This window comes from Ixodes scapularis, unplaced genomic scaffold, assembly GCF_016920785.2.
Source record: "Ixodes scapularis isolate PalLabHiFi unplaced genomic scaffold, ASM1692078v2 PGA_scaffold5__190_contigs__length_132052651, whole genome shotgun sequence".
Classification (NCBI taxonomy): domain Eukaryota; kingdom Metazoa; phylum Arthropoda; class Arachnida; order Ixodida; family Ixodidae; genus Ixodes; species Ixodes scapularis.
The window spans coordinates 44,065,926-44,138,014 of NW_024609880.1; the positions used below are offsets into that span (position 1 = coordinate 44,065,926).

The 72,089-nt window shown below is 45.6% G+C and overlaps 3 pseudogenes; 1 reads left to right on the forward strand and 2 right to left on the reverse strand.

The window, feature by feature from the left end:
* Positions 1–10,650: 10,650 nt before the first annotated feature.
* On the reverse strand, positions 10,651–11,320 carry LOC121047531 (annotated as a pseudogene).
* A 4,561-nt stretch (positions 11,321–15,881) lies between these two features.
* Positions 15,882–28,912, reverse strand: LOC115313328 (annotated as a pseudogene).
* Positions 28,913–30,322: 1,410 nt separating this feature from the next.
* Positions 30,323–31,496, forward strand: LOC120844041 (annotated as a pseudogene).
* The last annotated feature ends 40,593 nt before the right edge of the window (positions 31,497–72,089 follow it).

Here is a 72,089-nt window from a genome sequence, read left to right on the forward strand (position 1 = left end):
AAGTCTGCTCAAGTTCATTGGACAAACTCATGGCCAGAGCTAGCGCCCTAATTTTGTGTTGTCATTGTTCTTTTCGTTTTCTTTAATCGCTCGTTGGGGCTCCTCGCTAAGGGGGGGCATATCTGTAGGGTGCAACGCACCCACAGATCCATTCTTCTCATGAAAATAAAAGAGATGGCTCGAGGCGCAGCACGCGCACGCGCCTCGGAGAGCGCGTGCAAGAGAAGACGCGCCTCGGAGAGCGCGTGCAAGAGAATGCTCTGAAGCCGCCATCACAGGCAGACACGTCGTTCGCTTGTCTCGTTCTATGTCCTCACTTTAAATAACGTGGCAGGGCCTCGCGGCCCCCCACAAGCGGATATTCACTCAGCTGGAAGTGATGCTTCACGGGCTGAGAAATCACTTTTCGATCAACTTGAATGCAGTCAAAGCCGCGACTTGCGGCAGGTGTTAAGTGTACGGAGCTACGCCGTGGCGAGCCCGAAAACTTCTAGCGCTCGTCCCAGCGCGCCACTTGGAGGGCAGTTTCTCCAGAAACCGTAGTATATTTAAACATCAAAATAAAGTGTAGCTTTCTTTTTTTTTTTCTTTTCGATTTTACCTACTATTGTTTTTTAATGCCGAAATTACATACTGTAAACATACGTACTTTATGTCACGATTTCGTACCGTTCAGTCCTTGCCCCAGAGCGCAATCGCTTTCGGGGACAATACAATTCTGACAGTCACATTGGCCACTGTACGATAGCGATAGGAGCTTTTACTGTTCAGACCAGCGTTCCAACATGACTATTCGCACGTTGATCGATTGCACGTAATCCCTCAAGTGGTATTAAACTGTTTAATGTAAAGCGGAATGTCAACCTGCGACACCCCCGGCCCCTCCGATCACGGCCCGACCAACGGCATCAATGCCAGACAGTTTACGATCTCATCTTGTTGTTACGCCACTGATACGCGAACACACGGTCACATCGGCGATAATTCCAGTCTTCTGTTCACAACCCACAACACTGCCATCAGGATGTTGCAGCTATGTTGCTGACACGCTCAAATACAGAACCACGTTGAAGGCCGGTTGCACTCGGCATCGGAAAACAGAACCAAACTCAGGACGGAAGGCACCCAGGCAGCCGGCAGCAAAACCTGCCTGTCTTGGACGCAGTTCCTGCGGTTTCCATAACATCGAAAACGTCGACACAGTTCCGCGTGGTTTCGCTACTGCAGTGACTGTAGTTCCGTCGGTCCGGCGGTTCCGTGCCGCGCAAGTCCCGCAATCCGGAGACGGCCATCCCCCAGTGTACGTGGCGCTGCTGGAATTGCTCCGGAACTTCGCTGTTTCTAGCGGCTTCGTTTGCTCGTTTGATAAAATTAGTGATAAAAACGTCATTGCAACCGAACTTTTCTCCACGTTTAGACTAGAAGACGGAATTACAGGCGGCCTTCGCTTCCGCTGAAGCTCAATCAACTCAACAGCTATTTATTAAACAACGTGCGCGACCTGCTCGAAAAACGAAACCGAAAGAAGATGAGTCTGGAGGGCGAAAGCTTTCTCCCGTCTGCCTGGAGAAGGAGAAAAACGTTTCGTTCCTCCGCTTTTCTCGTGTCCGCTTGGGGGCGCGTCAGTAGAAGAAAGGAAGACGCGCCGTTGCTACTTTTCTCCTCCATTTTTTCTTAGAGTGTAGTCAATGCGTGACAAGCAATGCGGTATTGTATGTGCGCGTAGGAAACATGATGCAGTAATCTGACGAGAGAATTTCACTGCGAGTTAGCGGCAAGCCTGTACAGTAGCCACGCGCACGTTTCAAATATCACGCATACGACATTCCTCGGCTCCTCGTGAAAGAGGAGCTCTCCGCGGCGGCTTCCTCGGCTTATGGGCAAAGATCGAAGGTACGCAATCTCATGCTAGCTTACGTTTGCCGTCGTTCCGGCGCCCAGAAAACTGGTCCTCGACAAAATGATCCTACGAAAATCGCAGTTTGTGTTCATTCAGTTCTTCAAACTGTAGCATGAATTATCGCAATAATATAACTCACCTCGCACAGCCGCGTACAAGAAGTGGGAGTTAATACCGTCCTGCGGATCCGGTGTCACCCACAAAAGTCGTCGTTTGTGATTTCTCTCGCCCTCCGGGATACGAAAGAGCTGTTTGCCAGCCTCATGCCGGTTACTGCACCCAAAAGCGCAGCACCCAGGCATCTGGGTCCCTTTCAGCCGCTCAAAATGCTGCAAAAAAACGACTGCCTATACAACAACAATGCTCCCGCCGTGAAGACTGGAACCTTTTGCGAAAGCGTGGGAAAAGTTTGCCCACGTGATCGCCGTGAGCCAATAGGGAGCGCGGAGTGTCGGCAGACTCGAGCATCAATCAATGGCGCTACTCTGGCTCCCTACGGGAGCCATATACAGTGGCTCTATCCACTGCAACCTTCTGCCATGGTCGTTCGGGGAACTCAACCGGTTGCGTTGGAGCAGTTGATGTCTTGGCAAGTACTGCACCTCTTGATTGCCATCTCAACTTGGTTGTCCATTCCCGGCCGCCAGAATTGTTCGCGAAGCCTTGCCTTAGTGCGAACAATTCCTGGGTGGCTTTCATGCGCCGTAGCAACGAGCTGGGCCGATAGAGACGCGGGAACAACCAGGCTCTCTGCTCGTAGTAGGAGTTCCTCTACCACTGACAGTTCTTCATGAATTCTGAAAAACGGAAACAGATTTTCAGGAAGGCTTCTGTGCAGAGGCCAGGGACTGGTGACATAGGACTTCACTTGGGTCAGAACAGCGTCACTCACAACTGCTTGTTGGAAATGTTTCATGGTCACACACGTAGCTCAAGGAGGCCGACAGCGTCTTCCTCAAAAATCAGCTCGGGGTCCCTGGTCGGGGCGGGCAGACGAGATAGACCGTCCGCTACACTGTTCTGTGCACCTTTCGGGTACTCTACTGTGAAATTGTAGCACAGCAGTCTTGCACACCAGCGTGCGGCCCTAAGCGGACGTCGTCTCGAACCACGGGAAGACAGAAACGAAACCAGGGCTTAGTCGTCTGTTCGCAGAGTAAATGGCATCCCTAGAGGAACGCATGTCAGTGCTCACAGGCCCAAATGCAGGCCAGTGCTTCTTTTTCGCCAACAGCATATTTCCTTTCAGCAGGTGAAAGGGTGCGCAAAGCAAAAGCAACGGTGCGAAGTGTCTGGCCATGTCGCTGCTTGAGAACGGCTCCTAGTCCGAATTCAGATGCATCCGTTGAGACTACAATTAGAAGAACGGGGTCAAACATATGAAGCACCAGGTCCAAAGAAAGCAAGAGCTTGACCTTGGAAAAGCTGCCATCAACCTGTGAGGACCACACAAATGGTTGGTCCTCGCGAAGAATAGCTCTCATTGGCTCCACGACTTGAGCTAGGTGAGAACCGAACTTTGAATAATAGTCTACGAGACCCAGAAAGTAGCAGAGTTCTGCAGCCTTGGTTGGAACAGGCGTGTCCACATTTGAACCTACCTTTTCTGGGAGAGGCGAAATGCCTTGGGCAGTCTCCTTGTTACCTAGGAATGTCAACTCTGTGACATTGAAAACACATTTGGGATTCAGTTGAAGGGCTGCATCCTTGATGCCTTGCAGGACTTTGGCCAGCTTCTACAAATGTTCCTCCAATGACTTGCCGAAGACAATAACGTCGTCAATATAGAACAGGACGCCCGGAAAGCCATGAAGAGTCTGCGACATCAGGCGTTAGAACACTGCTGGCGCTGAGGCCAATCCAAAACAAAACACATTTGCAACGGAACAACCCGTCGTGGCGGATGAAGGCTCTTAAGTCTCTACTGTCTTTCTTTAGGAGGACCTGGTGGTAGGCTGAAGCTAGGTCAAGTTTTGAAAAGTGGGTGGCTCCCACCAGTGCTTGAAGCAGCTCTTCAATTTGTGGCAGGGGGAACATGTCGGGAACGATGGCCTTGTTGGGTTCGCGAAGGTCTACACACAGTCTAATGCTCGCATCTCTCTTATGAATGACGACAAAGGGAGGAACCCACTCCGACGCTTCGATGCGTTCGATGATGCCAAGGCTTTCCAATCGCTCAAGCTCAGCTGACACCCGAGGTCGCAAAAATAACGGCTGGCGACGAAGCTTTGATGCTACGGGCTGGACCGAAGAGCGCGTCTTGACCTTGTGAACAAAGCCTTTGGCGAGGCCTATGTCTGGAGTGAAAAGAGGCTTCAAGTGAACAAGCACCAAAGACAGTGGCGGAAGGGCGACAGCATTGGAGGTCTGTTCCTCAGGGACGGAGGAAGCCTGAAGGCATTGCATCGTGGACCCTTCAATGCGCAAGTTTAAAGCCTTGACACCATCAATACCAATGAGGGAAGTTCCGTGCTCCACAACGTAGAAGAGAAGTTCCGCCTTGCGCCCTTGAAAGGAGACTTCGAAGAAGAAGCAACCTCGAACTGAAACGAGCCTTTTCGAGAAGTCTAGCAGGGTAACGCGCGGAAAATGCAGAAGAGCTAGACCCGGACCCGAATACTCGTTACTACAAAATGTACACTGATGATCCAGAGTCAACTACACTGTAAAAAATGGACCGTAAAATTTACGGTCAAATACCAGGCAGCTGATGCTGCCAAACTTGTACAGTAAAAATAACGGTGCACTGTAAATCTGGTTTACGATAAATTTAAACGGGGACCGTAGAAATCTACGGTCGGCCTTCAAATTTACGGTAAAAAGATTTACAGCGCGCCGTTATTTTTACGGTGCAATTTAAACGGCGACCGTAGATTTCTACGGTCACCGTTTAAATTTATCGTAAACCAGATTTACAGTGCACCGTTATTTTTACTGCACAATTTTGGCAGCATCAGCTGCCTGGTATTTGACCGTAAATTTTACGGTCCATTTTTATGCGACCGTAAAGTGTTGAAAACTATGATACTGGACCACGCCATTATAGTCATTTGAACAAAGTAAAACATAGAGCGTAAAAAAAAAGGTCGGCCGAGTATTTTGGGGCTGTTGTGTTGCACTGTTCAACTGACTTTAATCGCGCATATCTAAAGTGAATAAGCAGTTATGCACTGATCATTTTGTCTGCGGCGAGGTCGGCTGCTCTTGCAGCACCCGATGCATTATTATTCGTGACCGTGCTGTCAAAGAAAAGTAAAGAGATGTTATATCTATTTGCATTTCCATTTATATTCCGACATGTCAATTAACTCAAGAACCTTTTTGTTTACGTATGTTTCCTTGTTTTTTATTCGGGTTCCTCGATCAGGGTTGATCCCAACGACATCTGTAAGAACAGATATACGAAGTATTTTTTTTTTTACAATCTCCGCTTACAATACGCGTTAAAAAATAATGAGACAATAAATACCTAAATTGGCCAGTGACTAAAGCTTTTGAAACACAGATATTTTGAATATGCCTAAGTAGCCTGGCACTTAATCTTGCAAGTTAATAAAACTCCCCCATATGAACTTCTAAATTCACATAGACACTTTTTTACCAAACTCATACCAGGCTAAGGACCGAACAGCCATTCACCGAATTACATATTTTGTTGACTTGTAAAATGCAAATAAAGAACGAAAGGGAATATCTGCCAGTTCTCAACTATAGTCGTTTATAAAGCAACACATTATAACCTTTTACAATAGTAACTAAGGTTGCTATATAGGGAACCGCATTCAAAACTGTATAATAGATCATTGCTTTTTTTCCTCGTTCTGCGCTAATAAATTACTCTCAAATTAGTTGTCTTTATGTTAAGCAACTTGCCTATCTTGGAATATACACACTGGTATTATTATGTAACAACAATGTTCAATCGAGCCACTTTTAACAAGACCTTTACATCTTCGGGATATTGAAAATGTTTAAGTTCAGAATATATATCTCTACTGGATCCAAAGCTGCAACAGCAGCCCTTGGAACTGATTTATATTTTTGTTCTGTAAAAATTAAAAGTGGAAATAAAAGCCTCGTTATTTTGAATAAACATTTTAAGTCTTTTTGAATGAAGACTAGTCGCCAGTGGCGTCGTGAGGCAGGTACAGTCATTTCTTAGAGTATATAGCTCATCCTAAGTTATAACAGAGACAATGCTATGAAGAAAAAATTATATTTGAATTTTTTAAACGAAAAGTACCACTCATTAAAATATCGTTTGGTAGCATGCATTCGCACACTACAAAATATATTTGAGTAAGCGAAGGACAGGGAACACGAAATAAAATAATCAGACTTGCTTTTTATTCTACAATATCTCACCATAGCATGCCTCTAGCATTGATAAGAACTCTCGCTGCACAAGTTTTCATGCAAGCAATAGACATTCTAAAACAAGGAGCTCAGTCTGGAGCCAGTGCTGAAATATATGTTAGATCAGATGAAGTATACAAAGGAACAAACAAAAAAACACACCGAATGATGCCAAGAAGCACAAATGAGCTCAGTACCTTTGAATAAACTCCAAGGTGATGCAAATCTCTTCTGTGTACGCAATGTTGAAAACGTAGTACACGGTGAATAGTACAGCCAGTGCGTGGTCGAACATGTGAATTTCGTCCATCACAGTTATTCCATCAATTGAGATCGAGTACATGCTGGCTGAGTAGATGCTTTTCCCTAGAAAAGAAAGGATAAAACAAAGGGCGTGAAGGCAGATATAAAATGTAGGAAATTGCAGAACTATAATTGTAGTTTAAAATCATTATAAAAATATAGGCAATATTGATTACTTGGGGTTCGGAAAGTGATCAGTGAATGCTCACCATGAACTAGAATGCATGGGGAGATGGGTGGTGCATCTTGAATCATCTCAGTTACAGACTGGCCTTACTGACAGGCAAAATCACAAAATTCCTCCAAAACACCGGGTAAGTGGGACTCGCTGCGAGGCTCGGTAAATACCTGGCCCATAGATTTGTTTTCTAGGGGGTAATTTATTGCCTCTTTAACGGGGACATACGGAGCAAACCGGTCCTTTTGACGACAACTACGTCCTATGTACATACTCACCGTTTCCACAGAAGGAAAGTGCTTTCTCAAATATGCAGATTTCATGTGTTCTGGAAGAAAGGTGGTAGATTTCAGGTTCGTAACATCATTGTATAATGATGTTATGAACTCAATGATGTTATGAACCTCGACTGAACCAAGCACGTTTTGAAGGCTTTCAGCAAGTTTGCCGAACAGGTATTGTTTTGTACAAGAAATGCCGACGTTGAAATTCATAAATGGTTTTTTGAACTGTTGATACCGGCATAAGAAGCTTTCCGTTAAACTTCAGGCACAAAAAAAAAACAAAAAAAAAAACAAAACAAGGTCGTATTTTACGGCCGTTCTGTTTTCTTCTGCCGACAGAGACATTAACACGTCGTAGTTATCATCAGGGGATTGCATCACGTTAACAGAACCGTCATTAGAATCCGCACTAGTCGACTGAGTCGAAGAGTCCTCAACCTGAAGCGGGTCTACAGGCGATGCGCTGTCGCCCAAGAAACCCGTCGCTCGTAAATGCGCCCAGTTCAAATGTGTCGTGAACTATGATTTCACACCTTCTGACAGTTGGAGCACGAACACGAAACCAAAATACCGTCGGTAATGTGGCCTTTTGGATGCTTTAGCAAAGCCTCCCTTGTGTGGCACTCCTTTAAGCATGCTGGCAAAGTTCATTGAAAGCTTTCCAAACTCTTCGAAGCAAACCGTACTTACCCTAGGCGTTCAAATGCCTATGTCTTCTCAAAATATGACACCTGAGAGCATCATACGTAGCAAACTGGCGACAGCATCCTTCGTCCACACACGGAAGAATTCGAGAGCTGAAAACGTGCTCACCGAATTGCGCAACCAGCAAGCGTGCTTGAACAGAAACTACAAATTCTGCAAGTAAACATAATTTAGGGTGTTATATTTATGCCACCGTTACACTATCCTTGCCAAGCAAGCAGCAGATTCATAATGAAATACCTGTCTCGAGTATCCAGTTGCATTCCGCTCCAAATTTTCAGGTGCACAAAAATCCGGGAATTCCACGAACGAACGAGGACAAAACGGCGCGGAGACGGGCGGGAAGGCGGGAAAATGAACCGAACGTTCGCTTCTTCTACTTCCCGCGTTGTCCCAACCAACGTTGCTTTCTTTTGTCGACGCTTCTAGCTCGTCGCATTGTTGCTCTACTGTTTGCTCTTAGTTCTCTTTTTTTCTTTTTTTCAGTTAAGGCAGTTACGTTCTGCGTTGGCGCGACTGGCGCGGACAAAGAAAGGAGGTGAAGGGGCGAGAGGACTCTCTCTGTGTTCCCGCAGCTTCCGAAGGTCAAGCGTGGTGACCAATTAGCGGTGTGCGTCTTTTCTTTCTGTTTTCTTGCTCCATAAAGTTTTGCGTTTCCCTCTCGCTCTTTTTTGCTCGTTTACAGTGCACTTTAGGTAATTCCTCTTCACGGCGTTCTTGCAGTTTTTATTAGCGTATAGCGCCGTAAATTTGACGGTTATTTTTTACAGCCCTATTGAAAATCGCTCTGATGGGACTTCAGGATTTTTTTAAAGGGTGTGAAAGGGACTTCAGGAATTCTTGTGATGTTTGAAAGGTGCACCGATATTTCCTGGTGGGTTCGTTGGCCCCGTCAGAGGCTCTCCTGAAATGTCTGAAGTCCCCTTTACAATGCCTTGAAATGTCTGGAAGCCTGACAAGAACTTTTCTAATGGGGTCGGGAAAACCTTCAGGCTTCTTGAGATGTCGGCGGGCCACGGCTTAGGTCGAGAAAACACATTTCGCAGAATTAGAATATAGCCTTATTGTACGCTACGGGGAAAAAAAGTATTTGGAGAATGCCGATCGTATGTATGTACGGTCAGATTTGTAGTACTGCTCTTCTATCAAATACGAGTGGGCCGTCTGTCACTGCCCGGGGGTTCGGTCGCCAAGGAGGCCACTGAGGGCGACCGCCCCACGTAGAGAATCAACGAGCCGCTGGCCGAGTGGTGGTGACCGAGCGGCGTTTTGAGGCGAACGCAATCCTGTCCGCTGGAGGCGAAATCCGTGGAACCATAAATAAAACAAAAATAAACAAGCTGCGCGCTTTCCAGAAAGAGGGACCCACGCGGGAGCGACTCGTTCCGGGAACCGGTTCTTCCACGGGAGACGGTCCCCAAAAGCAAGTCACACTGCCCCTCTCTCCGCCCGGCGATGGGGAGAGGGTGCAGGGCTGCCAGCCCAGCGGTCGGCGGGAGAGGGTGGTGTGTGCAAGCGGGGGAGGCCAGCCGCCAGTATAGCCATTTTCTCTCTGCTCGTGGACAGTTCCGGTTAGCCCACACAGCGGATTTTTGGAGCGGACCAATTTCCTCCAGCAAGGTGAGCATGCATGCCTTTCAGGGCTCGCCCCTTGGTCTCTTTTGATTCTTCCTTGGTTCCGCAGGTGCACCATAGTTCGGCGCTGGCCGCCTTCAGCACCGTTCGAGCGCCGTCGTGTTCAGCGCATTCAAGGAGATGGTGGCCGGTGTCGGCTTACTCGCTGCAAAGCCTGGCAGTCGGGGTCAGCGTCCCACCGCATGTTGTGCCTGCGCACCGGGATTATGGCGCTGCGGGCCCTGAGACGGTGGATGACGGTCGCTGTCCGGACTTGGTTTTTGCGCCTCTTCGTCCGTCCGACTTCAGAAGCATCCAGCGAGCGAAAAATACGCCGAAGACGCCGGCGTATTGTCATCATGGACGAAACCGTGACTGTGCTCGGGATTTCTCAACGGCGGCGGGTGTTAGCGCTTGCGACTTCGTGGTTTTCGCTAAACGCGCTTACTAAGACTGTGTATGTGTACGTGAGGTGCACCTGCTCGGTTTTATTAGCTGAACTACCGCACATCAGGAATATACCCAGCGGCATTGTGAGTACTTCGAAATATATTTTTCTTTGTGATAATGAAGTCAGTTGTCCCTGTTTGATGTGATCTCTTTCGTCTACCGCTCCTTGCGCCGGGTTTCAACAAACGTTGCTTTTTATCACCTTTTTGAGTTATAATATGCATGTAAAACTAAATGTCTGCAATAAATTTTGAATAATGTTTTGAACTGCATTTTGTCTATGGTTCACAGTCATTTGCGCGTCTAAAGGGGCGATGGGCTAAAGGGTCTGACGGGTTGAAGGGCTGTGGGGCTAAAGGGTTTTTCTATGGGGCATCCCTGAAGGGTTTTTCTGTAGGGTATTTTTGAAGGGTTTTGAAGGCCTGTGAGGTCCCATAATCCTTCAAGGCTGACGGGCCCTTTAGAAATATTTTCAATAGGGAGTGTAGAAGTATCAGGTTAATTTGCCCGACTTGAACATCGATGTGAATTCCGCATGTTGTAGGAGGCTCAAGCACAAGGACCTGAACGTCGTCACCCTCTGACGACTTGTCGGTCAATACCTCATGAACGGTCGACTGCGAGCGCTTCTGGTTGCACACTTTCTTGAAACGACCAATGCGACCACAAAATAAACAGCGTGGTTCCTGTGCTGGACAACGAGTCCATGACGCGCGGTGCCAACGAGAGCCACAACGGAAGCAGTGCGGCAAATGTGCGCGTGGTGCTAAAGGCGAGCGACGGCGGTCACGAGATGAGAGGCGGTTCCCTTGAGCAGCGCATGACCTGGTAGCGCTTATGGGAACATGCTGCTGGTGACTTCATGTAGCGTGCCGTGAACGTGAAGACTGTGAAGGCGGCTCGGAATATTTGCTAGGACGAGTCGACACTGGTTGTACGGACGCAGAAAATTCTTTCGTTTGTTCGGCCGCTTTTTCTTGTTGAAGGGCTATCTGGACTGCGGTGGAAAATGGTAGCGACAAACCTTCCAGCAACAGACGTTTATATACGAACGCGGTTAGAAGACACGCCGGTCACGAATTGGTCTCGTAATGCCTCTTCTTGTGACGCGAACCAACACGGCGTTGCGAGCTCACGTAGCCCGGCAACAAAGTCATGAATACACTCGCCTGGAAATTAGAAACGCCGGTGGAAGCGGTGTCGCTCGATGACCAGTTTGCTGGTTGTAGCGAAGTGTTGGGCCAAGGAAACGACGGCGATGTCGTACTCGCCCAGCTTGCTCGTTGCCTCTTTGCTCGTGTCCTGGGCGGTGCTTGGAGGCTTCGTGCCAGGTAGTGTGTTGAAAATTCGCTGGCATTCGGGTCCCAGACAGTGCAGCAGAAGGGCTTTGCGTCGCTCCGGAGGAAATTCGGCAGCACCACACGCAAGCAGGTAGACGCTGAACATGCCATGCAACTGCGGCTAGGGCACAGACGGGCGTCCCGGTGTCGACAGGAACGGTTCCGGAGGGGCGAGACCGGCGAAGGCCATGGCGAGGCTCGTTAGGGACGGTGGCATTTACGCGCTACATATCGAAGAAGAGGAGGACATCCTCGTCGCAATGTAATGACGAGCCCAGCAGCCGACGGAATGCCGGACAGAACGTAACGCTTTTATTCAGGACGCCATCTTTATATACACACACAAGCACACCAAGTTGACAACCGACGACCTGAAACCGAAACTGGACAATGTTCAATGAATTCACACAATACACAACAACCGCGTCCTGGCCAACGGGTAGAAACCTATTTATAGATTCGGCGGCTACTTGGCGCTTGCCTTTTTCTTTTGTTCCCATGTACCGATAGAGATGATGAGATAAAGCTGATCTCCTTTTACTCATTGTGCGCATGTTACAAAGCGATGCAACTCTGGCAGCGAATTCGTTTCATTGCAATGAATGCTAAATTCTGAAAACATATGGGCAAATATTGAACTAACATATAAAAAGCGCGACAAAAAAGAAGAAGAGCAAAGAGAATGGTGGGAATCAGCACAAAACCAAACGCCACTAATAAGAAGACAACTTATGAAAATGCTAGAAATTAAGCAAAGTACCTTACATAAAACACCGGCGCATAAAAGAAACAAAAACAAAACACGGATGTTCACAGAAATGGGAACCCTGATTTGAGAAAATATGGCACACATCTACACTGCTTCTTTCTTTTCCAAGCTGGAGAAATCATTCTTATTATGTCTACTTCCGAAAGTGCTGCTGATAATAAGCTAGGTGAGCGCAATTTTTTTCAGTAATAGCCGCGTCCCACTACAGTGACATACAGCAACAAACAACCGCGACATACAGCAACAAACGACCGCGACAGACAGCAACGAACGAAAATGACACCGACAGGCAGCGTCTTTGTCGGAGTCCGCCGTCTCACCTGGCGGACACGACGCAGAACACGAAAACAATGAAACTTGTTTCCTAGTGAGACTGAAGTGATCATCAAAACACTGTAAAATACGCAGACAGAGTCGGGTGATGCGGTTTTTGTGTTCCGCTCTTTGGGCAGAAAACGCACAAATAATCCTGGTGAAAGTTTAGACGATTACTTATTTCCTTAATTAGAACTTCCTCTAGTCTTCATTCAGCGTTGGTGACTTTCCCCAAACCGTCGTGACAATTGACACCAAAGGTTTTCCGAAATTGAATTCGAATTCCCATATCGTTCTTTGTGTGGGTGTTCGAGGCACGCGAGGTGAGTGCCATGAAATTTCACGCCGATATCGTGGATGTTAATATCCAAATGATAGAGGTCAGGCGACTTGGGGGCGGGGGAGGGGGGGCGGATGACATACCGCTGCCTGACTATCGCAAAACGTGATGGAAAGTCTCTTCCCTGCTGGTATGGCTTGTCGGATCGTCGTGTCAAACTTCGCGGTGAGCGCTCTTGCTTGGGTCAGTCCTCAAACGTCGGTGTATACATCCTGATGCGGGGCCGCAGACCTTGGCGTCTTGAAGCACCACCTCGTGCACTTGCCCAAGCAACACAGAGTTGGCCAGTCATCGGCCAATGGCTGGCAATGGTCCTTGGCCAAGTGGCCAGATAGTGGCCAGAGACTGGCCGGTGACTGGCTTTTATCTGGCCATTGGCCAACGGCCACTGGCGATCAGCCATCGGCCAAGCATTGGCCAATGAATGGCCACTCTCTGGCCACTGGCCAAAAGACCATCGCCAGATATTGGCCATTGCTTGTCCAAAATCCGTGCTGCTTGGGTGGTTTTCGCGGGCAAAACAAACCACAGCAAATTGCCTTTTGCAACACGACCACCAACGAGCAAGCCAAGAGCACCACAAGCCATTGAGGGACGGGAACTGTGGGAACGATCTGTGGCCACCAAGGCCTCCTCTGAAGGTCGAGTGGCGAAGTGAGCCACGGGAGGAACGGGATTGAGGTTAAAAGTGTGGAAAGAGAGGCGACAAAGGGTACAAGTAGGTGAGGAGGATAAGTTCGTCTCCGAGACATGTTCTTTACCCCCGAATTCATAGATCTGATTTGCTCTGAAGACGAACTTCAACTTGCTGAAGTCCGTCTTGAGACAAGCAAGCGCTCTTCATAAATCCACTTTAACTTGAAGCGCTCTTGAACTGAACTCGAAGCGAACTTGAAGTGGCCCGAATTTTAAGATTGGGTGGACCTACCTTCAACGTGACTTCGTAGCCATTTCAACAGGACGGCTTGCCGATGTGATGTCGCATACGAGATCGCCGCGTTGAATATATGTCTCCTGTAATTCTGGCGTTGCCTTCGGGGACGGGTACTCGCCGAGAGAAGCGGCCATCTCTCCGTAATCGAGTGCATACCACCGGGATGTGCGACAACGAACGGCAACGGCGCGGCAGCTGCTCGGTCGTGGCTTGAACGCCTGATCCGAAAGGCGACAACAGGCGGCTGCCGCTGCTACTAAAGCTACCGTTGCTCGTCACGCTGGGACTTTTGCTGCCAGGATGCTTCTAGCTGTCAACATTTCATAACTGAGGACATGTGTTGCAATCGGGAGAGCGACGCGTATCACCGTAAGGTACCTGTCACTCGGACAGCTCGGACCCGTCCACTTCACCAGAACTCCCAAAATCATCCGCCTCCTTCGAGTAACTGGTTTCACGCGCGTGTGTATTAAGAGCCTGGGGTGGCTATCGTACAGACATTTATAAGAACTTTAAAGGAGTTTCCACCATTAACTATCATGTGGGTTCCCCCGTTTACCGAAAATAAACAAGCTTCCAGGGCTTCTGGCGTTAAAAAGATGAGCAATCATGTTTGGTGCGAACAAACGTTTACTGATGCAAGCCCTTCGCCCCTAATATGTAAAGAAAGCTCCAGGAATGCACACTATCAGTTATTCCAAATTTTGTGTTGTATGTGCTGAATTCCCTATTGAAAATGAGACCTTTCAGCCCTGATGTGTTATGGGACCCTACTAGACCTTCAAGACTTCAGAACTTCAAGACTTCAGAACTTCCGACTTCAAAACTTCAGACTTCAAAACTTCAGACTTCAAAACTTCAGGTTTCAAAACTTCAAACTTTAGAACTTCAGACTTCACACCTTCAGTCTACTAACCGCATAGCCCACATACCTTTCAAGCCAGAAATGCAGCTTTCCGGAAAGCCACGACAGACCAAAATGTCCAAGCCATTGGCGAAAACAAGATTCAAGTGTACGAGTAAAAACAACTTTATTTAGGACTGTATGACCAAAGTATTGCACTCATTGCCTGAACTAAAAATAAACACACCTTGAACAGTTTTATGCAATTAAATTACAACTGCTTTGGGCCTGATCCCCAACACGCACCAGCAGGAGGGGCCTGTCGCTTCTCGCCCTCGTAAACTGGCTCGTCTGCAGGGGCACTAACAGCCACTAAGCAAGTGGCCTGGTGCTGCAGGCAGCAGCTATAGGAGGTACAAGAATATTATGTCACGTACGCTTCACACCAGATGAAACAATAATCATTAGTACTGTTCACAAGCATTTCACAATTGAAATTAAGTCTACATTAAAACTAACGCTGTTCTGCAGTCAGTTACACACTTCATTTCAGTGCCATTAACACTAATTATATCCGGAGATTGTCAGTTTCAGCTCAGCGCCATTCAAAAAAGTGTATTTTCGGGGTGCATCCTTTAACTAACTAAACATACGATGCATTTAGAAGGTGTCATTGAGGGAAAATGACGTTAGAACTATATGGAACAGCCTCCGAATGTGAAGCAGCTGTTTAAGGAACTGGAATACTCTCAACGGTCTTGTTCAATATAAAACAGTGGATTATATTAGACTATTTAAAATGACTAAATGCTTGTAGAATAATTAATGAATGTGCATACTTTGTGAAAAAAAAAGACTGAGCCAAGACCACTGAAAACTTGTAGCGTACACCACTTCCTGTAGATACCAACACACAGATAGTGCGTATGAAACTTCCTTCCACGAGGCAACCAGGCAGCTAGGGCACAATAAATTATGCAAACATGTTACTGAAATTATTTTTAACCATACTGTTTCCAAGCTTCCAAAAGAGATAGTACAGGGTCCGATCAAGAAAAATAAACCCGACTTTTTTGACTGCATGAAAAAAACTATGCATCACAGAACACTAAAACTCCGCCAAAATGTGACCCTAGCGGTCCAAGCAAGATGCCAAAGTTTCAGAATGTAGAGTCACCAAACACGAAAGTTATAAGCCATTCCAGCGTATAACTATTTATAAGCGTCTCCTATTCATCTCTATCTGTTTGCGAGCTCTGTCTGCCGCCGTTTTGACACTAACAATATTTGATAATTACTCATAACATCTTTAATTAGATGACGCTACGTTGTGACCTTGCTCAGATTGCTAGAGTTACATTCTGGCGGACTTTCAGTGTTCTGTGATGCATAGTTTGTTTCTGCGGGACGTAAAATGAGACGTACCTTTCTCGATTGGACCCTGCAATAGCATGGGTGATCTTTCCCATAAAAGTTTTCACACATTAAAAAAAGACAAAAAAAAGAAAACAAGAGTCCGCATGCAGGCCCATCCTACTTGTGGCGAGGCTTAATGAGCCTCCTCATCGGGTCGTTCACGACGGCCTTCCTGCCTGAAAGTATACACAAAAAAATGAGAGTTATGACATTCTTTGAAGACTAAATGAAATTTCAGACATGCTGCAGTTGATGTTTTCCTTAACTGCAAAGTTTAAAGGTCCACACGCACATCTGCGTTTGAGCGCGGTGCGTTCCATAGCAGCAAGCGGACGCGTTGCGTTGCGAAGAGCGCTTGCGCCAAGTCTGTACACACAGTTGCGCTAACACGCAGTCAACCGCAGTCAAGAGCCAATAAGAATAGGGAGTTTTCGTAGACCGCGTTGCCCCCTCCGCTAAGCGTTACGCAGCGAAGAAGTTGCTACTGCGCCTGCGCGCCGATAGCCTTGACTGTGGAGTTCCCGCTATCGTAGCGGGTTGCGGAGGGCCTTGCGGGACGGCGAAAACGATCTACGAAAACTCCCTAATGTGCTATCGTAGCTAGCGGCTCACCAATAGTAAGCGAAATCCACGGCAACATGGCGGCGCCCAGTGACAGCGCCAAAGTGTTCGATCTCGGGACAATCCCGCTGGCTTCCCCGACATTTTGTCGAACTTGAACATGGCAGTCTTGGAAAAACCAGTCGACACCGCTCCCCAAACAGAAAAAGCAAGCACTGCGACCGGCGAACCGGATACGTCTCGCCGAGTCGGCCGGGTGAGCGAGCGGACACGTCACCCCCTCTCCTCTTTCGGCTTCTGATTGGTCTAACGCACCCGAACGCTTCGGAAAGTTGAGCGAGTCTCTACTTGCTTGCGTCGCGCTACCGAGCGTTGCGGGAAGGCGCGCGTCGCACCGCGAGCGACCGCGCCTGGCCGCAAGGACTCCGCAACGCACTCAAACGCGAATGTGCGTATGGACCTTAAGTGGCGAGGGTACTGCATTCCTGCCAACTCTTAACTATTATATTTACTCAACTCTAGTGCGACAGGCAACTGCGACAGGCACATTGGCCAATAGAAAAAAATAAAACCTCTAATGTAATGCAGGGCTAATGGAGGAGTACAATAGTATAATATTTTTCAAACTAAAAATCTTTCAGCCTTTCTACTCTGGTGAAGAAGGAAGGCCAGCGAAGCTGTCCTATGGTGGTAATGAAGTAGTGGCCAGCCGCAAGTCGACAAGACAGAGTGGAAAGGCTGGAAATGTTGAGCTGTCTATGAGCAACGGCGACAAACAGTAAACCGGCTGTCTGCTTGCCGCCGTCGCTCATAGATGGAGGTAGCTGTCCAGAGTGCTGTGTCAACATTTATTTGCTGGCGGACACGATCCATGGGGGAAATAGCCCTTAAAGCTCCGCTGTAACATGTTTAAACATTGATATTTTACACTGTGTGGACTATATACCCGTGCGAACCACACAAAGATTTTTGTTTATAAATCGTTCATTATCATGAGAGTGGTGCAGTCCGATTGCTGAATGTCATGATCACGGCATTTTAAGCTGGGTTTAAGGAAGCAACACAAGATTATACTATCAGTGTTGCCAGGCTTTCGATACCTTGCGGGCTGCACATTGTTTGCTTGGGTGCCCCTGACAGAACAATATGGATCAAGGATAATCTTGAGGAGAAGCTCCATGATTGACCGGAGAACAGGACACATCGTCACCTTTATGGTATGTTTCATATGTTATTTAAGTATGGGGTCTGTATCAACCTGACTAGTCAGCAGTCATGGTGGCTAAGAACGTTGCACTGACTAGGATGTCTCGATGCCAGCAACACCTTGCAGGGTGGGGACACCCTTTGACCCGCGCCGCGCTGCAACTTCCCCGCCGCAACACCATATTGGTTGGGCACGCAGCAGAATCGGGCTTGAAAACGTCTGTCTGACCTCATTAATCAAGGGACAGAGCTGGCATCGGAACGTCGAGATTTGTAATGAAAGATATTTTATTAGAGTTCTGTTATGTTTGCACTAAACATATTCCTCTAACCAGGCAAAGTACTGCCAAACCTTTACATTTGAACTCAAAATGAGATAATGCAAACAGATTTCATAATGGCACGTAGACATAAATTTCACTTTTATGGTTGTAATTGTTTAAATTCTTATATCTTTAGGTGAAAAGTACACAACATAAGCACTGGTGTTCTCTTACCTCCTGGCATCGGTGCACTTTTCACTCGGAAACCTGCGGATTTGTTTTGCACGTTCCACAGCTTGCGGCTCTGGCACCTTTTGATTAATGAGGCGGGTAATGAAGAACGCTGGAAGAAATACACAGAGAATAAGTTAGCACTTATTTTTCAATAAGTAATATCTTCAAAGCAGGTGTGGCAATGTATGATTCCCATTCCCTCATTACTTTATCTGCAGATTGCAGTATAATTAAATTTCATGAAGTTGCAGTTTTAAGTGCCACTTGTGCTAGGGGGAACTAATCAAATCCAAAGCAGAGAATATTAGAAATAAAAAAAGATTAAAATGAACACCGGCCTAATTTTTCGGACTTGATATACCATATTTACTCGAGTAATAGCCGCAAAGAACAGGCCCCTTCCGTCTGCGTTACCGCAATGCACATATTGCCACGCGCGTTGGCGAGCAAGCGCGTGCGTGGCTGAGTGGTTACCGCGCTTGACTGTCGCGCGGAAGGTGTATGTTCGATTCCAGTTTGCAAACTGTCATTTTATTTATTCTTTCAACTTGGCCTTCTAGTAAGTTCGAGAACATTCTCGCCTTGTCGAGTTCCGAATGTTCTACGCACCGAAAGTTCCTACGCCGAACGATCCAGAAACCCACGGGGCTACATAAGGAATTCGGCAAGGCGAGCCGAGTCAGTTTCAAACCAGCGTTCGATTTGACTCTGCTCTTTTGCCGACTTCACGATGCCCGCGACGCTCTGCTGTTATCTTCTGTTTCCTTTTTATTTTTGGGCACAAGTTCGCCCCATTAAACATTTAGTTTCTTCAGTTATTCGTCGCCTCATCACTTGTCCTTCGTGACAATATACAGCCAATCACAGCGTTGCACAAAAATAACATAGCGAAAAGCTAGATCGAGAGCACGGATTCACCATAAAAATGCAATCTTCACAGACGGTATATTCGTGCGAAGACGTTATCTCTGTCCTGTAAACCGCTGGAATCATGCTGCCGATCGCGATGATTGGCAAGCTGATTGCTCCGCGGAAAAGCGAACCTTTAGGTTTTCTCGAGTAAATACGGTATGTGGGGTAAACTTGCCGTGAAGTTGCCCACCCCGTCAAATTCATGGAATGTATGGTGGGACTCCCTCTAGTCACGACACTAGGGAGCTTAGAATAGTATACGAAAACCCAAAGAAATAGTGTCGTCGCCACAGCACATTTGCCAGCCAGATGAAGGTTCGCTCACCAGAAATCCAAGGCCGTGCTTGCACGTACGTGCCCTGCTGGTGCTCGATGCATACGTGCATTTGCTTGTGCACTGGCGGCATATTATCCTTTTCCTTTTATTAATTTAATAGTTAATAGTGCGAGCACTATTAACGCAAGTATAAAGGTCGATAAAGTAACTCTCTGAATGAACTGGTGAAATCAATCGCAATGTTCTGATAGTCAAGACACAGCACCATGGAACATGAGTTTGCCATCTGCAATACCCGTTAGTGTATTGCGAGCTCATGGAGGGTGCCCGTACATGTTTATGCCAATTTTTTTATACGATTGTGGTTTTAAATCTTGGAAGACCATATTCACATTTTTTTCCACAGATTTTACAGTAGAAACGTCCATAGCCTCCTCAAAGCCTGGAACACTATCTGTGCCAAATACTGTTAATTATAGCATAGAGCAGCTGGTGAAATAAATCTTTGGAGCATTCCTAGGACCTGTATGCAACTTTACTCACTGCGTAGCACCTGCACCTTTTCTGGCGTCAGGGGAGGGAAGGCCTCTGTTTTTCCCAGACTCCTTGCTTTGTTTGACAAGGTTCCAGTGGGGCTCCTCCGTTTCAGCACATCTGTGCCCCAGATTGAGGTGGCAGCCTCCTTTGTGAAAACGCTATCTACGGTGTTTTTGGACAAATCGCTCCACTTCTTGTGAGCAAGCATCACATTGTGTCCAATGTTGACCTAAAGAAATAGGTGTGATGCTTTTATGAGAAACAGCCTGGCACAGTTGATGAGAACATGCAACATGCGGCTTAGCTGAGGGAGAATTGCTCTTGAGCTTTCTTGCAATTACCCCAGTGATTTAACCATTTTTAAGCAAGTATTGTGAAACGTGAGAAAACATGAAAACAGTCCTTGTATGTGACATTATTACAGAGCCTTTGGCTGTAGAACGCCAGGACGGTGAGGCTTCTGCACTATTTTGAAATCACTTTTATGGCTCTCCGACGCGTTGAACCGGAATATAATTGTGGTATTTGCTATTCTGAAGGTCAAATCAATGAAATTGGCGTTTTTTTTTCACATACACAGAGCCACTCCACCTTCCCTTTAGCTCTGTACTCTTAAAATTGCAAGAGTGCAGTTTTAAAAGTACAGATTTGCGAGGGAGATGGCTGAAGCTGCCAACATTACGTCCACATTTTTAGTGATAGCTGATCTGTAGAGAACTAATGTTTCACAGATTATGAAAGTTAAGGGTCTACTGTGAGCCGTGATTTAAAGTAAGAAGATTGTTTCATGGCACCTTCGAGTGCATTTCATCTTGTGTCCAAATTTTTATTGGGGTAATAAAACACTGCTAATAAAGAGAGTTTATGGTGCATCATATTCCCTCATCACTCTATGCTGCAACATAATTACGAAGAGGGAAACAGCGCCAAAAGTATGGAGGACAAAGAACGAGGAACACACAGGCCGAGCACTGACTGACAACTGGTTTATTTCTGGTAACCACCTATCGGCATAAAAACACAGACAAACATACATTGAACCATCACCTTGGAACACATGTCACAGCTCTCCAAGAACATGATTTCCTTATCGAAGAGCGCAATCAAGGGAGCACTGACGCACTCATCCTTATACTTCGAAATATAATAGGCCTCGAATATTTCACGAGTAACCTGCTGACTGTGCAGAGCAACAATCTTCGTCTTTTCCAAAAGAGGGGAGCACCCACATCTATCACAATGAATGGCCAAATTACCCGAAGGTGAAGATCACAGAAAGGGCATGTTCTCTGCGCCTATTATTGATGCACCTCTCTGATTGGCCAAAGTACAATCTCCCACAGGACGAACTCAATTTTGTACACCACCCTGACCGCACACGGCACGAACTCCTTCTTGTGCTTCTTACCAAAGCAGAGTTTTTCCGGACGACCCCTCTCAACCTTAGCACATAGACACCTTCAAAACTGGGGCGTCTATGTGCTAAGGTTGAGAGGGTTCGACCGGAAAAACTCGGCTGTGGTAAGAAGCACAAGAAGGAGTTTGTGCCGTGCGCGGTAGGCGTGGTGTACAAAATTGAGTTGTCCTGTGGGAGACTGTACTTTGGCCAATCAGGGAGGTGCATCAATAATAGGCGCAGAGAACACGCCCTTTCGGTGAGAATCTTCACCCTCGGGTAATTTGGCCATTCATTGTGATAGATGTGGGTGCTTCACTCTTTTGGAAAAGACGAAGATTGTTCCTCGGCACAGTCAGCAGGTGACTCGTAAAATATTCGAGGCCTATTACATTTTGAAGTATAAGAATGAGTGCGTCAGTGCTCCCTCGATTGCGCTCTTCGATAAGAAAATCATGTTCTTGGAGAGCTGTGACATGTGCCCTTAGGCGATGGTCCGATGTCAATTTGTTTCTGTTTTTATGCCGGTAGGTGTTTTCCAGAAATAAACCTTTTGTCATTCATCACTCGGTCTGTCTGTTCTTCGTTCTTTGCCCTCCCTGCTTTTGGCACTGTTTCCTTCTTTGTAACTAAGTATAACCAACTCGCCCAATTTTCAACGGTGCAACATAATATTTACTAAAAAAATGAAAGCCGTTTACAACTCCCTGTAACGCCGAATTAGAGCGCAGCTCTTGAGGAGGAGGGAAGGTTACTGGGGGGTGGGTGTGACCTCGGGGGGCGGGGGGTCACGTGACCTTGGGGGTCACGTGACCTTGTGGGAGTCACGTGACCTTGTGGGAGTCACGTGACCTTGGGGCGTCACGTGACGTCGGGGGTCACGTGACCTGGGGTCACGTGACGATGCCGATGACGTCGTCAGTGACGTCACTGATGACGCCATCAGTGATGATGATGATGACGATGCGGATGCCGGTGACGTCACCAGTGACGTCACTGATGACGTCATCAGTGATGATGACGATGACGATGCGGATGCCGGTGACGTCATCAGTGACGTCACTGATGACGTCATCAGTGGCTATGACGTCAACGGGGGGTCACGTGACCTCGGGGGGGTAACCCTAGTAACCCTTGTGAGGGCAACTCTCGTGACCCTCGTGAGGGTAACTCTCGTGACCCTCGTGAGGGTAACTCTCATAACCCTCGTGACCCTCGTGAAGGTAACCATTTTGAGGGTAACTAACCCTCGTTACCCTCGTAAGGGTTACGAGGGTAAGTAACCCTCACGAGGGTTACTTACCCTTGTGAGGGTTACCCTTTTGAGGGTAACTAACCCTCGTAACCCTCGTGAGGGTTACGAGGGTAAGTAACCCTTGTGAGGGTAACCCTCGTGAAGGTAACCCTTTTGAGGGTAACTAACCCTCGTAACCCTCGTGAGGGTTACGAGAGCAAGTAACCCTCGTGGCCCTCGTGATCCTCGTGAGGGTAACCCTCATGAGATTAACCCTCGTAACCCTCGTAACCCTCACGAGGGTTACGAGGGTTGCGGTTACGCCGACGCCGACGCCGACGCCGACGGCGACGCCGACGGCGACGGCGACGCCAACGGCGACGCCGACGGCGACGCCGCTCAAGCCGGGAACGGGCCCCTAAGAGCTGCGCTCTAAAAAGTAGCCTGCTTCTTACCATCGGCAAGTCACACACAGCCTGCTGTTGTTCCTCTTCCTGAGCTGCTTGGTGTGCGCCAGCCTTCACAGCTGGTGTCACCGTGCCTGGTGCTGAGGTGGCAAGTGACTTTCCAGCAGTTGCCGACGCCCCCTCCGTGTCTGGTGCCGTGGTGGGGGAAGACACCCCAGCAGCTGGCAATGATTGCTCTGGTGACTTGGAAGACATTTCCTCGAGAGATGACCATCCAGGATGCAGTTCCACGTCGTCGACATAAGACTCGTAACAGTCTAAATAATAAACGGGTTGAGTGTCCCCCGCCGCAGCTTTCTGGCACTGGTGACACTCTAAAGGGAGGACAGATTAAAATTATACCAGAGATACAGAATGGAATCAGAAGTGAAACAAATTAAATAAAATTGTTCATAGCCTGTGCTCAGAGCTACGGATAGTTGAAAGTGGCTCCATCCGCCCCGTCCGCACATACAACTTGCAGGCCAGATGACAAGCAGGCAAGGCCCGAGGGGAGACGTTTAAAGAGGGGCTTCACCTCGAACCGCTGTCCTTTACACAAACTTCACCCCTTTTCATTGCCTAATCATTAAGTGGCAGTGGCCAGCCTGCACCCTGTAAACAATACAAAACACAAAAGAATACTTGCCTGCCTTGGTGATCTTTACGCAGAGAGCCTCTTGCAGCTCCACATTCAGTTTTTGGCACCTCTCAAGTGCTTTGGTTTTCTCTTTCAGTTTACGGAGAACTGCCGTGTGCTGCTCTAGTAGGACGGAGTGCTCGTGATCGATCTTGTTGAGGAGTTCTACATCTCTTTAACGCTTTGATGCCTTCTTTAGCAGTTTATCCTTTTTCTGTTCAACAAAAGAGTTGTTTAGTTATTAGGAAATAAAAACAGAAGTATGACAAAAATACCTTATTTGGAGGGCAAGTAAATTTGGTCGCTGCTGCCGTGGGCAGTGGCTTTATCCTTCTCCTTCTCGAGACTTGCAAGTCGTCTTCACATTCTGTAATTTGTGGATTTGGTTGTTTCTTTTAGAAACGAGAATGGACAAAAATCCTCAGGATGCGCGAGCGGTGACTGATTCGCACAGTTGTGCCCTCTGCCGATGGCTCACCTGGTTGCAAGACCACAGGAGAGCGCACACGCATTCTACTGTCCTTGGAGGCATGTGTTCTGCCACCCTTCTGCGACATGGTGCTTATCTCAGAACCCGACGTCAAGTGCCGCTTCGTCGGATGCCATGATGAACGTCAGCTAGGGCAGAGTGGAGATAGCGGTTGCGACTTTGCGGCGTATAGCATAGAGACGGCGCATCCGGTTTTGGAACGAACTGAGCTTTTAGCTCATTCAATGCCATATCAGGAAGCATACCCTAATAATTGCGATAGGAAGAGCGTGGAATCTTCGCATTCGGAAAACAGACTCGCAAGCGCTACATGCTGTTGTGGCAACTGTAGCAGACGTTCATCACGGCAACCGCCGAAGGAGCACCTTGTGCAACATTCTGGGGTAAGCACCGTGTTGCAGAGGGGTGGACGAAAACCTATGCCTGCAAGCACAGTATGATGCGCATGAGTTTTTCCGTGGTCTCAAAACCAGGCAAGCCACTGGTAGGTGGCGCAACAATTTGTTTTGTTGATTGCTCATGCATCCTAGGGATGTTTGTCCGTGATAGTACATGCAATGATTGAGGAGCCTACGTTTCCATGTAAGCTTTGTGGGGAAAGCTTTACGGGGGACCGGCACTCGGAGGGGAACCCGATGCCCGTCCCACTGCGCAACTGACGGAACGACGGATACCAGTGAAGGCGTTCACGGCGCCGGGTTCACCAACGCCATGCCAACAGTGATGATCCCGGTATCCAACCGCATTTATTGCGAACCAGGGGCCCCCAACCACACTGTGTTCAAGCGAGCCGTGGACACAGGGTGCCTGCAGCAACTGCCAACCTAAGAGCCAAAGGGGTATTGCGAGCAGGAGCGGATCTAAGGGGGAGGAAGCCACGGGGGCGACCGCCCCCCTAAAACAAAGTCGACCCCCCCCCCCCTTCCCCCTTCACGGAGGGCAATTTGACGTGGGTGGACCACCGGAGCACAAGAAAGAATGGGAGAATAGTATCCTTGCAAATTTTTTGCCCCCCCCCCCCCCCCCCCCCAAACGGAGTTCTGGATCCGCCTCTGATTGCGAGCGGAGTCATCGCCAGTGGGCCAAGCTCACTCTGCTACTGTCGTCGCGGTGGTTCGGGGCCAGGGCTCTTGGCAGATGGACGTCCACTAGGAGGAGGAGACGCCGGTCGGACGAGTTCGTATGCCGCGACTTGACTCGTCGCCGATTGTTCAATCCAGGACTCCTTGACAAGACGGCCGTCTACTCGGAGGAGAGCAGGCCCGACTCCGAGTGTGCGGCCGTCTGGTCGAGGTGTCCTGAATTGGACTACACTCTTAGAAAAAAGGGTATGGATAGTCCTCCCTTAGGGGAGGAACGGTCTTGTAACCTATGTTCCTTTAGAAAGGGAGAAACGTTCGTCCCTGAAGCAGGGGAGCAACGTTCCTCGGTCGCTTGCATCTCAATATGGCGGCCCCGAATCGAGCAAATCGAGCCCAATAAGGCTTAACCAGAACGCTACGTCTCTTGTACGGGACGAGAGCAGCAGCAAATAAAAGCGTCACACGAGCTTTCCGCAAACTGTGTTTATTTCCGAAGCCAGATTCCCCCCACAGGTACAGAAACTTGCGTTTCGAAAGCGGTTACTCAGTCTTCCCGTCGACAGCACTGCGATGTTAAACGGAGACAACCGATACCCAGTTACTTCGCGCACTTTGAGTCTTACCTTTGGTGTTCCTCGAGTCACAATTCTTTCGTCAACCGCACATCACAGAGAAGGGCAAACTCAATCCGCGAAACCAAAAGCTGCTCTCGAAAGAACAAACTCGAAGCCGCTGTTCATCGCGTAGCGTGAAAGGTTAAATCGCTAGCCACCAGATGGCGGGGTCAAGCAGAGTAATTGCAAGCAGCTAGGCTAGGTGGCGCTTGGTACCGCCCAATTCATGTTCTACAAAAAATAATGTATTTTTTTCAGGCTACTACTGCGCTTCAGAGCCGCTCTCCTGCGCTTGGGGATCCTCTACTATACACACACATTACACTTATTACAAGCATTAGGTGAACATACAATGAGCACATACACGGCACACACACAAATATTAATACAACTGAACACCACACTCACCCGAACACTACACCCGTGCTCTGCGTTTCCGTCTTTTATACTGGTCGTTTTGAACGTGCGGAACTTTTCGGTGACCCCCTAAGCAATAAAAAATATTCCCAGCATGTTGATTTTTTCCCAGCAATGTCATACCTCTGAAAGTATTTTAAATGCCTCAAGGGATGAATCTCTTATTAAAAGTAAACGCTCGATCAAGCCGTAATTATTTGAAAGCCTATAAATCGAGCCGCCCTAATGCGGTTCGAAGCCATGAGTTTGTTTCCCCACACGGCACGTCGTAGCCTGTATTTCTATTGGTTTTTCTATTTGTGCTGTTCGCGCAAAGCTGCAATTGCCGTCTTGAATTAATCTCTGTAGAGCGGATATTCACTCAGCTGGAAGTGATGCTTCACATGCTGAGAAATCGCTTTTCGATCAACTTGAATGCAGTCAAAGCCGCGACTTGCGGCAGGTGTTCAGTGTACGGAGCTACGCCGTGGCGAGCCCAAAAACGTCTAGCGCTCATCCCAGCGCGCCACTTGGAAGGCAGTTTCTCCAGGGACCGTAGTATATTTAAACAGCAAAATAAAGGGCAGCTTTTTTTTTCGATTTTACCTTCTATTGTTTTTTAATGCCGGAATTCCATACTGTAAATATACGTACTTTCCGTCACGATTTCGTACTCTTCAGTCCTTGCCCCAGAGCGCAATCGCTCTCGGGGACGAGACAATTCCGACAGTCACATTGGCCACTGTACGTTAGGAGCTTCTACTGTTCAGACCAGCGTTCCAACATGACTATCCGCACGTTGATCGATTGCACGTAATCCCTCAAGTGGTATTAAACTTTTTAATGTAAAGCGGAATGTCAACCTGCGACACCCCGCCCCCTCATCACGGCCCGACCAACGGCATCAATGCCCGACAGTTTACGATCTCATATTGTTGTTACACCACTGATACGCGAACACACGGTCACATCGGCGATAATTCCAGTCTTCTGTTCACAACCCACAACACTGCCATCACGATGTTGCAGCTATGTTGCTGACACGCACAAATACAGAACCACGTTGAACGCCGGTTGCACTCGGCATCGGAAAACAGAACCGAACTCAGCGCGGAAGGCACCCAGCAGCCGGCAGCAAAACCTGCCTGTCTTGGACGCAGTTCCTGCGGTTTCCATAACGTCGAAAACGTCGACACAGTTCCGCGTGGTTTCGCTACTGTAGCGACTGTAGTTCCATCGGTTCGCCGCGCGCGCGAGTCCCGCAATCTGGAGACGGCCATCCCCCAGTGTACGTGGCACTGCTGGCACTGCTCCGCAACTTCGCTGTTTCCAGCGGCTTCGTTTGCTCGTTTGATAAAATTAGTGATAAAAGCGTCAATGCAACCGAAATGTTCTGCACGTTTAGACTAGAAAACGGAATTTCAGGCGGCCTTTACTGCCGCTGAAGCTCAATCAACTCAACAGCTATTTATTAAACAACGTGCGCGACCTGCTCGAAAAACGAAACCGAAAGAAGATGAGTCGGGAGGGCGAAAGCTTTCTCCCGTCTGCCTGGAGAAGGAGAAAAACGTTTCGTTCCTCCCCATTTCTCGCGTCCGGTTGGGGGCGCGTCAGTAGAAGGGAGGAAGACACGCCGTTGCTACTTTTTTCCTCCATTTTTTCTTAGAGTGTACGGGCGACAAGTTGAGTCGCGGCGTACAAGCTCGTCTGACCAGCGATCACTCCCAGCTAGCGTTTCTCCTGGGTCTGACAGTGGGCGTCCCTTTTTTCTAGTGGACGTCCGTCTGTTGAGAGCCCTTGCCCGAACTCCTGCGACGATGGGTAGCAGCGTGAGCTCGGCCCACCGATGATGACTGCGCTCACAATACCCCTTTGGTTCTCAGGTCAGCGGCCGCTGCGGGCACTCTCTCGCTTGACCACAGTGTCTCGTTGGGAACCCCTGGTTCTCCATAAACACTGCTGGATACCAGGATCATCGTTGTTGGCATGGCGAACCCTGCACGGCGACTGCCCTTGCTGGTAGCCGTCAGCCACGCAGTGGAACGGGAATCGGGTTCCCCTTTGATCGCCGGTCCCTCGACAAAAAGGTATGTAACCCTTTTCCCCAGCTTGCAGAACTGCAATTCATGCATTATTCTGACAGCGCCAAACATTAGTTCTACATGTTCCTATTGAGATGCAAGAAAAATATTGATAACCACTAAACACTGTATTTTTTTCGCCCGCACATGAACCCTTGCTAGCTACGCATTAAAACACGATCAAACCAGGCCTTCTACCGTTGTTTAGTGGTTCAAGTTGCCTCGCTATAGAAACCAATGAGAGAAGCTTGTCAGTACAACAAAACAATGCTGATCAAAGCACGACTGGAGGATACGAGATGAAGACATTGAGGACGGAGCTTAGGGCACGCGGGGAAAACGATGCAAACTAGGTAGAAAGAGAGAAAGAGAAAGAGAGATTTTATTTCCAACGACGCTTACTTTGCGAAGGTTAATGATAGTGAACAGAGCGTGGAAAGAGGAGTCGTTTACGTCCAGTTGCAAAATGCAAAGTTTATAGCGTCGTGCAGTAACGATCGCCTAGACGAGGCGTTCAAGTGGTTTCGCGCACACCACGACCAACTGCTAACTTGCACAGAAAGGAACGTAAGAAAATGTTACGATACCTGCCATGTCTATTATCTGCGCCTCATAGTAGCCGCCTTTCGTATTCTGATCTCCGCTCCAGAACACCTCATACAGCACGTCGGGATTGAAATCCTCGATGGTGATCGGGCAGAAGTTTCTGATTTTTGTGCTTGAGACAACCGCAGTTGTATGGTCAACTTTGTACCGTACTAATACGAATATCTCGTTCTCGCACATGACCGATTTCAGTTCTCGATGCGCGCAGATACCGACGAAGAAAGAAAGCACTAAGAAAGGCAAGCACACGGGCCGCACAGATGCACACATATATTGGGATTGAATCTAGAGGGCGCAAGTTGTCGGTAAATACTTAAATATATTTAAAGTTAAAGTGTGCAAAACAATATTTAGAACAGACATTTTTACTTTCACAAATATTTGATTGTCTTATGAGAAACCAGGGTGAGGTAAAAACCAAACGACGACCATCATTCACCTTGAAGTCGAGACCAGTTTCCGCTTCCGCTCTGCTGCTGTCGGTCTCGAGCAGACGCTGCCCAGCACATGTAAAAGTTTCCGACCACTGTGTTTCCGACCACCCGTCGCAGTTGTGAACCCGCGCTCGCTGGACTGCTGTCGAGTACGAGTGGACTGTGACTTTTGTAAACATTGGAATTGTCTAATTTTTCCGCCATTTTGACTTTTTTTTTATTTTAATGTCTGGGAAACGTCATACCTTAATCGTGTGCACTGTCTCAGGCTTCGCGCGTGAGCTTGAGACTCCGATGTTTCGAAGCTTCTTCACGCTCGGATCTATGTCGTGTTACCTTACGTACGAGCGAAGCCGAAGCTACAAGCGCGAGCTTGCGGCCTGAAACGGTGCCCGCACTGCCCGAGCCCGCGTGAGGAACGCACGGAGGATGGGGCTCATGCTGTAGCGTCGCTCGCACCTAAAGTAAAACGCGCGGACATCGACTAGCTGGGCACCGTCAATCATCCTTCCCTGTCGTCTGCCTGGCGTCAAGTTTAGCTGATATGCAGGTTTTTTTTGTTTTTTGTTTTTTTTGTTTGTTTTGTGCAACCAGTGTCATCAATCATAATGTCACCTACCTCCGCCTACTTCCAAGAGAAGGAGGAAGCAGTACTTGGAGCCAGGTGTAGCGTATGCGGTCCCGAAACAAAGAATGTCGAACAGAGTGACTAAGTTTAACAGATCCGCGGGAACCAGCTTGTCGCAGCCACGACCGGGTACAAGCAAGAGTGCTCATCCAAATCGAAACGGGCAGGGGTGGATATAGGAACCCTTGGGTTCCGCAACGCAAGCTTTCGCTTCACTGGCTCCAATCTATGGCGCATTAGTATAACCACAAATACACAAGTCCTGTTTTTCCCTTGCTACCATGCTAAAATAACCATAATAAAATTTTAACCCCCAGCTATGGCTCTTATAGGCTTTGTTGAAATTCTATGGAAGAGAATTACTGCCTCCATACTGAATCACTGTGGAACCAGATTTTTTCAGATTGATGCCTGGTTGTAATAGGCTACGGCGCTTCTTCATTTAACAATTGCTTGGGTCTTTTGATTATAGGTACCCTGATATTTCCCTACAGTAGTAATAAACCCGAAAGGACACACGAGGGTGTAGCGCAGGACATGAGGGCAGCTACGACGTTTGGAACCCCAACATATGGCATGTATGGACCAAGCCCAATGGCCAGGCCGCAGGGACTCTTCCTAGCCTACCAGATTATATGCATTGTGTGCTCGAAGGTGTGACAAAGCAGCTTACGAAGGCTTGGCTCTCGCGCACAGGCGCTGCTTTTTATATCGGGAACCGAACTGCTACTCTAGACACGAGGCTTGCAAGGATGTGCCCTCCACACATTTTCTCACGCTCGACACAATTTCTTACGGAGAGGGCATTGTGGAAAGCCAAAGAATGGAGATACTAGCTGATTTCCTATGCCACACCGCGTCTTCACAGGATAATTCCACGGCAGCACTTTGTGCACTTCACACTCTCGTGCGAGGCCATATTTCTTCTGCAGAAAACTGTCCACAGAAACGACATCAAAGCTGTCGAAGCGCTTTTGACACGCTTTCTTCGACAACTGTCTGCCCTGTATGGCGAAGCAGCAGAGACATCCAACATGCACCTGCTTATGCATTTGCCGAAAAGTGCCATGCAGCTCGGCCCTTTGTGGGCTACATCAGTTTCTGTTTGAGAGTGCAAATGGTACACTTTTACACCTCATCACTGCCACAAAAGGGGTTCCCCTGCAGGTTGCTGAGAGGTGGGTCATGAAGCAGACACTGATGCGATTCAGTGAAGTGACCCACCTCCCAGCTAGCTTTGGCGTGCTGTTGCATTCATACTTGAAGCTTCCCGACATTCCTAAGAGTGACACCTTGGGCATTCCGCAGCCAGTCACTTTAACCGCTGCCGTGCAAGATGTGCTGGATCACACTTTGGTCGGGTGCTTGCTCTTGAGAGGTGCCCGAGGGCAAAGGTGCAGGGGTTCGTAGTCAACAGCCGAGAGTATGCGCGCGCTAAGAAGACTTGTATGCGGTTTTGAAAATGCAGGATGGAACCTATTGCGAGATCCACAGTATTTACAACTGGAAATATTTTGTTTGTTTGCAAGAGTCTCATTATTGAAGACTTCGGGATTGGAAGTGCCTGATACATCCACAAGTGCGTTGTATCCCCCATGAAGAGAATATGACAGTGTTTTCATCAACTGAGCTGGAAGGCCTCTGTGTCTTCATAGAGCATGAACATGGGCCATATTTATGTGACATGCCAAATTTCTATGAGAAAGAATAACACGTGAAAGAAAACAACTTGCCCATGTGATGGGTACACAGAGAGGGACAACAGACTGTCTCAAACGCAACTGCAAGTTTATTTTTATAAGTCTTTTTTTATACAATGCAAACCCCTTTAATGTTACCGGCAATCACAACAGGCAACACCCCAGCGACGTTGGGCGGCCTGTGTTGTAGGAAAGAGACCAGGGGTGTGCGAATAGTGATTTTTTTAAACCGAATCCAATAGTGGCGGCACCAAATGGAATAATTTTTGAATAGTTTTCGAATAGTTGGTAGACAGTTGATGGAGCAGTGTACACGGTCCAACAGTCCAACAGAATAGAACTTACTACAGTTGCTTAGAAATCATAATAACTAAGGTAGGTGACGAGGACTATACACCGTTTCATCTTCGGTCTGAGCGCAGCAGACGCCACGAGCCATCACAGCGAATCCAGCCCTGTGAAAGTGTCACGTGACGTTGAGGTCGTATTTCTACTATTAAAAAAATAGTAGAAACTTTAAAAAACCAATATTCAATTTGGGTAATGAATAGAATAGGGCAAGATTTGAGTCGTTGTTCGAAACTTTCAAATATTTGCACACCTCTAGAAAGACTATTGTGGAAATAAACTTGCAGGTGTGCTAGAGACGGCATGCTGTTGTCCCTGTATATGTGCCCCTCATCTACTGTTCTTTCTTTTTCAGTGTGATCACTACTTTGCCTGCGCTGTCTGGTATTTTATGATGAACCGAGATGAAGCAGGAGGGTGCTGGTCTAACACTTTGCGAGGTTTAGAACACAAATAGGTGTACTTGCACAGGGTGAAACAGATTGCTTTGTCAACCAGCATTTCTACTACACAGATTCAAGCTGACCTTGCAGAAGTCTGCTTTGGTGTGCCAATTTGTTCACACAGTTAAAGGGATACTTCAACGAAATTTGAAATATTCCCGTCGTGTTCAAAAATAGGTTGAAGATGATCCACAATATCGGAAATGACAATTGACGTTTGTATTGTGAGCCTGGTGGCTATATTTTTCGTTATAAACGGCCTACTCTGGCAAGCGCTCGGAGAAGGCCCAGCGGAGACCACGTGACATCCAACGCAATCGTGACGTAGGTCGTCCCAGGACGAGCAAAGCTATGGCGAGGCTGACTTCGAGAGGATGGCCTAGTCGTTCCAGCCACCGAAGCGGCTGCTTTTGTACGAATTTTGAGTGACGGGTTAATCTTCTCTAATCTTGTAAGGGGAAAATAGCGACTTCTGCGACACACAAAAGATTCTCGGGAAGAGGAGAGTTCCTACTGCCCCTCTTCTCTCGTCGTGGCCGGAGGCGAGACAACCTCCGTCACTAGCTGTCAAAGACCCTAGACGGGCATTACAAGCGAGGCGTTAGCGACATCCACCAGGTGCTCTTTCCTAATCGTTTAATTCGTTTTAAATTCCTTTTCGTGACTTTTTTAACAAGATATTCGTATGTTCGATGTGATGCTACTCCTTTGAACACATATAGACAAAAAAATGAGCGCCAAAATTTCGTTGTAGTATCCCTTTAGAGTCTCCCAGCTGAAAATGTCATTCTGAGGTTGCTGCCTGTGCACATCTGATGAAAATGAGTATTAATTCTCTCATGCTCACGTCCTGCCAATGTCTTAGCTGTAAGGTACCAACTGTTATTTGTGTCTAATTGTAAACTTCAATTGTTTCATATTATTTTGCTTACACTTTGCCAATAAAACTACGTGATGTACACTTATATTGAACTTTAATTTTTAGTTTCTTTTTCAAATTGTCTGGGTAACTATCTAATGCTGTGTGGGACAATTATAGTATTGGACTCATATCATTGGACCAGATTATATCATCGGTGGGTCCACATCAAAGCAGCGAATTCTGAAAAGGCCGAACATCGGAGCACCGGAAAGTCAGAATGATAAAATGTCAAAATGCCAAAACCTCACAAGGGCGAAAAGCGAAACGACAAAAAATGGGTATGTCTTATTGGCGAAATTTGGTACAGTATCGTCGGAGATGACAGCTGCACTAGTGTGAAGACATGCGGTATCAGCTTAGTGGCATATTTTTGTTTTGCCCAATGTAACTATACAGTTTTGGAAATGACTCGACCACCACTTTCATGACAGTGGCACGCTTTGCCATGGAAACCTCGTCATACATTTTCCATGCACAACTCATTCTAGTGCTAGAGGGCTTTTAGTCCATAGAGCAAAGCAATGCAGACTAAACTGATGTAAAATTTTGTATTGATTATATTTATTTTCTTTTATTACAAAATAAACAACTATCTCTTAGTGCTGAGCTCTAAACACACACCCCCACACTGCAATCAGTGGAACAAAGCAGCTCTGATTGCTGGGAAAAGAAATGCAGCTCTGCAGTGTGCAACACACAAATGTAGCAGCAGTGCATGACAAGAGTCCTTGCATGGTTTATGAATAAAATAGACAAGGACGCAGTTGTTATATATTCCCAGAAGGGAAATGCAAAACTGGTTATAGCCGCGTCCCACTAGGGCGACAAACGGCAACAAATGACAGCGACACATGACAACGAGCGACAAACGACACCGACAGACAGCCTGTTTGTCGCAGTCCGCTGTCCCACCTGTTAGGCACGACGCAGAACACTGGGACAAGAAAACTTGTTTCCTAATGGGACTGGAATTGTCAACAAAACACATCGAAATACACAAACAAACAGTCTGGCGACGCGGTTTTCGTGTTTCGCTCTTTAAGTGCAAAACCCGCCGACAAACACGGTGAGAGTGGAGATGATTACTTTATTTCTTGATTAAAGCTTTTGCTAGTCTTCATTTGCCGTTGGCGACTTTCCCCAAACAGTTGTGGCAATCGAAATCAAACTTTTTCCGAACCAGGATTCCCAAATCTTTTATTTTTCGGGTCGTTCGAGGCATCCTAGGTGAGCGCCATAAACTTTTATGCCGATTTTGAGAATGTTTGTAACTTAATGTCGAAGCGATCAAGGGCAGGTTATTTTTGGGGAATAATACGGCATCCCGATTATCACAGAACGTGATGACAAGTTTCTCGTCTGCCGAAACGTCGAGTCATACTTCGTGGCGAGCGATCTTACTTTGGTAAGTCCTTAAACATCGATGTATCCATCCTGATGCAGGGGGTAGACCTAGGAGTCTTGAAGCACCACCTCGCACACCAGGTTTTCGCAAGCAGAGCCAGTCACAGCAAATTCCCTTTTGCAACATGACCGCCAGCAAGCAAGCCACGACCACTACAAGCAATCGAGGGACGGGAACTGCGGGAATGATCAGTGGCTGCCAAGGCCTTCTCTGAAAGTTGAGCGGCGGAGCGAGCCACAGGAGAAAAGGTAGGAGGGGTAGGAGGGTGGGAAGAGAGGCAATGGAGGCTACAAGTGGGCGAGGAGGATAAGTTTGTCTTCGAGAGATGTTCCTTGGTGGGACTGCCTGTGGCGCTTCAAGTTCAAGGACAAACAAGACCCTGTCCGTCGTCGACCGTTTGTAGGTGTTTGTCGTGGGCATGGTGGAAAAAACACATTTAGGCGATGACTCTGGCCGCTTTTCCCACGGAGAGCGAGCGACCAAATCGTGTTCGGAGCTAGGCTCGGACCAGGAGTAGTCGGTTCTGCACCACCGCGGAGGGTGCTGAGGTATGAGGTCCCTCCTCGACGGCCACGGTGTCCGGCGGCGTAGCTTGCTTGCCTTTTTCGCGGTGTGCTGGTGGTGTGTGGCCAGTGGCTGGCCTCATGTTTTGCTTTGGTGCTGTGTTGATCACAGGTGCCACCATTACGCACGAAGGTGAGCCTTAACCCGAAGAAGAAGGAAGAGAACACGGATTTACGGACTCTGGCGACTTGGTGGCGGCGTGGCGGCGGTGAGGTACAACAAGAAGCGGTGAGCGAGGGAATGCGGGACCACCGCTGGGAGAAACAACCGGAGCGGTCGGCTTGGGAGGGATCCCATACTTGGGGGCCCTCTATCCCCATGCGAGTGAAGCGCTCGGTGCACCGTACACAATGTGGTCGCCGCGTCGGACAGAGTCATAACCTAAATGTTTCTTCCACCGTGGTCGTGGGTGTTGGTTGTTACAGTGGACAGCATCAGCAACACGTAACTTTGTGGTGTCGCCGGACAAAAATCTGTGTTTGTCGCTCTAGTGGGACGAAGCTATTACATATACACTTGATAAAAACACATTTAAGGCAGTACTGGTAATGTGAACATAGTTTGCAGACACTATTCACAAAATTGTCTCGATACAATGGTCCACAGACCGGCACGTAGCCAGGATCATGTTTGGGGGGGCCCACCTATGACGAAAATACCATAGATAAGGGGGGGAGAGTCAGTCTCAGAAAAATTGAAGATTTCGGGGGGTGGGGGCGGCCACCCTGGTTACGCTGCCCACAGAATTCACGCTGCAGTTGTCTGTAGGGTTATGGTTCTTTCTGTGCGAGAACGGATTAAGGCATTTGTGGCACACTCGGGTGAGGCGGCCCTGTGAAGATTGTACAGGAAGTCACGGCTGTCGCAGCAGCAGCACAGCAGCACTGCACATGTAAAGATGAAGCGGTCTCCTAATTTTTTACTGACGAAAGTCTGAGGTGACTGAACGGTTGGTAGATGGAACATATAAGATGGTGTGGCCGCTATTTGAACAGCTGTATACTATTCATGGCTTTATGGACATAGTCTCATGCTTCCTTTCGCCTACTGCAACATGACAAAACAAAATGAAGTAGCATACAAGGCACTCTTTGAAGAGATGCTTCATTCTACTGCATATCTTGAAGTCACATTAAATTCGCAAAGTGTTCGTGAGCACAAACTTTGAATTGGCAGCAATCACCACAGTTTGGCTGTGTTGCTGCAGGTAACCTCACTGTGATCATCCGAAGTCTGCCGTTATTCCCTCCGTTCCTATGGAATATCTTGATGCGAGCTGGGAACGGGCAGAGCCGTATATGTAGTAAGTTTGGCCATTCGTTGGGAAGTATAGGAGACAAATGAGGAGGTGCCGTTGGGTGAAAGCGGGCTGGGTGTGTTCCAGGGCATCTTCACAAATGCGAATGTGACCAACCAGAAGCCGGAAAGAATACCCTGGCGGTGGTCGCGAGAAACATACCTGATAACTGTATCGGAGTAACTCTCGGTGTCTGAAAATATTGTACACGTGATGTCTCAATCATGCTCATCGAAAATAATGGTGGAAGAGTGGGACTAGCGGAACAATCGACATAATCCTTACGCCAAGCGCCGAGGGCCGGGAATCTGCCGTCCGAGTGGTCACACTCTGTCCGAGCAAAACAGAGTTGAGCAGGGCATTCGTTTCTTACATCTTTCTGCATGATCATGATCAAAACATCACGTGCATCCTATTTTCAACCACAAAGAGTTACTACACATAACTCTTACGCGCTTATTAAAACCATACACAAACGTCTACCTTTGATCAAAAGTGTTTCTCACTATCGCCGCTAGGGGATTCTTTTCGGCTTCTGGTTGGTCAAGAGAGCACGCCAAGCCCTCTTTCCGAGTCTGCTGCACGCCCTGCCTCTGACCGCGCCTCCCATTGACCAAACTCTCTAAATATACGGCTCTGGGAACGGGTACCCACAAGGCAATAAACAGTTTTAGCATATTGTTCTGAAGATGATACCCTAGCTATAAACAGTCGGCACCTTTGCACCTGCACTGTATCTTTGTCAGATATCATTACTGGACCGCAAAAACAATCTATTAAATTTCTTTAATAACTCTTTTAATTGCCTATAAAAGACTTTGGTAGACGTGCACCACATAAGTGCTTTCAGGCCAATCACGAACATAGAAACATAGCAATCTGCAATGAGCAACATCTATGTCCTGAGGTTTCTTGGAGGATTTGTGCAAAATCAATGGAAAATATCAATGTGAATGCAATAAACAAGAAATAGCTCTTTATTTGGCAAAACACCTGGTTTTTAAACTTGAACCACGCGAAGGGAAGTTTGCGACAAGTGGGCAGTTTGACGCAATATTAGAACTGGAAGACACTTTCAGTGTTGTATGTTTCGGCCAATTGAGTTTTCTGCATGGTGATCTTTCGGCATCTGAGCCTTAGTCATTTTGATTTTTGGCGTTCCGATTATTCGGCACTTTCATTTTCAGTGTCTTCAATGCCCCCAATCCTTGATCCATACACAGTCGAGAGAGACAAGAATTTAAGGCAGCTGCAAAGAATCACACCTGTGAAAGTCTGCTAATGTTTTGCTGTGGTGAGGCTCAAATGCAGACAGCACTGCAATGTCATGAACTCGCGTGATTTCTCTTCCAAAATACACGAATAATTTCTACCATCGAGGGTGAGCCGAGAAAAGAACCAGTGACCGGTGCCTAATCGGTACTTTTCTTCGCGGTGACACGAACATACGCGCGTTGGGCCGCACATATGCAAACATCGGAATTGCAGCGATGGCTACAAGTGGGAGCTAGCACTACTTGCTTTGAAACGCGGCCCTCCAGCGTGATCAATCATTCTGCGGAGGCACGTTTGGAAGCTACGATCTTGCGTCTGAACATCTCAACAAATGACATTTTCAGCGCTCCGTTTCCGGAGCCACGATCACGTGCGGCTGGACCTTGGATTTGTAAATATTGGAACGCTGTATACACGCAAACGGTGCTAGCAAAAATAAGTCGAAGCAAGCAATACGTATGACCCCACATTAGCCGCACTAGTCAGCTGTCCGTCGTATATATGACATAGACTTGGGCGCAACGACAGCTCGCAAAATCATGACCTAGCCGACCTAGCCGTTCTGGGCGTGCGGGTAGGCGCTGGGTGGCCAACCCGCGCCGCCGAGTCCGCGAGATCGTCCGATAATTAGCTCGATCGAGTTATATCCGTCTCCGAATCGGACGACAATATGTGGCGGCATCATTTGCACTCAATCAAAGCAATATTCGCTTCCAACTGCCTCTATACATACACAATGAACCAATATATAGCGCGACACGGTTTACCCATTCGCACCACCGATGCGGGCTGCCGATGAAACATCACGTTTACGCAGTCGCGTTACCGATGCGGGCCGCCCTTGCCGATGAACACACCACGTTTACGCACTACTGTCTTCGGATGAATTGTGCGGAGTCCTCCCGATAATGTCTGGTGGGTTTCTCAGACCCTTAGAACTGCCCTGAAAGGCCTCACAGACCCTTTACATCGTCCCTGAAAGGCCACACAGACCTCTTAGAACGACTCTGAAGGAACGCACACCTCTCAGAAAACTATCTTGATGGGCCCCACAGACCTACTAGAGGAGCCTGGTGGGCCCATTAGACATTTCAGGATATCCTAAAAGGCCTCTCGGGCCCTCTCAGGAAATCCTGGTGGGCCTCACAGACATATTTTCAATAGGGTTACTTGTTTATGTTGAAAGTATTTGCGGTACGTACCTGTCCATTGCGTCAGCAAAATAAATATGAAAAATCAGGAATGTTTTCTACACTTCGGTGCTGCCATGCACTTCAACTTCTTAAGTAACCTCGGCATTGTCAAATAACAGTTTAGAACGAAATAGGTCAGAGCTGTTGAAAACGCACTTTTACATGTGAGCACATTCTACATTTTACTGCTTCCACACTATTCGACACATTTTTCACGTATTAAAGTTTAGGAAATCGTTGTAGAGATTGACGCCAAGTGCGACATCTAGGACGAGTTCTAGTACGACGCCGAGGACAACCTCAAGGACGACGTCTAGGATGACCTCTAGGATTGCATCGGGAGCGACACCTAGAGGACGACGTCTAGGACAATGTCAAGAACGACGACTAGGGGACGACATTTAAAAAAGTATTGTTTTATTAATGTATTTGTTTACTAACCGTTCATCACAAAACCTTACACTTCTCGGATGACATCTTGCTGTTACGTTTGTCGAAAGGCTTTGTCGAAAGAAAGGATGTCTTCATTTTTATTATTTCTGCAACACTTCCGAAATCGGTGTCCAGAAAGCATTGTTTAAACACTTTGTTGGGAGATTGTTTACCAACGTTTCTCGAGACAATGTCTGATGACACAATAACCACCACTTTAATTTGTTTTTTTTCTCTAAAGCACTTACTACTATACACAGTTCTAGGAAAGGTTTGCATTGGGCTCAATTCGGGGGCACAATGTTTCGCGTCCAGTACACAATCAAAATATTATTGCCTCGTGAAGAACAAAATACATCACAATTCTTACACTGCAACAAAGGCGTCAACATTATCAGACAAAATGAGTAGACATTTTGCATGATTGTTCACTCGCACTAACCTTAACAGCCATGCACACATTATCTGCATGCAACCTCCATAATGAAGATGTTGGGATGATAAATCGTCAAATTTTTTAAAACATCATATATTGTCTCTCTGAGACAATATATTAATTAGGTCATTCAGGTACAACACCGCCAAGATAAAGACTTGCAACACTGCTGAAAGAAAAATATGATTCCTATGCCCCGTGGGGACAGTTGGAATCATCACTACGTGCGCAGCATTGCATAACCTATGGAGAATGAGCCATCCTTGCCGCTCTGCCAGTCACGCTAGCCAGGCGGCAAGACCGAGAGTATAAGTGCAACTGCCACCTGATTTTAGTAAAATACATAAGCAGACTGAAACAAGAGTGGTGCTGTGTAGGACCCTCCCTACTCTTGCTACATTGAAATGGGGATAATACGTATGTTGCACGGTGAGCCCATTTTTCAGACTTTTGAGCAGAATGTGAGCAACAGTTCATTAATCACAATTATTTATATCATATCTAACTGAAATTGTTTGGATAATTTGGGTTAGTGGTTAAATTAAAAATAACTATGTGGCTTATTCTTTGCTTTGGCTACAAACTCATAATAAGCAAAAGAAAAGTTTAAATAAGACAGAGGCGATGGAAGGTATGCGCAGTGCCTGTCCATGTTATATGTGCACCTTCCTCCATCCTCGTCTTCTTTGCACTCTCGTGATAACTTAATTCATTGTGGGATTATACTTTTAGAGCGCATCTCTTAGGCGCCCCTTTCCGGGTTGAGCGGCTTCTGCGTCGCCGTCGCCGTCCGCGTCGGTGTAACCGCGCGCGTTGCATTATGGCAATAATGCAACCGGGCGTAACAGTGTGTTCCATTGTGGGAAAATTCCCCCGCTAACTTTCGCGGGAAAATGTTCACTTAATTTCGCGCTACATTAGGCAGAGAAATTTTCATGCTAAATTTAGTTGAAAATTTTGCAAAAAGTTTTCTCCTTAATTTAGCGGGAGTTTTAGTGAAAATTTTACGGCTAATTTTAGCGGAAAATTTCGCGAAACTTTCCTGCTAAATCGGAGGGAAGAAGGAGATGGTTAGGGGGAGCTGCGGAAGGAGAGGAGGGGCGCACCCTTCCCTATGTACCCTCTCCTCCTCCTGCTCAAGAGCTGCACTCTAATTTTGCATTACAGAGAATTTTAAACGTCTTTCCTTTTTTTTCGCAATTTTACGAGTCATTTTTTCTTTGATTCATTGAATTTCTAAGTATCACTTCTTGTAAATGCTGTGTCCTTTGTGTTCCTCTCCCTAGTCGAAATACCTTTTATTTTCATGATTATGTTTCGAACTAATGTAAACCTTGTCCTAAAAGTATATGGTGAAATCTTGCTTGCTTTCTTTCCGTTTCGTACTCACTGCGTCCTGGGAAATGTACGAGCCATAATATTACTCACTGACATTTTTGAAATGAATGTATTTTAATTACTGGAGCCTGTGCATTAGGCGGCTTTTTTGTCCTGTCAACATGAAACACTGCTGACCTAAAACCTACAAAAACGGGACGGCTCAGGCGATTGAAAAACAAACATACAGACCAGAGCTGCCGATTTGGATACTTAGACCATCATGGGGCTCTCACGTACCAGCACAACATACTTTTCTTGGGGTGGCACTGCACGTCTGGAGGATCTGAGAGACTACTTGTGCTGTTTACGGATAGTTGAGATGCAAAAATATAGATAATCATTGTGACCAGCCTCGTATAGATCGTATGTTGCACATGTGTTTGAAGGTATAGGAAAATGGAGGGAGTTCATGCTTATGTTTACATCTAGGAAACAACTGTACTGGTGAAAAAAGTACCTCCCAGTGGTTTATACTGAGGTAAACTTAAGTCATCATGCTTTGAAGTTTATGCAAAGTTTTGTAGTGGCTAATTAGCCTTCCGACGTCGCTTATGCGTCATGCGAGTCGTAAGCTTCTGAACGTGAACTAAAGTCTCACAAGCTTCACGGATGTGAAGTGCAGACGAAAGAAAATGTGACGAAGAGACGAAAGGAAGGCAATGGTCGTAACAAAGACAGCTCAGGTCATAAATGACTTCTTATTAAATGATTACAGTGGTGCCATCCTTTACTGCTATTGCCAAAGATATTCGTGTAGCCATATGATTACGGCACTGAAGGTCTTTATAAAGTACAGCTACGAACTGGTGGTGATCGCTGTGCGCTACAGAAAACAAGGGTTTTACAATCGTCTTGAAACAGTCTGGCGTACGTGTCTATGAACAGGTATATGTCCGGTCGTAGTGAAACATGTCGTACCATTCATTCTCTGGAACAGTCTGTTGCGTGAAGAATCTGGCAGCCACAACTTCTCGATGAGTGAGGAAACTGGAGCTTTTTGACATGGTCGCAGAGGCGGAAGAGCGATGAGCGGCCTTCCACATCCAGGCGCCTGTACGCCATAAAAGCAAATTTCCGCAGTCACATCAGCGCAAAGAGATGCTTTCAGCTGGTAGTCAATATGTTTGCAGCATTGCTCACACTGATTTGGTGCTCCCAGGCATCATAGTCACTCCTTTATGAGAAGAAGTCGGTTGCCGACCTCTAGTGCTCGATAGACATTGAAAAGGAAGTTGCCAATGTCCTAGAGTGCCCTTTTACGACACCATGGTATGCACCAGCATTTAACAGCTCGAGCGCTTTACTCTTGTCCTCGTCGCTTCGTCATTCACCACCTCAGCATATGGTTCCCCTTCCTACCAGAACACCATTGGCCGCGGCAGCAGACTACTGACCTGCTGTGGACAAAGGGCACATATAATTTTCTGCAACAACATAACCGTGCTCATTTACTTGCCTGGAAATCATGTCCAGCCCAGGCCTCATTCACTATTTCGGAAAACAGTTTTCCTCCTAAAAAAAAACAAAAAAAAACCAACCAACAGTTTATGTAAGGCAGTTATATGAAATATACAAGATGTAACCGCCAAGTTAATATTCTCTACGGTGCTACTCCCGCTCCTGGGCTACATCTTTAGGCAGGAGACTCCCGAAGAAACGTATAAAATGATAAGACTTCAATCCATGACTGTCAAAAATGAGAGAGTGAGAGTTTCGAAATGATCAACAACAGACGAAATTATAAAAGACAAATTAAAACATAAAATGACAAAGAGAGCTTTCTTGTTTACCGAAGGATAGCAACCACTTGATTTAATGGGCGCCAAACATCAGTGACAGTTCTACTGCTTCATGCACAACATGTTCTGGGCCTGTGTTGCCCGTGAAAGCTTGGCGAGGTAAACATGACTGCAAAAGCTATGATGCCGGTAGCTACTTCCTGGTTTCGATCACCGAAAGCACAGGCACCGCGCCCACCAATTTAAGTAGTGGCGCCCATTAAAACAAGCCTTTGTTTTAACATTTAAGCAACACAGAATAATATTTAAAACTGAAGAAAGAGCGCTTACGCCAGGCCGTATTGTTTACAGTTCACATATCCGAGAAAGCATTTAGCCAACGCCGCATAGTTTGCAACATGAAAATGTTGCAAAACACATACCTGCTTTGTAGTCTTTTTCCTTCCGAATCGGGAGCTCCAAGCGCTCTTTTCGGGATGCACCGTAACTGAAAACCTTTTTAAAATATTCTACAAAAGCGTGTTTCATGATTCCTTTATCGCGCGACAGTACATCCTGATACAAAATCTTACTGACTTTATTCTTACTCGCGTATTTTATCTGCCCCTATTGCCGTTTCCGTGTGCAATAATCGCTTCCACTGTGCTCGCACCATAAGCCTCCTATGCTGCTCAGTGTCAAGAACATCCAGGCGTTTTTTCATAGTCATTATCTTGTCTGTACACAAACAGGGAGGAATGCATTCCTCCTTCATCAGCTTTTGATGCAGTGTTTTTAAACAGCTCGTTTTTTTTAAATTTTCTTTTGGCCTTAAAAAGCTTGAGCGTCCAATAGCTATATAATATTAGTTTTCTGGTTTCAAATTAAAAACTACGCCTATTCATGGACAAGAACGAGAAGGCAGGCGAAAAACAGCGCTGTATTTATTTTTCTCTCTTGTCTGTGTCTTTGAGCTGTGTTTTTAATTTTTAACCATGCAATACCAACTAGCTCGAATGTCAATGTTAGTCAACTCCGTTTCCTGTTTAAACAATTTGCATTTAATGTCGAATTATTCGCCATTAGCTCTTGCCAGTTATTCATAATGTCGGCGAACGGCTTCAACAAAAGATGCATCGTTTAAAAGCTTTGCATTATACTTCCCTAAATCCCAAACAAACTCCTTTGGCGTTTCTTTAAAGAAACAAAGCGTATATCATAGAAGAGCATGATCACTAAAGAACACATGATCAACCTCATATTGCTTGCACCGTCTGACAAGTTTGAGAGAAGCGTTCGCTCTACCGAAAAGCGCGTGGCTTGCACCTTGCAACGGCTTGTATTGTACACCTCCTCCGCTTGACGCGCAATCTGTACCACCTTCTTACTCAGTGCGTTCGACGATATTATTAAAAAAAAAGAAAAAAACTTGCTGCTAGCGTCTTCGTATTGCACCCCTTTCGCTCGGTCGTGCCCCATACAAACAGTTAAAATCGCCCCCCAAAATAGCAAGTCGATCCGTTTGAACATAATTTTCAAGACGCTCTGGATATATTAAACTTTCCTCCGCCTTAGCTTGGGCATATGTACACAGCACCCCGCCTGGAACGCGGCAAAATCGCCTATCCTTCGTTTTGCCTTTAAGTTCAAATGCAGCCAACTTCCCGAGCTGATGGGAAGAATCACACAACGTAAAAGGGCACCATCATGATGTTATTCATGTTTCTGTTCGTGTTTTATCATAGCTGAACTAATTGAAAACAGAAAAAGGCCTCGTTACTTCGGCTTTTGACTCTGTTTGATTGGTCCATCAGCTCATGGCGTCGGCTGCGTCTGGAATTAAGCTCAAACGAAGTATAAAGACTGTCGGTTATGCGGAATTTACAACAGGTTCGAATGGACTACAAAATTAAACTGATTACATTCATATCCTGTACAAAGCGTGCTTATTTTAGGTTTTTCACGTCGTTTCTTAAAAGCCGTTAAGGTTACACTAATATGCGGTATAATCACGTAAAGTATACGACACGGGGGACAATATATATGGGGCTAATCGCCACAATAAGTTGAATAATTCACTAAAATTTGTATGATAATTTAAGTAAAAATCAACATAATTCCAAATTAGAATTAAATTAGAAATCAGTAAATCTTAGGAAGGAACGCAGCACACGGGAAACGCGTTGGTGCGCTAAAGTTACCACTCGTGCAAAAGGCTCAAGACCGGCGGTGTGCAAACGCCGATGATAGTTTTATCATCCGGGTTCATCATTCCAAATCATCAGAAATTAACGCATAGCAAGTCGCATTGTCCTGAGGTGAGGTATAATTCGGCCGCTTTTAGCTATTCGTTCATCTTTTGCAAATTGGGGCACGCGCGCCTAGGCAGGGAACTTTTTGAGGGCAACCCAGTTCCCAACTAAACGAAAAATGTATAATACAGATCACTCAAGCCCATCCTGGTACTATGGCAAATACTCCAAAACAAATCCTTTTTAGAGGGCCTCTGACACGCCAAAACATTTTTTTTATTTTTTCATGCTAGGCAATGAAATGGCATGTCAGGACATTACGAAATAATTGTTTTATTATAAAGTGGCGCAGTTTTCTTATAAAAAAAAATAGAAATACGAGGCCCAATTCAAAGTTCCCGCCAGTGCACTGTGACGTAACAGTGTACCGCAAGGTGTCGGGGCGGTCAGAAGGGAGGCATCGACCTACGTTACTAAAATTGGGTTCGTAGGAAGTCACGTGACTTTTACTCCCCATGCTCTCCACGACCGTGTCTAAGACTTTTTTTTTTCTGCTCCTTGTACGAGAGATTGTAGAAAACGAAGTTTCAGTTCCCGTAGCTCTTTATCGCTGCACCGTTGGTTAGTTTGCATGCTGTAAAAGTTGAGGACGAAGAGTCAGTGGATCGACGTGATGGAGGTCAACGATGAAAGCATTGCGAGTACAAGCCAGTGTACGAGTGCATACCGTGAGTCCGATGATATAGAGCTATACTGGGCACAAAACAAGGTATTAATTTTAAAAAAAAATTAGAACGCTCGCAGAAATTAGGATTGCTAACGTACGACAGGCCCAATTGCATTGCTGAAGGTTCGGACACCGGGGCCGTCGAATGATCGTATACTCTCCATGCTGAAGATGCCTGCCGTCTCTCGGAAATGCATGCAGTGTGATCTCTCTTCACTTGCTGAAATACCGGGACAGTCCCTCACACAGCACCTTCTAGGCATTGTAGTTGATCACGTCAATTCACTGACTCCTCTTCTTCTACCTTTAGAGCAACATTAAGCGATGAAAAGCAAATAAAAGAAACCTTGTCTGCTTGGATCGCTCGTGGAGGTGCGGAGAATAACAAAAATATTTTAGAAATTATTACACGCGCTCGTGGTAAGCACGAGTAGGGATACAACTCACGTGACTTCTGGCGATGCCTCCCTTCTGACCGCCCCGACACCTTGCGGTACACTGTTAAGTCACAATGTACTGGCGGGAACTTTGAATTGGGCCTCGTATTTCTATTCTTATAAAAGAAACTACGTAACTCTATAGTCAAACAATTTTCTGGTAATGCCATGGCATGCCATTTCAACGCCGAGCATGAAAAAAAAAATGTTTGGCGTGTCCGAAGCTTTTTAAGAAATCCGGTCTCAAAAAAAAGATGGTTCGGCTGCTTTTACGCGTTCGTTCATCTTTTGAAATGTGGGCACCCACGTCTCACCAAACAACTTTACGAGGAAAACCAAGTTCCCTACTAAAGGCAGAATATAATCTTCAGAGCCCTCGAGTTCATCCTGGTAGTTAAGTATAGGGTGGTTCAAGTCACCAGGCTCGATATGAAATGGACCGTAAAAATGGACTCCAGCACGTAGCCAACTAAACTTTTCGTCAAAAGTGTATTTCACAGGTCGGTCTTTTCTTGTAAAATTACAAAGCGTGGCTCTCTTAAAAAGAAAATAAGGCCAAGAAACTTGCCAGGGTCTATGGCGGGCAGTAATGCAGACAACACGGGTCCAGTAGCAGGGTGTGTTTGGCGTTCCTATGGATAGATGGCGCTGCCTCCTTATCGCGACGGCTCGCGACCACCGCGGTTTATTAAAATTATCATAATCTTTTTGAAATGTTCCTTCGGTAAAAAAATAAATGCGAACAATATAAGCAAAAGTTAAAGTAAAAAACGTGTCTGCAGAACGGCAGCGCTTGTGCTGCCAACGGATTTCGTCTGCGTGTCGTCTGTTATCTTTCACTGCTCGGCTGCACCTTCAGACGCTGCTCCCGACGCCATCTATCAATACGAACGCCAAACACACCCCGCTACTGGACTTGGTCGTCTGGGTCGCCACCCGCCGTAGACCCTGGCAAGTTTCTTGGCCCTATTTTTTACAAAAAAAGAATCACATTTTCTAATTCTACAAGAAAAAACCGACCTGTGAAATACACCTTTGACGAAAAGTTTAGATGGCTACGTGCATGCGTCGATTTTTACGGTCTATTTTAAGTCGAGCCTGGTGACTTCAACCACCCATTAGAAATCATGCTTATTAATTAAGGTATTTTATTTTCTTAGAAAGGTTTATTTTTCCAAAGTTACGTCGGCATTGATTTTTTTTTTTTTAGCTTTCTTAGTTGGAGTCGGCGTTTTGGCGGGAGCATTTGCGGGGACAGAGCGGCCGAGAGGTGGGAGCGGGTCCCCCGCGGTCGTTAAGAAACGCCTCGGGTTTCGGGAGTCTTCTTGGACTCCCTGGGATAGCCCGCGCTTGGAGCTGCTTGGGGCTTTTAACCGAGTGTGTTTGTATATTGAGGGTTTGGCTGCTCAGTGTCAAATTGTCGCTTTTTTCCGGTGCAATAATTTAGCTGTGTGCCAGCCAGATTGGGAAAAATATGAAAACGACTCCAGATGGAATTTGGTTTTCGCGGTTGGAGCGCCAGGCTGCCAGTTCACCGACCATTGGGTAACACTGTACCACGTGGGAGTGGCGGAATTTGAAGGATTTGGTGGCCCCTTAATGGGAAAGGAGGCCCCTACTGGCCTACAAAAGGAGTGCCGAGAGGATTCTCAGGGATGAAGGTTGGATTTTGGATTCGATTTAGGGAAACTGGGGACTGGCGCCGCGCCTTTAGACGAGGCAGGGCAGTCTACCAAGTTGGCACTTGTAACTAGTGTAAATAGATGCACATAGTTCTCTACAAGCAGTGAGTCGACCTATCACTCAGTGACGTTGGTGCCATCACACTCCAGACGATCGGAGCGGAACCTGCCTCCCACGCCACCCGGAGGACCAACGACCTAACTCTAGTACTATGACAAATACTCCAAAATGAATCCTTCTCGAGAAATCTGGTCTCAAAGTGGGGATGGTTTGGGCTGCTTTTACTCATCCGTTCATCATTTGAAATTCGGCCACCCGCGCCGAGCCAGGGAACATTTTCTATTGGAATATGAAATGCAGAGCCCTTGAGTCCAACCTTGTACTATGGCAAATACTCCCAAAGGAATCCGTCTTGAGAAAACTTGTTTCGAATTGGGGATAATTCGGCTGCTTCTACGAATTCGTTCACCTTTTTAAATGGGGTCAACCGCGCTTCGCCGGAGATCTTTTTGAGGACAACCCATTTTCTCACTAAAGATGGTATGTACAATGCAGTTCCCTCGAGCCCTTCTCGGTACCATGGCAAACACTGTAAAACAAGGCTTTATTGAGAATGCCGGTCTCAAAGTGGATTTGGTCTGGATGCTTTTCCGCATTCGTTCATCTTTTGAAATTTGGGCACCAACGCCTCGCCAAGAAACGTTTTGTGTAAAAACCATCTCCCAACTAAAGGAGGTATATAAATTGAAAACCTCTCGAGCCCACGCTAATACTATGGCAAATACTCCAAAGTAAAATTTTTTGGAGAAAACTGGTCGCAAACTTGGAATGGTTTGGTTCTCTTTACGCAATTGTCCTTTTGAATTCGGGCACCCGCGCCTCACCCACAAACTTTTTGAGGTGAGCCGAGAACATAACTGGTGATAGAATACAAAATGTGTGGCCCTGGACTAGTTAATGCTCCAGAAAATACTCTAAAATGAGCCGCCTAGTGTAAACTTGTCTCGAAGTGAACATGGTTCAATTATTTTTAGGCATTCATTCATCATTCCCAAATGTGTTCGCGCGCCCGAGTTCTGTTGTTCTGATAAAAATGCAATTAATGGCAGAGGTGCAAGTGAGATGGGCGAGAATGAGGCTGTGTTTGTCCTTTGTCCCCTTCTTCCCCTTCTCTAGGGATCATTATCATTAACATTTTGTGGTCGCCTCAATTCTTAACTGGTGGCGAATACAAACTTTAAAGGCGCCGACTAGAAGCCGGTGCAAATAAAAATCTTGGGCTTCAGCCCTCTTCAAAGAATGTGATATGAATTCCAATATTTCAATACCCTCTTTTCCCGATTTTTATGGTTGTTACAACAACCATAAAAATCGGGAAAAGAGGGTATTGAAATATTGGAATTCATATCACATTCTTTGAAGAGGGCTGAAGCCCAAGATTTTTATTTGCACCGGCTTCTAGTCGGCGCCTTTAAAGTTTGTATTCGCCACCAGTTAAGAATTCAGGCGACCACAAAATGTTAATGATAATGTGTGCAGGGCGATTGGAATAATTATTTTAATGTGAACGTTGAGTACGGGCTTAAATATTATTTTTAAAATTTGAATGATAAGCTTACAAGAATAATCATCACTCAGCCATTTCTTTATTCGTTACCATAGATCTCCGTTATAATAACGTGACATTAATAATTATCGAGAATATTTCGAAATCATTTTGTCCCTAATTTTATATTGTCGTCATAGGAACTTTTGATTTTCCTTGCCAGTTTATTTACTCCGGATCTTAAGGTGTCGTGTTCGAATCTCTGCCGAGATGCCCGGAATCTTAAGGGGGCTTATTTCGGAAAAGTCGCCGTGTTACTGAGCTTTCGGTTGCACGTCAAAAACTCCCAAAGTGGTCCAAATTAATCCTCAGTACTTTTCCATGGCGTGCCAGATGCCCGTCGTTGGTTTGGCACCTAAAACCCTGAAATTTAACATCCTAGTTTACTGATGCCAGCCGCATAATACCGGAAATTATGGTAACCGCCTAAACGAAAATGAATCCACCTTATTTGGCAAATTGGTCTCAGGAACCAAAGAAAATACTTTTGAGAAAAAAAAATCAAAACATACCCAGCATATTACCGATCCTCTGGATTATTTTAGTCAAATGGTAAAGGTTGTATTTTCTTGTATTTTTAAATTGTGCTCGTTTGAACATCGGTCCTTCTCAAAAAAATGGTATCAGTTGCCTTCGAAATATATTTTTCTATTTTATGTAATTCACATTGCGGACACTACAAAATTTGTTCAAAATATTGGGAAGGGACGCTATTTAATTTAAACAATCATAACGAGTCGTTTAAACCCCACCCCCCCCCCCCCCCCCCCCCAAAAAAAAAAGAAAAACCTCTAGACTTCCGTTAAGTTGGAGACTATCCGTAGTGGCCATACAAAAAAAAAGGTTTATCCGTCTGAAGAACCTCTAGTTTACACCTGTTTATCTTTAACTTTTGGTACAAAAATAACGGTATATGATAAAATGGAATAGTAGCATTGCAAATTGTTCAGGTCGTAATGTTTCGAAGTTATGGCAATATTTGCATATTTATTTCATGGGATCCTAAGGAGCGCTGCCGTAACCCGCTATGATGGCACAGGTTTATGGGATGTAATTCAGTTTTGGTAAATTGCCTTGTTTAACGTCAATGCGATTTCTATTCTGACCGAAAGTCTTGCAAATGCAAAACATTGCTTCTGCGCTGACGATATTAAGTTTGAAAAACACAAAGTAAGAATCTCAGAAACGTCTTATGCTTACAACATAACAATAGTAATCTCAATGTTAAATAATAACTCCCCCCCTTAAATAATCAAAACTACTTCTAGCAATGAGTGCAGGGACACTTGAAATGACTGTAGCCTAATAATTATTTTAATTGAATTGATAGCTATCAAAGAAGTTAAGGTATTGTCGATTTATTTATTTGATGTTTTGTGCAAACTAATTAGTGGTGTGCCAAACATAACAGAATATGCAAGCAGTGGAGCTTCGCGTTATGTCAAAGATTGAGTACGTACGCATATCGCGCGCGCTGGTGACGACTGGAAAAGCGTTACGTTTTACACTTTTGAGTGCAATAAATGCTGAAGCTTGTACATGTACTGCTCAGGCTGTAATATTTGCATTTCCATAGTGCTTTATTACATCCAGGCGTGTCTTCTGATTGCTTGCAATAGAAGAAGTGGGAACATTCTAACTGGGGTTTCTTTGAATAAAAATCATGGGCTGACGGCTGACAATATTCTCAGCCAAGGTAGAGCCACTAAGTGAGCTACCGTTAGAGTATCGGCAATGTGTTCCCTGATATTGTTGTGGGTTCCACCGTCTTGGTGCTTAGTACAGAGAATACGCAACTGCCAATCGTCAAGGCCCGTTCACACTCTTGCGACCTCTTAAACCCATGTTCCTTAAAATTTCTTAAACCAGAGAACACACTGGCGCCATCTATTGGGAAGCAGTGTAAACTCGGCGGTCCGGCATATTTTTTTTATTTCTCGCGCATTATCCTTTCTTTCTTGGCTCAAAAACTTTTGTGAATGTTATAAACGAGCCTTTCTATGGGTATTACGCACATTTGACCTCGGAAATCCCGCAAAACCTTCGCTCTTGTGAAATGCAGTTCTAGGGTCACCGCATAGATGGCGCCACAGTGCCAGTGTGTTCCCTCATCCTAAAAACATTTAAGAAGTTTTAAGAGATCTCGTCTCTCTCAGTCGTACTCGGTCGCAAGAGTGTGAACGGGCCTTCATGGTTCAAAAGTACGACTTCTTCAGCATTACATTCGGTGTTAGGAAGCTCATGTAATATGGCTTTGCTCTGTCGCGAACTGTTTAAAGATTTGTGGAGGAGGGAAAAGCGTTTTAGAGCGCAGCTCTTAGGCGCCCGTTTCCGGCTTCAGCGGCGTCGCCGTCGCCGTCGGCATGACCAAGGTCACCCCAAGGTCACGTGACCCCCAAAGTCACCCCAAGGTCACGTGACCCCACAAGGTCACGTGACCCCTCCCAAGGCCACGTGACCCCTCACAAGGTCCGTGACCCCCCCGAGGTCACGTGACTCCCGAAGTCACGTGACTCCCCTGAGGTCACGTGACCCCCGATGACGTCATCGTCACTGATGACGTCACCGGCATCCGCATCGTCATCGTCATCATCACTGATGATGTCATCGTCACTGTTGACGTCACCGGCATCCGCATTGTCATCGTCATAACCACTGATGACGTCATCAGTGACGTCACTGATGATGTCACCGGCATCCGCATCGTCATCGTCATCACTGATGTCGTCACCGGCATCCGCATCGTCATCGTCATCATCACTGATGACGTCACTGATGACGTCACCGACATCCGCATCGTCATCGTCATCATCACTGGTGACGCCACCAGAGACTCACAAATGACATCATAGGTATCTGCATCGTCATCGTCACTGATGACGTCATCAGTGACGTCAATGATTACATCATCTGAATTGTCATCGTCACGTGACCCCCCCCCCCTCCGGTCAGTTGACCCCCCCCCCCCCCCAGTACCCTTCCCTCCTCCTCTTCAAGAGCTGCGCTCTAATTTAGGGTTACAGGGAGTTGCAAACGGCTTTCACTTTTTGTTTTATATCAGCTAAAGCTTCAGATAACTGGCAACAACGATTTTATACGCCAAGATGGGTAAGTGTCGTTACTTTGAAGTGTAGCTCACTTAGTGACTCTAGGTTAAGGGCATGCCACAAAGCGCGTGCTGGCAGAGTACTTTCGCCAAGTGATTTTGCATCATCACAACTTCTTGATGGACAAAAACCTTTACCAATGTGAGCGGCCACATGTGAACATTCTCTGTTGATTGTGGCACAGTTGGCCAGTAGCGTAGGTTTTTCTATAAGGCAAGCTGACTCACAGTGTACACTTTGAACCAAATCAAAATCTATAAACAAGCGTGTGGTCACGTAAAAAATGGTAGGCACTGCGCATATGCAGAGGGCAAACTCTGTTTTACTGTAAGTGTGAGCGAATCAAAACCTAGATGCGCGAGCAGGCTGCTTTAAAGTAGCCTTTCACCTCACAAGCAGATGTGCTCGCCAGGTGTTTATATCGCTTCGTCAAAACACGTTTTCGCGGGCAACTTTTCATGGACACAGGTTTCATTGAACATATTTCATGGATATACGTTTCTTCGACACTGGAATGTTTCGTGGAAACTTGTTTCGTGAACACATGCAACTACGACGTTTCGTCCACAAAAGCAATGCTTCTTTCTTTTTTTTTAAGTAAAATGGATTGAAATATTGGCTTCATTTGATTCGCTTGAATGATACCGGAGGTAAAGCGAATTCACTCAGGCGGCTCCGATAGGGCAAAAACCTTTAAACCTGGGTTTTAAAACAGTTTACGCTAAGCGCCGAAAACCCCTCACTTCGCTCGGGGAAACTTTATTATAATCTCAGTCCCAGGCTTGCACCAGTCCTCATCGGAACCGCAAAGGATTCGGCAAGCTAAGCCCATCTGTATACCGGCGACAGAGGCGATGCGCGGGGACAGGCGCCCTCGACGAAACGTCGCAAGGTGTGTTGATGAAATGATCACGGAAACCTTTCGATGAAACCAACTGTAGATGAAACGTCGCAGTATAAGAAAGAATATGTCGATGAAACATCGTTCGACGATTTGACTGCCACCGCTCAGCAGGCCCGTTGAAAGCACGGAACTCGCTCTTGTGGCTTTTTCTCAGCTGAAATGCTTACGATTTGCCAAAAAAAAAAAAAACACCTCAAAATATTATTACCGCCATGAAAGTTGCGTAGTTTGTGAATTAATATGAGTATATCTGCCTCAACATCTTTTTTCGAGAGGGGCTGCAGTAAAGATACAAATTAGAGCGACTGGTCCTTGCAGGGGCTCTTGCTACACGGTGACGATAGCAACGACGATACCATGGCGGCAACCGTGGGAACAAAATCAAGCAGTTGAAGGGTCGGTTGTTAGTTGCCATCAACGAAAGACTATGAAAATGATTCTTGTTGCCTCGTGTCTGCTCTTCAACTGCAATAAATTGGGTTGGTTGCCCCGCAGTGCCTCAAACGCACGGTGCATCAGTTTCCTATTGATTCTGTGCTGTCGGTTCATCGCAGTGAATGAAATCGACCAATCAGCGAGTGTTCTAAACTGCGCAGCATCCCGAACACAAGGGCACGTTCTCGACGGCCACCGGAGCAGTGACAGATGTAGGGCAGGCCGTAGGTTGACGTCGACAGGAGCTGTGCGGGGACGGCTGCGGGCCTTGGACGGCGCTGGTAGCGGCGGCGTGGCCCCCAGGAAAATGGATGAGGCCTCGGGCCTCGAGTGCCAGCAGGTCGAACCTGTCTCGTCGGAGCAGCCGAACTGCCACCTCCACGTTGGCAGGGGAGACAGATTTGCTTCAGGAGTTTTACTTTCAGTAGAATTCGTTTAGAAGCTGTGTAAAACGCGCCCACGCGCTGGCGCCCGTGAGTGATAGGGTTGTTTGCCCTTTGTCGTTCTCATGCAGCTGCGGCTCTCCGTCTGCATTGCTGAGCCAGGCGCGCTTGCCATTTTCGTTCCTCCAACGGAGAGCGATTATTGCGTGGGCTGGCCCGGCACCTCCTAGATAAGAAAGCCTAAGCTATTTCCTGCGTCACTAAGAAAGACCACTTAGGTCATAGATAAAACAGGACTGCGGCGTCGGCGTTCGGCTAGGGGTCGTATTCTTACTGATTGAGCACGAGTTAGAGCCAAACGCTTACGTGGTAGTCGTGTCCAATATCTGGCCTACGGTGGCCGTCTTTAGTGGCGCAAGAAAATCCACCACCTGGCTCTTTTTATCGGGCAGGTGTTGTCTGGCCGTGCAGAGAGAGATATAGTGTAACATAAAGAGTGGCCATTTCCATAAACCGCAGCGGCTCCCTCGGCTGTCGCGCCCCTAGCGGCAGTTGTGAATTTTCTCTCGGCGTTCTGTTTAGGCGCCTTCCATTCACTAGGTGGCTAGAGACATAGATGGCTGCTATCTGAATAGGCGGGTAACTAATACTCGTGATTCTATTCGTATTCAGTAATACCCTGCGCGACCTAGTCAGTGTAACTAACTGGAATTTAGAATATAGGTAGGAGTCCATTACTTAAACTCATGCGTAAATTCTGAATTCCAGTGCAGACTTTGAACCATGTCCAATATGCGATATAAAATGAAAGCCAGTTCACTGAACCGAAAAAATAAGAAGACACGCGAACAAGAAAATTAGCTAATGCACATATTGTGACAACCAACAAAACAATAACAAAAATAGCATTTCAGGCTGGTTTAGACGGCACCGTGTTCTTACATATATACACTTAGGTCGAGATATGACCGTCACTCGCCGGTACATTTGTGCTTTGTACTCCATGTGGCAAGCTACTCCTTTAACTGGTTGTAATGCTTCGTATACGAAGCACTGAAGTACCGGCGACTTGTGATTGTATCGGTTTCTGCAGGCGTCCATAGAACTGTCTACGCCATTTTACCGCATGTTCAATTAAAGAAGGGGCTACAGAAGCGAGCTCGAAGCTTTAAATGAAGCAGAAACGCACGCACTCTAGTGTAATGAAAGTGTCGTTCAAGACAACACGTTTGTGTTTGTAACGTCAGATCGCTTGAATTTATAAGCCCGTTGCTCTCGAGCAGGGGTCGCGAGCGTGTACGCAAGACCCGTCCATATAATGTTGGATGCACCATCCACTCGATACGACCATAAAAACGGCGCTATAACTTCCGACTATGCACCAGCCACGTTCGAAAACAAGCGTCTGTCAACATCTGTCCATTCTCAAAAACAAAACGTCAAAATACAAAAAAAAAGAAAGAAACACTATGCAGTTTGCAGTCTCAGGTCCCATAAGACATGTCTTTAAACTTTATTTTTTTTTTGTATTTCTTTCATTGATAGCTTCCGTAAGCAAGTATGCTTCACTTTACGTAACGTTACTAGTGGTAGCAAAGCCGAACCTACATGCCAAAAGCATGTTCCCCTGAACGATGCTCGTACCAAACTCGCACGGCACGAGTACGCGGCCTTGGTAGGGACGTTGAAAGGTCTGAGCTCGATATTGTAGCCTCTGCTAGGTTGGCACTTATAATAGAACGTAGTATAAAAAACTACAGTGGAGAATCTGAAAGACGCACGTTCGAAATCCGACCTACAAATATTCTATTTTGCTCCCCTGGAGCGCTGCTTAAAAGTTAAAAGCTACGGGTAACAGAAAAAAAGAAAACTTTTTGATGACGGAGCTGACGCTCAGGGGACGCTTGAAACTCTATCTGGTTGCGCCTTTAACCGGCTCATATTCACCACAAAGAAAGAATGACGAGTAATCCGCACGACGACGGCCGCAGCATGCTGCAGCCTCACCCCGCTACAGTAGATGACGTTATCGCGCCTGCCCAAGCCCCTGTTGCAGTTGTAATATTTTTCACGAAGCTACTAAGAATTTTAGAAACCTGTAAATTGAAGTAGAACTATATCTTCGCGGTACAATACTGACGAATGTATACGTCATTAGGCACCACTGCGCCAGCTAGTGAGTGTTGTGAATTCTCACAGCTGGGCCGCGATAGAGCTTCAGCGTTCCCTCTTTAGATATCACTATATTACTCTGTGGGCCATGTTTTGGGAGGGGGGGGGGGGGGGGGGGTGGGGGAGAACGATAACTGCAAAAGCGTCGCTCTGGGCCACGCCGTTCCGTTTCTGTTATGTGGACGCGGCGGAGAACTTTTTAGAAATCCCAAGATTCGGCGGCCAGGAAAGGGATTGGGGGGGGGGGGGCGGGGGGGGGGTGGAGAGGGCGAGCGAGAGGGAGAGGAAGCGATAGCACGTCTTGCTTGTATGATGTTGTTGTGTAAATGGAAATAGAAATGAAGATTTCTCGGCTGCGCTATTACTCTTTCCACGTGATTATGTGGGATTCTGCGCACGAATGTCACCGGATCTAACTGTAAAGGGGCACTAACAGCTAGAGCAATAACTACAAGACTTGCTAAAGAGAAGAGTGTACTTTTCTGGCGGCACGCATTTCCTATCACTTGTTTCGTAAAAGCATAGCGCGTGGACTTTTTGTAAAAATCAAAAAATTCTACTCGCAAAGTCCTTCACGCTCCTTCTCGTCCCGGCAGCATACTTGGGTAGCAATTCAATTAGAGTAATTTAATTGCTGTAATTTAATTACTTTCTGTGTAATTTGTACTTGAAATTAATTAGTTTTGGCTAAAAATTGTGAATTTAATTTAATTACTTTCTCGCATTAGTAATTGCAAAACTTTCAGGCATAATTAAAATTACTTTTGCAAGACTGCGGCGCAGACAGAACCTCTTTAAAAGCCCCAGCGATCGCACAAGCGGACTAGCGCTCGCTGACACACTCCTACACATAGACACGCACTCACACACACGCACTACAAAAATAACGTCACATTGTTTGTTGTTTAATTGCTTACACTGCGGGCTGAGAGACATTTCTCTTTGGAGCCGACCTCAACTGCGCCGTGTGGCGCCGTCTGCGGTGCGACCAGAAAGCATTAGCGTAAACATGCCACCCTATTGAAAGGAAAAAAAATTAAGCTTCAGCTTTCAGCCGAGGTTGGGGATTTTTTTTCTATATTAAGTTATGTTGTTGTTTTTTGTTTTGTTGTTTTACAGTTTTTTACGTCTTTCTTCCAGTGCTGTCGCGTATCTTCTTTTTCATTTTTATTTTCAAGTTTATTTTTCTGGTTTTACTTCGAATGTTATTTTCATAAGCATTTTTTGGAAGCTGAAATCAAATATGAATATTGTCATGATTGATTCGGGAGCCTTGATTCGGTTCTTATATATTCCTGAGCCATCAAAATTTGAACTCAATGTAAATAATCTACAACAACATGAAATATTTGCACGCGAATGTGGTCGTAAGATAGCGTGTGTTATATTGTCACGAAGGAACTAAAGAGGAAACAAAGAATAACTGAGGAAACTGAAACGTTTAATGGGGCGAACTTGTGCCCAAGAAATAAAAAGGAAACATAAGATAACAGCAAAGCGTCGCGGGCGTCGAAGTCGGCGAAACCGCAAGATCGAGCGCAGGGGCGAGACTGACTCGACAAGGTCGCGAGCGGCGTCTTATCTAGAGTGAGTCACTATCTCGAAGATTCGGCGGAGAAGGTTCGAGCGTAGCGCGCTCGGGGTGAGAATGAACACGCACTTTCTAGAACAACATAAGCAGGGATAAACGATAGAAGTTGTGTCCGGAGCAAGAATAAACGAGAAAGTTCTACAAGTCCGTGACCCTGCGCGCGGCAATATTAACACTTAAAATATTCAAATATCACTAATTGTGGAATATTTATTTGCCTGCTAACAAAAGTGTGTCAAATCAATTTTACTTTAATTTAGCAAACGTCACAAAAGGAAAGTGCAATACGTGGAATTTAAAGGACGATGCTTCAGCCTCCTCAAACATCAGGGAAAGGAATGAACAAGTGCGTTGCAGTCTAAAGAAGTCGTTTAAAGCTATTCGGCCCAAGTCGGGTCACTCTCAGAAGCGAGTAATCGTAAAGTACTCGCCTTACTTATTAAAAGTAATTTGTAATTGTAATTAATTTCTTTTTACATAGTATTAGTTCTAATTGTAATTAAACTACTTTTCGAACGAAGTAATTGTAGTAATAATTAAATTACATTTGGAAGTAACTTACCCATGTATGCCCAGCAGCGAGTGAGGGTAGCGCAGTCGCTCGCCTGCTCACGCCCGGTCGCCAACGTTTCCCCGCGGTTCTGTATTCCATGTTCCCGGCCTTACTTTCGGAAACGGTCTACCGCACGTTTTGCAACAGGTTTCCAAATTATTACATAAATGTTAATTACTTGTAGATCCTCGTCAATGAATCCATTATTTCTAATAAAGTCATCCTTACATTCTATATATTATTGGGGATAGGGGTGATAATAAAGGCCAAAAAGGTATATTATTTAAGTCGTTTAGACTAATATACATATCAGGCCTTAGCACAATTGCACAAGTAAATGTTCCACCGTATTACACGTTTCGACGGACGCTTAAAGAGGCATCAATAATTAGAATAATCTATGAACAAAGTTAACCGAATATCAGGTGGTCAGGCCTCTCAACTGCACGGGAAGCACCATCAACCTTGCAGGTTCGTTCATCAAAAGTAAGGAAGTTTTTGGGATTACTTTTTTTTAGATTCTGACATCGCATTTATAAATATATTAACACTTTTTAATTGTATTATTTACGGTATTTGGGCACTTGTATTCATCAGTTCTGTCGTTATATCACTAAAAGTTGTGTCATTATCACAAATGCCATTTTCACAGAATAATAAAAGTTACAATCACATTTACTTTGTGTTTTTCCGTTTATTGCCTTTCCAATGTTTTAATTGTGTCTTACACTTGAACGCCGTTTATGCTACCATATTTATGGTCTATTTTGTAGTGGTTATTAAGTGCATTTTTATATTATTATTATAGGCATTTTTCTTTTCACACAGTGGTCTCATTTTTTTCCTATTTAACATCGTAAAATCTTTTATTGCTTTTTAAGTGAATTACTTTACGGATTAGTTTTATACATTTCTATTTTACATGGTTGTTTTGTGGTTCTTAAGTCCATTTTTGAAGATCCGTCGTAGTCTCAATTTTTATTTATAAAGTTCCTATGGCATACTTTAATTCACGCTACTGTATTTAACCCGCATAGCTAAAATTACATAGACATATCTAAATGTATATGTGTTGTTGTGCCATAGAGCCAGATGAATTCGAAAACTCCGTCGGCCGCAATTTTGCCATTGAAATTTTCAGAAAATCACATAATTTTTTAATAAAGTGTTCGTCCGGGCTAAATTTTTGGCATTTGGTTGTGATTTCTAGCGTTTGGCGGAGAATGAGCGTTCGGAGATGCCTGAATTATTTTTACGGTAGAAAAAATAGAAAAAAAATGTTTCTATATTTTGTGTGTATAGGGTGACCCAGGTCACCAGTCTCGGACTAAAATGGACCGTAAAAATCGACGCCTGTACGTACCAATCTAAGCTTTTCGTTAAAGACGTATTTTATACGTCGGTCTTATCTTGTAAAATTAGAAAGCGTAGCTTACTTTCTGTCAAAAATAGGGCCAAGAAACTTTCTGGGATCAACGGGAAGCTGCAACGCAGGCGACGAGGTCGCCTGCGTAGCAGTTTGCCGTTTGCAGCCCGCCCTTTGCAGCCCGCTTGCAGCCCGCCGTTGATCCCAGAAAGGGCGCTTTCGCCGCTCGTATCGACAGAAGCGTTACCTCCTTGTCGAGACGGCTTGCGACCACCTTGGTTTATTAAAATGAACAAATTCTTTTTTTTAAGTACCTTGGTTTAAAATTTAATGCAAACAACAAAAAAAAAAAAACATAACGTAAACTAGAAAAAAAGAAAAAACAACGCACGGCTGCGCCTTCCGACGCTGCTCCCGACGACATCTATCAGCACGCGCGCAAAACGCGCCCCGTAACTCAACTCGTCCGTCTAAGTCGCCGTCCTTCATTGACCAGGCCAAGTTTTTTGGCCTTTTGTTTTACAAAAAAAAAACTGTGTTTTTTTTAATTTTACAAGAAAAAGAAACGACTTTTGTAGTCCAGCTTTCACAAAACGTTTAGATTGCTACGTGCAGGCGTCGCTTTTTTACGGTTTATTTTAGACCGACCTGGGTCAGCCTATATACCTGGTATATCAAGTAGCGGCCATGCTTTTTAAATCGACCGCAAAATTCGGTTTCTTAACCTATCGCGCTACGATGTCGTGCAGCGTTGCTCACAGGGGGTGCATTTTTTCTATAAAATTTGCAAAGAGCGAACTTGCCTCAGGAAAAAGTGAAGGAAGATAAATGCTTAGCTCCTATGTAAACGCAGCGAAGTCACTGGTCTACAGACAATTGATTGAACACATGAGGCTTTCCTGGGTTTTCATAGGAGTAAAGTCATCTTCTTTCTTTACTTCTTCCTCATGTAAGTTCGCTCTTCGGAAATGTTATAGAAAAAAATGCACCACCTGTGGGAAACGCTGCACGAAATAGTAGCGCGACAGGTTAAGAAACCGAATTGGGTGGTTCATTTAAAGCGCCTGGCTACTAATTGAAACACTCTATATGTATAGGTTGCTGTAGTACCGTTTCTTTATATGCCCATCTTTCTTTTTACACTGTGGTCTCATTATATATATTTTACATCGTAGCCTCTTTTGATTTGGTTTTTTAAATGATTTTTTTTCCCGCTTCGTTTCATACTTTTCTATTTTACGTCGTTGTTTCTTTTGCAGATTAGACTAATTCTCATCTTACATTTATACAATTCCTATGGCATATTTGAATTCACGCTGCTGTATTTAACCCTCACAGCTGAAATTATGTAAACATGTATAGATGCATTATAAGTGTGCCTGTGTGCCCGTGTGTGTCAAATAGTGTTATCTATAGGGTGTTACAAAAAAAAATTTACACGGCCTTTTTCACCGCAAAAATAAATTAGGCATCACCGAACGCTCATTCTCCGCCCAAAGGTAGTGCTAGAGGTCACAACAACATGCCAAACGTTGACCCCGATCCGATAACTTAATCAAAAGTTATAAGCGATTTTCTGAAAATTTCAATGGGAAAATGGCGGCCGACGGAGTTTTCAAACACATGGGGCTCTATGGCGCCAGAAACCGAAAATGGGCACAATGGGCTCCATATTCCTATTGAACTTTTCAGAAAAAATCTTATAACTTTGATTAAGTTATCGGATCGGGCTGAAACTTTAGCATCTGGTTGTGACCACCAGCTTTACCTTTGGGCGGAGAATAAGCGTTCGGCGATGCTTAGTTTATTTTTGCGGTAAAGAAGACCGTGGAAATTTACTTTTGTGACACCCTGTATATATACATATATATTAGGTTACTGTGGTTCTGTTTTGACCAAGTTAATCAGGGGCGTTGAAACACCTTAAGCTGTCGACTAGAAACTTTTCTCCAGCCCCTTTTCCACAATTTTACCTTTTGTGCCGAAACAAAAAAACGTTTTCTATCTCTCTCTTTCTCAGATGTTACAGCTCATCATCTAGTAAAAAAATGGCATCCTCTGACCGCAATTTGTTTTTTTAACATACCAGAGAAGGATACTTTGTTTTTGACGACTACAGGCTGAAACTTACACTGGATTGGCCTTGCAGATATCCTTAATCCTTAGTAGCTAGAGTGCGGCACGAGAAGACTGAGCAAGAATTGAAAACAGAGGAGGTTTATTGTCTAGGAGAGCTCCCGGCGCTCACAGAACACACCGAAGGCTCCGTGATGCGCCTTCTTATTTGTAGTGAATCGACCGCACGGGCGAAGAAAGTAAGTAAAGCAGGAGACCACACAAGCTTTCTATCACAACCTGTGAACTCGAATACGCCACTGAAACAGAAGAGAAATTAAAGATCCTAATCACAACGGCCAAAACAAAATCAGATGATAATGCAAACTTGATAGAATAATTAGAAAATATTTCTGACAAGTTTATCAGTAATTCATGCCCCCCATGCCAAAAATACAAAACGCATTGCTTCGTAAGAAAAAAACAAAAACAAAACAAAAACAAAACAAAAACAAAACAAAAACAAAACAAAAACAAAACAAAAACAAAACAAAAACAAAACAAAAACAAAACAAAAACAAAACAAACAGATGTATTAATTTTCCACTGCTCTAGTATTACGAGACTAGAAGATGACGATGACAGTTATGATAGTGATAGAGCTTAGACATCAGCTCATTCGCACCTTTCGAGTGCTTACCACCCAGGCGATAATGCCGATTGACTAAGCTCTTGGCGTATGCGTGGCTTCTGATATTCCGCTGACTAGCGCAACTGCGCATATTCACGACGCGTTCCACAGACCAGTGGACAAAGATGGCAGCGTGCAGAGGACAATTATTAAAATAGAATGCAGGGCTTTGAACTTCCGAGAAGTTCGCTAACGGTTTTTTAGGCTTAAAAACCGACCCACAAAATAGCCTTTTGCAGGGCAGAAGAAATGTTTCCCAGTTTCCATCTCTTCCCATTCCTTCTCACACTCTTCCCTCTTCCTTTCCCCACATGCGCGAGTCTCTGAGCTACTCCCCGGAAAATGGAAGAATGTCTCCCCCGTTCACGAATAAAAAAAAAAAAAAATTAAAGCAGAGCGCTTTGCTTTTTATTTTTGTTGGCTTTTAACGACGCTATCGCGTAAACGTCAAACTTTCTGCGAATTGTATGATGGGAGCTCCTGTAGTCGGTTGAAAAATGTACGATCATGCTGCTTCCCCTCTTACGCTGGTATTCCTAGAACTTCCGAGAATAACAACGTCTACGAAGTGAAATACTTAGTATGATACGCGTATGAATAATAAACGAGCAACTCGTCCGGAGTTGTGTCCCGGAGGCGAAGAAAGGAAGGAGCAGGCATGAATACAGATCTAGCGGTTAGCACCCGCGGCGCAGCACTTATCGTTAGGATACACATGTCTGCTACCATTCATCACGGACGGCGGGAAGGCACTCGAGAACAGGAAAGGGATGGAGCATTAGAGATAAGCGACACAGCTCTCTGAAGGACTACAGAGCTGCGAGCGATATGTATGTACGTTCGAGGGTGCAAAGAAAATACTCAAAAACTACAAAAAAAGAAAAAGAGATTAGCGTTCCCAGAACGAAAAATTTGCGCAGCCATACCGCGTACTTCTGACTGTTTCGCAAAAGGACCGAGGCCGGAAGCTACGGCTTTAAGTGAACCCTGAAAAATGGGTGACCGTAAAGTGACCGGCCATTAGGTGAAATTGGCTCCGCGCCCTGCAAGGGTTGTTTTGCTCTTTCCACCGTACGTGTCACGAAGAGATGCCTTCCTCTTTCCGGCCTTCGGTTTGCTTGGCCATGTTGTTCCGGGTGCCTGGATTTATGCTGTGGCCATGAAAATCGTCTAACGTCACTTTAAGGCCTTCGTGAAAAGCTCTCTTCGTAACCGCCGCGCCGCAAAACATAAAAAAAAAAGGTAGTGACTATTTGGAAGTCTACTTTCAAAATAATTGTGAATACTATTCTGACGTTCATAACTGCAATTTCTAAAGACGTGAAGGTATTTTCAAAAACCTTTGATGTCCCCCGTCAAAATATCTGGGCCGTTATTTTGACGTCTCAAACTTGGCACTTTGAAGCTCTTCGGAGACCGTACTGGAGAGCGATCGGAGGTGGTGGTCAAAAAAAAAAATCTTGCTTGCAAGCAGCGTCGCGGTTCGACACGCATTTTCCGAAAACAAATATCTTGCAGCCGACTGCTATTTTACGGCCTTTTAAATAATGTAAATTGCAAAAAAGAAAACAAACCGAAATTCTCAAAGAACATCAGCTATTAGGCCGCACGTAGCTTTTCCTTGGTTGTGCAAAATATTGTAGAAGGCGGCACCGACGCTTTTGATGCTTCATTTCAAGTTATTTATATAGGCAAAAAACTGAACGCCTTGCCCTCAAGGCTGCAGTTGATGATAAAATGAGTGTATCTCGTACAGTACAACCGCGCCAGAACCATTCTACGTTCGCACCAGTCGATAAACATATCAATGTGGCAACGCTTCTATCAACAACCTTTTACTTAACATCCCGATCGTTTCGTAGTTACCCCGCTTAATATACCCGAAGCAAACATAAATTTTAAACTTAACAACAAACTCACAAAACCCGGTTAAAACAGGGCGGGAGCCAGATGCAAAGCGGCAATGCAACCATAGGATGCGCTCGCACAATATAAAGGCACAAAAAGTGAGCCATTTTTTTTTTCAGTGTTACATAGTGTACGAACTTACATTTGCTACATGCAGGCAATACAAAGGGATATCCAGCTCGCCTTTGTCGTAGATTTTAAATTTTAAGTGAGACGCGTGCCGAGGTGCGAGCCTAAAGCGCTCAGAACAGCGCCACCATACGTGTCACGTTTGAAAAGATAAACAGACAAGCCAGTCGCACACGCACGATGAATAAGACACATCCACTGAAAACTAGGAGCAAAACGTCTTAGGTGAACAGCAATTGAATCAGTCAAAACACCAACAGAACACAATCAGAAACGAAACAGAATGAAACCAACGAAACCACAAAATGGCTACCACTGCGGCGGCTGCGTTGAAGGAGAGTGTCGAAATAATAAAGTCATTATTTTTAATCTTTATGGAAGTGACGAAAATAGTGTTAGAAATATTTTGACGGTGGACGTCAAAATAGTCACTACCAAAAACAAAAAGTCTAGAAACAGCAAGAAGAAAATTATTTCACTTATGTTTTATCTTCATCGACCCAAGTGGAAGGTTATTTCGGTTAGTGATGCCACAAGCAATTCGAGGTTTTTCTTTGTTGTTTTGTGATAAACAGCGATTCAAAAAAGTGAACTGTGTATTGGTGCTAGATATGTTGTTATAAATGACCGGATAAGTGAGTGGCACCTTTACCAAAACTAAAAAAGAAGCAAGTTCTTGGAGAGCGCTCTTTTATGAGAGGAGATAGAAAATAGTGTCTATAATACACGGTCATATGACATTTTGCTTCATAGCTTAAACTCTAAAAGTACACTTTCAGATAACGGATATAAGGAAAGTTTAATAGTAACTCCAATGGTAAGACGCGATGACATAATCTGATACGGCCTTTATACCGCTTGCCTTCAGGTATTCAACATCCATTACATCCATGATTTCTAGTGCTATTTTATCTAGTGGCAACGTTCCTCGTGACATCCGTATTTGCCTTTAAGTGTAGCCTGCGTCAGCAAATAAAAACTTAAGTTGGCTCGGAAGTTCTTCGAAGATAACAGTTATACAAAGAGGTTAAAAGTTTGTATGGCAAAGTTGTCAAAATGCTAGTGAAAATCAAAATTAAGGAGGGTTGTTTGGCAAGACCTTTTAAACGAGGCAGAAAAATTGTTCTAGAAATCTAATGGTCTAAAGGTGTAAACTTGCACAAAGCGTAAGCACTCAAGTAAGCTGATGTAAACTTGGTTTAACTAAATCCAACTTACAAAGGAAGGTAGAGAACACGTCAAACAAAACGTGCTCAGACATTCACCTTTGCTGCTTTAGTGATGTTATTCATGCTTCGGCATAGCATCTTCCTACCCTTCGAAAAGCTTCAGTGACAGGCATGCATTTTTTCTCCACTTCGTTAGAAGGACGTGCACGGTTTGTGAGAATACGAGACTGAATAGATTTTGAAACTCCTTGCGAAGTTGCTGCGTGACACGTCACACACCCATAAGTAAATACTTTTGATGCTACAATCTGTTTGTGTATATTTTGAAGAACGAGACATCATTATAAAAATATCGTGAGTTGGCGTCCCAGCTGGAACTCGGTATTCAGTAAGACTGGAACGAAGAATATCCGCGCACGTACAGCTTGAAAATGGTGGTCCTGTGCTAGTTAGGGTGTTTTAGAGGTTCCTAGGCAAAGTCTTTTCCCCCTTAATATCCTTCGCTGAAGGCTAGAAATAACAGTAAAGTTATGCTATTTCTGACGGTAGAGTTATTGCGAATTCAATGTAATGTGACTCAAAAGTCGGATACACAATAAAGGTAGTGCTCTTCACTTATTTACATAGCCCGATAGACGAACCAAAGGGTTACATTTTTCTTGCAGTATTTGACTTATACGTAAGATTACAAATATACAAGAATTGTATGGAAGGCTCTGCTTGGATGAGAGGTTCATGGCAGAGGTTCTGCACATCGCAACACAAAATGCTGCAACCATCTCAGCCACACAACCAAGAAGAAGCTGGCGTGCGACATCATTCTACATACGTGTATGCCAGCAAGTGTGTACATATAAAAAGAATACGTTGAATATTGACCGACCTGCGCTCCGAGTAGAGTGTGTCCTTCCTTCAAGAAATCGAAATTGGAACTAGGACCGAATCATGAAACGAAAACAAACAAATGGTTATTATTTTCCTCCTCGTGGGAACATTATCACATCCAGTCTTGTTTTCCTTCCGTCCAAAAGTTTTGATTGGATTGTCGATCCTGAATTTTGGTGAAGTCTGCACATTTTTTTTCGTCTTTTTATTCAAACGCAACTTGCTTTTTCCGACTATTCAACACTAGTATTATGAAAGGAAAACAAACAAATTGTTTTCATTTTCCACCCCATGGGAACATTATCGCCTCCGACCTTGTTTTCCTTCCGTCCAAAAAGTTTGATTGAATTGTTGATCCTCAATTTTGGTGAAGTCCGCATACGTTATTTTTCGTCTTTTATTCAAACGACAGTTGCTTTTTCCGACTATCCAACACTAATACAATGAACATTATAACCTGAACCATCGTGAGAACATGCGAATACTCCGGGGAAGCTCGGTAACTTTCTCAGGAAGGCGTAAATATGGCACAATTCTGGGCTGAGTAAGGCAATCTGAACTCTCGCAGTCGCAGCGCACGCCACCTCCTGTAAAGTCGCTTTTAGTGACACTTCGATTACGGGAAAACTTTACTGCAGTTTCGTCTTTGGGACAGTCGCCGACGACGAAGCTACCTTTCTTTCAAGTTTTTAAATCTGAAAATGCAGCGTCGTTGTTGTTGTTGTTGTTGTTGTTGTTGTTTGCCTGAGTAGAAGGGCGGAGAAGTGCACACCAAGCTGGAATTTCGTATACAACACCCTTAGGTCACTCCATGTATTTTGGTGCGGTGATTGGTATCGCAGGGATCTTTTTATACAATGGGATTATTGACCCTATGGCACAGCTGCCCAGCGTATTGGGCGCAGTGAACACCCAAGGCACATCGTAGAGCGAGGCAACTTTCTTAAGATTATGCGTGACTGTGTGCATATACGGAATTAACACCGGCCTCGTCGTATTCCTGTCACAGGGCTGCCTCTGTAATCCTTTAATCTTCTTAACCAGGCTCTCTGCCACCTCGATCAGAGTGGACTGAGGGAAACCCGCTCTCCTAAGCCTCGCAACCTGTTTATGAAAACTTTATTGTGCACTATGCCTGCAGGATGTTTAAGTGCCGCCTCTAGACACATAGAAACAATACTTCTTTTCACGACTTTTTAATGGGCAGAGCTATACGGGAGAATGGCCTTTTTTAACCTTGGCTGGTACGTCCAGCAAATCTGGTCCTTCTGGAGACTTAACCAAAGGTCCAGCAACTGCAACTGTCCCTCTTTTGGCTCCTCATGCGTAAAGTTTAGGCCACTGCCACAGGTCCTAAGTGCGCCCTCTCGGGTACTGTACAGCGCACTTAAGGCTTGGTGGAGGCCAATACATTGTCATGTTCACTGCACTTACCACCTGCATCGCTGACGTCATTATTGGTTGAGGTTGTCTTTTTTCTAGAACCGCCTTCATTCACTGTGCAGATAATAAAATTCATCTAAATTCTTTAGTCGACATTGGGGAACGTATTAGGTCCCCATCTACCGTCCTTTATATAGACTATGACCTGTTGTTACCACCTCACTCAGCCGTTGCTGCCACTCTCATCGTTCCGAGCTCAGTGAATGAAACCTTCGGCCTCATCGAAACTATTCATGCCAGGTTCGCGAAGGAAGGAATCGTCATTATGTATTCTCTTGCCTCAATCACAGGTGATGTGTGTTACATCTGGATAAACAACAGTTCAGTCTAGTCGCAGGTACTTCGTTGGGGCAGTCGCATCGCCGCACTCCAGATGCATAGTTAGGAAAGTTTCGCTAAACTTCTCACCACTACTTCCAATACCGAGCCCCTCACCCACAATAACTTCCCGCAACACATAGAGATGATGATAGACACAGATCTCCTCCCAGACAAACTTTACGAATTGGACTCCGTACCCTACTCTTACAAGAACCTTTTCGACTTCAGCGACCAAACGTTAGCCAGAACGATGCTTGTCGAACATAACATTAATACCTGCAATTCGCACCCAATTCGAAGCAGACCGTACCCATCCTCTGACGTGGAGCGTCAAATAATTAAACTACAAGTGACATGTTGAAAAAAGGAGTGATACAGCCTTCATCCAGTCCTTAGTCGTCCCCCGTCGTCCTTCTCCAAAAGTAGGCACATGGCGCTTCTGTGTGGACTATTGTCGTCTCAACAAAGTCACGGAAGAAGACGTCTACCCCCGCCAAGAAACGACGACAAACTCGACACGCTTCAATGCTCGTCCTACTTTCCATCAATGGACCTTCGATGTGGTTACTGGCAAGTTTCTCTTTCACATACTGATAAACCTAAGATTGCATTTATATCGTATGATGATCTTTACCACTTTAAGGTTATGCCTTTTCGGCTTTGTAACGCGCCTGCAACATTCGAAAGCATGATGGATGCTCTACTTCGTGGCCACTGGAGTATTTGTATCTCTTATCTCGACGATAATATGATATTTTCTCCAACGTTTGAAAAACACATCTCACGACTCTGCACGGCGCTTGAATGCATTTGTAGTGCAGGACTCCAATGTAACTGCAAGCGGTGCATTGTCAGTGCCCAGGCACTCAAAGTGTTCGGTCATCTAGTCAGTGCCGATGGAGTGCACGCAGATCCTGACAAGGTACTGGCTGTATCAGAGTTCAGTGTCCCACAAAACGTCAAGCATGTTCAGACATTTTTAAGCTTATACATCTACAACATTTTAAAACCCGAGACGTGGGACAAAAGGAGAAGAAAAAGGGGGACATCACAGACACAGGTCCCATGTCGACCTTTTTTCTTCTCCTTTTGTCCTACGTATCAGGTTTTACAATGTTGAAAGTTCACCAGCTCGTTTGCATCTTCTCTCTTATTTTTATACACCTACTTTCGAAAATTTATTCATCGACTTTTTCACACTGCTAAACCTTTAAACCAACTTCTACACAATGGCATTCCTTTTCGATGGGGCCAAGCCCAACATACGTCATCTGAACGCTTAAAAAATGCGTCGATCGCAGCCCACGCTCTTGGTCACTTCGTCGAAGGTCACGACAACGAAATTCGAACCGACACCAGTTTAGAGGAAATAGGTACTTTTCTTGCTGAACGTCCAAACAACCAGCAGCGTGTCATCACCTTATGCTAGCCTTAACCTCACGAAAGCCGAACGCAATTGTTCAACAACAGAAAAGGAATGCTTAGCTGTCATCTGGGCAATTTGCAAACTTAGTCCTTATTTGCAGTGTTCATTAATTCGTAATGTTCATTATTTCGCACCGACCATCACGCGCTTGGCTGGTTTGCCGGTCTAAAAGACCCATCCGTACGCCTTGGCCACTGGTCCTTGAAACTCCAGGAATACCGCTTTACGGTTATGTCTAAATCAATCAAGCGACGTCACGATGCCGACAGTCTATCTCGGTGTACTTTTCCCAACAACACACCCCTTTCTTATGAGCTTCGCACACAAGACTTTACGCCTAGTCTTCATAATCTCGACATGGCATCAGCGCAACTCACTGACAGTTCTCTCAGGCCACTGATTTATTACTTGCGAGTTTCACGAGATCTTGCCCTGAGCATATTAAGCGTCGTGCCAGCCTCTTTCCTCTTCAAAATACGTCCTCTACAAACACAACTACGATCCCCAAGAAAGTCCATGGTTTCCTGTAGGACTCCGACACCTACAAAAGGACATTATTCAAGCTAACCATGACGATCCCACCGACGGGCATCTCTGCTTTTTTTAAACGTACTTCCGACTTCGTGACAAATTCTTCGGCCCGGCATATGGTGAACGATTAACAATTTTTTGCGATCGTGCCACTTATGTCAAACTAAGAAACGACCCACACAACCGCCTCCCGGGCCTCTTCGGCCCATTTTTCCACCCACCAACCGTTTCAACTGATTGAAATTGACTACCTTGGCCCTTTTCCTTAAACGAAAACAAGAAATTGGTAGATAATTATAGCAGTTCACTACCTAGCACGATACGCCAAAACAAAGGCGCTACCGGAGGTCACAGCCCTTCATGCTGCATATTTATTTGTACAAAACATAGCTGTAGGACACGGCGCCCCTCAGTCCATCATTACAGACTGAGGCACAACTTTCATGGCGACCCTTCTTAAGAACATCTGCCGCCGCACAAGCAAAATTCACCAGATAACTACTGCCTAGAATCCACAGACAAATGGATTGGCAGAACGGTTCAATCTTACCCCAGTCGACATGATTTAGATGTATCTTACAAATGATCGGGATCATTGGGACGCTATTTTTCCGTGCGTAACATTCGCCTACAAAACCAGCCTGCAGGCCTCTACAAGATTTTCGCCCCATAATTGTTTATATGCACGGGAACCAATGCCCACCATAAACAGGCTGTTAACGTATAACGATGTTGGTTGCTTCGACACATGCCTTTAAGGTGTCCTTTGCCATGCTGAAGAAGTTGGACAGCTCTCATGCACGCGTTGGCACCCTGCAATCTCAACAGCAACATATCTTTCGTCACGGCAAGCACCACCCTCCCGTTTCTTACAATGTTGACGACGAAGTTCTTGTCTGGACATCTTTTTGTCACACTGGGCGGTGCGAAAAACTCGAGTAACTCTTCCAAAAGCCATTTCGAATCTCTCATAAGCTGCCCTTTGCAAACTACGAAGTGACACCTATGCATTCACTGCATATGTGTCACTTCGTAGTTTGACGAAGTGACACCTATGCATTCACATCCGATACCATCCCCATCGCGAGACTCAAACCCAACCACCATCAAGTCCCATATTATCTGCGGCCGGTGGACCGGCTTTTTCCCCGAGGGACGCGTGTACTATCAGAAAGAAATAAGAACTGGGGCTCGGACGGCAGTGCCCGAGCAAAGCTCACTCGGATCTAAATCGAACGGTCACCGTGGACGCGCCATCGTAGCCAAACGTAATTCATTGTATTTATTTATTTATTTATTTATTTATTTACCCTCAAGGTACAGAGTACATTTTAGAGGGGAGTGAGCAAACAATAAATAAACGTAATTAATCAACCAAGGGTGCTGTTAATAAGTGATTGCTTAAAGAGTGAAATAT